Source organism: Ornithorhynchus anatinus, chromosome 5 (assembly GCF_004115215.2).
Source record: "Ornithorhynchus anatinus isolate Pmale09 chromosome 5, mOrnAna1.pri.v4, whole genome shotgun sequence".
Lineage (NCBI taxonomy): Eukaryota > Metazoa > Chordata > Mammalia > Monotremata > Ornithorhynchidae > Ornithorhynchus > Ornithorhynchus anatinus.
The window spans coordinates 55,753,894-55,822,874 of NC_041732.1; the positions used below are offsets into that span (position 1 = coordinate 55,753,894).

The 68,981-nt window shown below is 55.1% G+C and overlaps 3 protein-coding genes across 5 annotated transcripts; 2 read left to right on the forward strand and 1 right to left on the reverse strand.

Annotated features, from left to right (window-relative positions):
- The first annotated feature begins 2,597 nt into the window (after window positions 1-2,597).
- On the forward strand, window positions 2,598-16,015 carry KLHL17 (kelch like family member 17). Its single transcript, XM_029066889.1, has 11 exons — window positions 2,598-3,397; window positions 3,542-3,663; window positions 3,750-3,971; window positions 4,061-4,177; window positions 11,389-11,602; window positions 11,970-12,114; window positions 12,314-12,481; window positions 12,795-12,883; window positions 13,194-13,267; window positions 13,495-13,676; window positions 14,469-16,015. Exons 1-11 carry the CDS (start codon window positions 2,992-2,994, stop codon window positions 14,695-14,697), a joined length of 1,968 nt encoding a protein of 655 aa, XP_028922722.1. The 5' UTR covers window positions 2,598-2,991; the 3' UTR covers window positions 14,698-16,015.
- Window positions 16,016-20,742: 4,727 nt separating this feature from the next.
- Window positions 20,743-38,724, forward strand: PLEKHN1 (pleckstrin homology domain containing N1). Of its 3 annotated transcripts, XM_029064448.2 has the most exons (16): window positions 20,743-20,925; window positions 21,377-21,476; window positions 27,154-27,300; window positions 27,808-27,888; window positions 29,472-29,541; window positions 30,510-30,637; window positions 31,184-31,333; window positions 31,941-32,021; window positions 33,534-33,609; window positions 34,190-34,344; window positions 34,522-34,713; window positions 35,220-35,402; window positions 35,662-35,793; window positions 36,212-36,424; window positions 37,058-37,106; window positions 37,847-38,724. In XM_029064448.2, exons 1-16 carry the CDS (start codon window positions 20,843-20,845, stop codon window positions 38,029-38,031), a joined length of 2,025 nt encoding a protein of 674 aa, XP_028920281.1. In that variant the 5' UTR covers window positions 20,743-20,842; the 3' UTR covers window positions 38,032-38,724. The 3 variants fall into 3 exon arrangements, with proteins under 3 accessions (XP_028920281.1, XP_028920283.1, XP_028920282.1); XM_029064450.2 differs by lacking the exon at window positions 36,212-36,424; XM_029064449.2 differs by lacking the exon at window positions 34,522-34,713.
- A 1,571-nt stretch (window positions 38,725-40,295) lies between these two features.
- PERM1 (PPARGC1 and ESRR induced regulator, muscle 1) lies at window positions 40,296-46,547 on the reverse strand. The gene is made up of 4 exons (XM_029064444.2): window positions 46,427-46,547; window positions 42,835-45,484; window positions 41,675-41,785; window positions 40,296-41,379 (listed from the first exon to the last, which is right to left on the reverse strand). The coding sequence occupies exons 2-4, from the start codon at window positions 45,482-45,484 to the stop codon at window positions 41,300-41,302; spliced, it is 2,841 nt and encodes a 946-aa protein (XP_028920277.1). The 5' UTR covers window positions 46,427-46,547; the 3' UTR covers window positions 40,296-41,299.
- Between the last annotated feature and the right edge of the window lie 22,434 nt (window positions 46,548-68,981).

The following is a 68,981-nucleotide window of genomic DNA, read 5'->3' on the forward strand; positions in this document are numbered from 1 at the left end:
ACAAATACCAACATTATTATTATTATTATTACTTCATTTCTCTGGGCCTCAGGTCCCTCTTCTGTAAAATAGGGATTAACTGTGAGCCCCACGTGGGACAACCTGTATCTCCCCCAGTGCTTAGAACAGTGCTCTGCACATAGTAAGCACTTAACAAATACCAACATTATTATTATTATTATTACTTCACTTCTCTGGGCCTCAGTTCCCTCATCTGTAAAATGGGGATTAACTGTGAGCCCCACGTGGGACAACCTGTATCTCCCCCAGTGCTTAAAACAATGCTCTGCACATAGTAAGCACTTAACAAATACCATCATTATTATTATTCTCTGCGCCTCAGTTCCCTCCTCTGTAAAATGGGGATTAACTGTGAGCCCCACGTGGGACAACCTGATCACCCCGCATCTCCCCCAGCGCTTAGAACAGTGCTCTGCACCGAGTAAGCGCTTACCCAATACCAATATGATTATATTTGAACGAGTAGGGGGTCGGGCCCCCGTCCCAAGGCCCATTTTCCAGATGTGAGGCCGAGGCAAGTGAAACGACTCGCCCAAGGTCCCACGTCGCCGGTGCACGGCCGGGACCAGGCGCGGGCGGGCCCGGGAAACAGGGGGCCGGGCCTCCGGAGCTGCGGGGCGGAGCTGCGGGGCGGAGCCGGTCTGACAGCCGCCCCCACCGGCCCGGAGCCCCGGAGCCCCATGCAGGCGCGGCCGGAGCTCGTCCCGGGCCCGTCGAGGAGCCTCGAAGCCCCTGGGTGAGTGCCCACCGACGTGCCCACCCACTAGACCCCGAGAGGGAGGGCAGGGGGTCGAGGGGAGACGGGCACGGCCGGGGGAGAAGGAGGGGCTTAAGGCGGAGATCCATCTTTGGGGAGATGCCGCAGATGCCCCTCCCACCCCCCCCCCATCAATCAATCAATCAATCGTCCATTCAGTCCTGTTGACTGACCGCTCGCCGGGTGCGGAGCACTGAACAAAACGGTTGGGAGAGGACCATGCAACGATAAGCAGTCACCTGCCCTGCCCCCAGTGAGCTCAGACTAGAGGAGGGGGACGGGCATCAATGCAAATAAATAAATGCCAGACCTGGACATAAGTGCCAAGGGGCCGGAAACCAAAGGAGCAGGCCAGGGCGACGCAGAAGGGAGTGGGAGAAGAGGAAAGGAGGGGCTGAGTCTGGGATGGGAATCGGATTCACTGGGGGCTCTCTACGTGCCACTGGACTAAGCACTTGGGAGAGTACCCCAGAACAACCCTGTACCCCAGAACACCCCCAACCCCCAAACCTGAGTGTCCGGGCCACAGGGAGGAGGATGGCTGGGGTGCGGGGCCGGGGATGGAGATCAGGGGCAGAGGGCCAAGGATGCACCGTCTCAGCCGCCGGGTCCGGCACCTCATCTCAACCAGTCACACGCTGGGGCGATCACCCTTATGGACGATCGCGCAGAGGCAGTCGGTCCGTCAGGAGAATTTATGGAGCATCTGCTGTGTGCAGAACTCTGTACTGCGCCTCTGGGAGAGCACGCTAGAGTTGGTAGACACATTCCCTCCCTCAGGAACTTGCAGCTCGCGGGGGAGACAGACCCAAAATAATATACGTTTAGAAGAGGTGAAAGGAAAAGCGGAAGCGTAGGTGAGCACGGGCTCATGGAGTCGGGTGAATCGGCAGGGGCTGTGGGTGAGTGTGGAAGAGGATAGAGGTGCCAACGTTGTAGTAGGGAGGGTGAGAACTGGGAAGAAGAAAAAAACTAACCAGGGAGGGTCTCCCAGAGGAGGGGCTTCCAAAGAATTTTGAAGATAGGGAGATCTGTGGTCTGGCATATTTGAAGAGGGCGGGAGTTCTTGGCCGGCGGGAGGGCATGAACAAGGACTGGAATGATGGGAATCAACAAATCAATTAATCAGTGGTATTTCTTGAGTGCTTATTGTGTGTGAAGCACTGTAATACGTGCTCCTGCGAGACAATATAACAGAGTTGGCAGGCATGTGAGCTCGTTGTGGCAGAGATTGTCTCTCTTTATTGCTGTATTGTACTTCCCCAAGCACTTAGTACAGTGCTCTGCACACAGGAAGCACTCAATAAATACAACTGAATGAATGCCCCAACGAGTTTACAGCCTAGAGGGGGAGACAGGCATTAATATAAACAAATTACAGTTACGTGCATTAGTGCTGTGGGGCTGAGGGAGGGATGAATAGAGGGTGTGAATACAAGAGCAAGGGCGATGCAGAAGGGAGTGGGAGAAGAGGAAATGGGAAGGGGGGAATTAGGTACAGTGAGTTGGCTAACTTGAGTGAAATGAAGAGTGAGAGTTTGAACGTAATGGAAGACGAGAGAACAGACATCCAGAGCCACAGGCCCAGATAGAAACGTATTCATTCATTCAGTCATATTTATTGAGTGCTTACTGTGTGCAGAGCACTGTACTTAGTGCTTGGAAAGGACAATTCAGCAACAGGTAGGGATAATCCCTACCCAACAATGGGCTCACAGTCTAGAAGATACAGACACAGCCACCCAGAGGCCACCATATCAATCAGTGGTATTCACTGATTGCTTACTATATGCAGAGCACTGTACGAAGTGTTTGGGAGAGCACAAAACAACAAAATTAGCAGACACGCTCCCTGGCCATAACGAGTTTACAGTCTAGAGGGGGAGACTGATACAGAGGCCCCCAGTGAGACAGTGGAAAGACTAGGCAGGAATCAGCCCCGCACGCCCTGCCTCCAGGGCTGTGTATGGTGGAAGATGCCCACCGAGTCTGCTCGCCAGCCTGGGCCCCTGGGGGAAGAGCTTGGAGCGGTTGGGCAAAACCCAGAGTCTGTCCTTCCCCAGTCTGCCACTCACGCTAACTCTTGCTTTCCTGTGTGCACACGGTCATGCAGACACACAGCCGACACAGTCACGTAGACGCACTTGTGCAGACGCGCGCCCGACAAACACTCTCATCTGGCCATTTCGACTCTGGGCCGGCGGCGGTGGAGAATGAGTTGTGGCCCGTGGCCGGAGACAGAGGCGACTCTGCCAGGCTGCCGGTCCTCCCCCACTCCCCCTGTGCCCGGGGGCCCCCACCTGTGTCCGCCACCCCTCTCTGTGCCCTACAGCCCAGACACGCACACCTGCCTGGACAGCGAGGCGGAGCGGATCCAGCTGCACCCAGCCCGGCCCCCCGCGGGCGCCATGGAGGGCGGGATGCAGCTGCTGAGCCGGGACGGGCACAGCGTCTCTCACAGCGCCAAACGGCACTACCACGACGCCTTCGTGTGCATGAGCCGCATGCGGCAGCGTGGGCAGCTGTGCGACATCGTGCTGCACGTGGCCACCAAGGAGATCAAGGCCCACAAAGTGGTGCTGGCCTCCTGCAGCCCCTACTTCCACGCCATGTTCACAAGCAAGTACCGGGGCCCAGCCGACCCCCTCTCCCTCCCCGGACGTGGCCGACGGCCCCTCGGGGAGGCCCGGTTCCTCGGGTGCCTGGGCGGGCTGGGCAGTGGGGCCGGGCAGGCCCCTGAGCGGCAGCCGTCTGTGCCCGCAGACGAGATGAGCGAGAGCCGCCAGACCCACGTCACCCTGCATGACATCGACCCCCAGGCCCTGGAGCAGCTGGTGCAGTACGCGTACACGGCCGAGATCGTCGTGGGCGAAGGCAATGTGCAGGTGAGAGCCCCCGGCCCCTCACCCACATGCGGAGGGCCACCGTGGGGGCCGGCCCCTGCTCTGACTGCGGCTCCCCCGCCCGGCAGACTCTGCTCCCGGCTGCCAGCCTCCTGCAGCTGAATGGGGTGCGCGATGCCTGCTGCAAATTCCTGCTGAGCCAGCTGGACCCCTCCAACTGCCTGGGGATCCGCAGCTTCGCCGACACCCACTCCTGCGGCGAGCTGCTCAAGGCCGCGCACAAGTACGTGCTGCAGCACTTCGTGGACGTGGCCAAGACCGAGGAATTCATGCTGCTGCCGCTCAAGCAGGTGATGTTCCACAGGTCTGTCGGTCACACCCGCCAACGGTCCACCCATCTTTCCAGGCCGCTCTGACCCAACTCTGCCCCCACCCACAGGTGCTGGACCTCATCTCCAGCGACAGCCTCAACGTGCCATCCGAAGAGGAGGTGTACCGAGCGGCCCTAAGTTGGGTCCGGCACGACGTGGACGGTCGGAGGCAACACGTGCCAAGGGTGAGGAGATTGTGGGGATGCTTCTTGTCTGCTGCGGGACCCTGGGCAAGTCACTTCACTTATGTGGGTCTCAGTTACCTCATCTGTAAAATGGTTATTAAGATGGTGAGCCCCATGTGGGACAGGGATTGTGTCCAAACGGATTACCTTGTGTCTACCCCAGTACTTAGAATAGTTCTTGGCACATGGTAAGCACTTAACAAATACCATCATTAATAATAATGTTGGTATTTGTTAAGCGCGTACTATGTGCAGAGCACTGTTCTAAGTGCTGGGGTAGATACAGGGTAATCAGTTTGTCCCATGTGAGGCTCACAGTCTTAATCCCCATTTTACAGATGAGGGAACTGAGGCACAGAGAAGTTAAGTGACTTGCCCACAGTCACACATCTGACATGTGGCAGAGCCAGGATTCGAACCTATGACCTACAACTCCCAAGCCTGGGCTCTTTCCACTGAGCCACGCTGCTTCTCTAATAATCATTAGTATTCCCATCTCAGGGACAGAACCAAGTGGGCAGCCAAGAGCCCCGAGGGGCCTGCTCCGGGAGTCATCTTACCCCCTGCCCAATCAACCAACCACCCGTGGTGTTTATCGAGCTTCTACCGGGTGCAGAGCACTAGGCCATGTGCAGGATGCCTGCCCTGTGCAGGGCACTGTACACCATCCAGAGTACTGTATTGGGCACCTACTGTGTGCAGTGTGGAATAAGGCTCTACTAGGTACCTACCATTTGCACAGCACTCTACCACCTACAGTGGTGTAGTGGATAGACCAGGGGCCTGGGAGTCTGAAGGTCATGGGTTCTAATACCACCTCCATCATTCATCTGCTGTGAGACCCTGGGCAAGTCGCTCCACTTCTCTGGGCCTCATTTCTCTCATCTGTAAAATAAGGATTGAGATTATGAGATCCATGTGGAACAGGGACCGTGTCCAACCCTATTTGCTTGTCTCCCCCCCCCAGGGCTTAGTACAGTGTCTGGCACATAGTAAGCACTTAACAAATACCATAATTATATTTACCAGCTGTCTATTGTAATGTGTGCAGAGCACTGGACCGTGTGCAGAGTAATGGACCAAATGTCTAATGTAATGTGTGCAGAGCACTGAATCATGTGCAGAGTGCTGTACCAGCGCCGACTACATGTACCATGGACAGATTGCTGTAACTGGCGTGGACTGCAGGCAGACTATTGTACAAAATGCCTGGGAAAGTACAATTGACTAAGAGAAGCTGTTATTGTTCTCAAGGAGCTAATGAGCTAACCAGGAGAAGAACAGGCACAAATCTTTCACAAAGGCTGTAGCTGTTACCAGCAGAATATAGGCTATGCAGATCAAAATGGCATAGTGGGTAAGTCACAGGCGTGGGAGTCAGAAGGTCATGGGTTCTAATCCCGGCTCTGCCACTTACCTGCTCTATGGCCTTGGGCAAGTCACTTTACTTCTCTGGGCCTCAGTTACCTCATCTGTAAAATGGGGATTAAGACTGTGAGCCCCACGTGGGGCAGGGACTGTGTCCAACCCGATTTGCTTGGATCCACCCAGTGCTTAGTACAGTGCCTGACACATAGTAAGCACTTAACAGATACCATTATTATTATCAAGCAGTAGTAATTTCTTGAGCACCTACAAGAAAAATGGAATTAGTAAACCTGATTCCTGACCTCAAAGAGCTTACAATATAGCAGGGGAGAGAGAAAGACACTAAATCAAGTTACAGGTAGGACGAAGTAATAGAGTATGTACATTATGTTCATAAGTGCTATTGGGGGCTGCAAGTGCTAAAGGCATAAAAGTGGCATAGAAGTGCTGAAATCTCAGCTCTACCACTCCTCTGCTGAGTGATCTTGAGCAAATCACTTAACTTCTCTGGACTTCAGTTACCTCATCTATAAAATGGGGAATAAGACTATGAGCCCCATGTGAGACAGAGACTGTGACCAACTTGATTAGCTTGTATCTATCCCAGTGCTTAGTACAGTGCCTGGCACATAGTAAGGGCTTAACAAATGCCATTTTTTTAAAAATGGCAGCTGTGGGATTGAGTAGATCACTTAACTTCTCTGCACTTCAGTTTCCTTATCTATAAATGGGCGATTTGTCACCTGTTTTCCTCCTCTTTAGACCATGAATTCCATATTCATTCATTCATTCAATCATATTTATTGAGCGTTTACTGTGTGCAGAGCACTGTACTAAGCGCTTGGAAAGTACAACTAGGTAACAGAGATAATCGCTACCCAACAACGGGCTCACAGTCTAGAAGGGGAGACAGACAACAAAACAAGTAGCCAGAATCGATAGCATCAAAATAAATAAACAGAATTATAGATATATACACATCATTAATAAACTAAATAGAATAATAAATATGTACAAATATACACAAGTGCTGTGGGGCGGGGAAGGGGGTAGAGCAGCTATCCCAGCTCTGCCACTTGTCGGCTGTGTGACTGTGGGCAAGTCACTTAACTTCTCTGTGCCTCAGTTCCCTCATCTGTAAAATGGGGATTAAGACTGTGAGCCCCACGTGGGACGACCTGATTTCCCTATGTCTACCCCAGCGCTTAGAACAGTGCTCGGCACATAGTAAGCGCTTAACAAATACCAACATTATTATTATTATTATTAGAGCAGAGGGAGGGAGTAGGGGCGATGGGGAGAGGAGGAGGAGCAGAGGAAAAGGGGGGGCTCAGTCTGGGAAGGCCTCCTGGAGGAGGTAAGCGCTCAGTAAGGCTTTGAAGAGGGGAAGAGAGCTAGTTTGGCAGATGTGAGGAGGGAGGACATTCCAATCCAGAGGTAGGATGTGGGCCAGAGGTCAACAGTGGGACAGGCGAGAACGAAGCACAGTGAGGAGGTTACTGGCAAAGAAGCGCAGTGTGCAGGCTGGGCTGTAGTAGGAGAAAAGGGAGGTGAGGTAGAAGGAAGCAAGGTGATGAAGACCTGTGAAGCCAACAGTGAGGAGTTTTTGCTTCATGCGAAGGTTGATAGGCAACCACTGGAGATTTTTGAGGAGATGGGTGACATGCCCAGAGCATTTCTGTAGAAAGATATTCCAGACAGCAGATTGAAGTATAGACTGAAGCGGATTATGATTTCACATGGGGTCCGAAGATGGGGAGAACAGCGACCTACTGGATTTGAAAGGGGAGAGAGGGCGTGAGCAAGGAGTTGATGGAGAGACAGAAGAGAGAGGCACAAATAGTAGTTGGTATTTGAGGTGTGAAATGTAGGGGCTGACCTGGAATGGGAGAGGATTGAGGATAGGTAGAGGGCAGAAAGCTGATGGTGAAGAGTTTTCTGCTTGATGCAGAGATGGGAGGGTAACTATTGGAGGTTTTTGAGGAGAAGGGAGACATGCACAGGATGGATTTTTAGAAAAAGGCTCTGAGCAGATGAGTGAGGTATGGACTGGGGTGGGGAGAGACCGAAGGCAGGGAGGTCAGCAGTAGATGGCGATGGGCTGTGACAAGTGGCTGGACCGGCATGGTGGTCGTTTGAATAGAGGGGAAGGGGCAGATTCTGGAAATGTTGTGGAAGAAGAAAATGGACCGGATTTTGTCATAGCCTGAATATTGGGGTTAAAAGAGAGGGAGGCAACAAGAATGCCATGGTTATGGGCTCGGGAGATGGGGAGAAGGGTGGTGTTGCCAGTTGCGATGGGACAGTTAGGTGGAGGAGAGGATCTAGGTGGGAAGTTGAGTCCATTTTGGGGTACGTTGAGCTTGACTTTACAGTGGAGCAGCTAGGTGGAGATAGCACCTAGATAGATAGGAGAAACAGCGTGGCTCAGTGAAAAGAGCTCAGGCTTTGGAGTCAGAGGTCATGAGTTCGAATCTCAGCTCTGCCACTTGTCAGCTGTGTGACTATGGGCGTCACTTCACTTCTCTGTGCCTCAGTTACCTCATCTGTAAAATGGGGATTAAGACTGTGAGCCCCACGTGGGACAACCTGATTCCCCTGTGTCTACCCCAGCGCTTAGAACAGTGTTCTGCACATAGTAAGCGCTTAACAAATACCAACATTATTATTAGATATCCTGGAGGCAGAAGGAAATGCAAATTTCCAGACAAAGAGGGAGGAAAGGGTGAACAAGCTAGGACTCATCCACACAAGCAGTGGTGGTAGTTGAAGCTGAGAGAGCAGGGGAGCTCCCCAAGGGAATTGGTGTAGATAGCAACTAGAAGGTAGAACTAGAGATTTAAGGGAAATCTGCAGTTAGGAAGTGGGAGCCAGAGGAGGAGCTGGGGAAAGACAAAAAAGGAGCAGCCAAGAGGAGAAGCACCATAGCCTAGTGGATAGAGCATGGGCCAGAAGGACCTGGGTTCTAATCTGGCTTTACTATTTGCCTGCTGTGTGACCTTGGGTAAGTCACCCAATTTCTCTGTGCTTCAGTTACCTCATTTGTAAAATGGGGATTAAGACTACCTATGTGGGATAGAGGCTGTGTGCAACCTGTTTATCTTGTATCTATCCTAATACTTAGAACGGTGCTTGGCACATAGTAAGTCCTAAACAAATACCTTTTTTTTTTTAAAGGTAGTGGGAGAAGCATCACAGCCTAGTGGAAAGAGCTCAGGCATGGGAGTCAGAGAACCTAGGTTCTAATCCTGGCTCCACTACTTGCCTGTTCTATAACTTTGGATAAGTTCATTAACTTTTTTGGGCCTCAGTTTCCTCAACTGTAAAATGGGTATTCAATACCTGTTCTACCTCCTACTTAGACTATGAGCTCCATGAGAACCAGGGACTACCTCTCATCTGATTACCCTGTATCTACCTAGCACATAGAACAGTGCTTGGCACACAGTAAACACTTAATACCTTTTTTTTAAAAAGAAAAAAAAGAACCAGGAGAGGACAGTGCTGAAGAAACCAAAGTTAGATACTGTTTCCAGGAGAAGGGAGTCATCCACACTGTTTAAGTCACTCAGTCAATCGTATTTATTGAGCACTTACTCTGTGCATATCACTGCAACAAGGGCTTGGAAGAGTACAATGTAACAATATAACAGACACATTCCCTGCCCACAGTGAGCTTACAGTCTAAATGGGGAGACAGAAATTAATGTAAATAAAATTATAGATATGTACATAAATGCTGTGGGCCTGGGGCGGGGGTGATGAATAAAGGGAGCTAGTCATGGCAATGAAGACAGGAGTGGAAGAAAAGGAAAAGAGGACTTAGTCGAAGGAGACTTCTTGGAGGAGATTTGCCTTAAGTAAGGCTTTGAAGAGGGAAGAGTAATTGTCTGTGGGATAGGAGCAAGGAGGGTATCCCAGGCCAGCGGCAGGATGTGGGCAAGTGGTGAGCGGTGAGATAGACAAGATCGAGGTAGAGCGAGAAGGATAGCATTTGAGGAGCAAAGTGGGTAGACTGGGTTGTAGTAGGAGAGTAGCAAGATGAGGTAGGAGTGGACAAGGAGATTGAGTGCTTTAAAGCTGATGGTAAGGGGTTTCTGTTTGATGCAGCAGGGGATGGACAACCACTGGAGGTTCTTGAGGAGTGGGAAAACATGGCCTAAATGTTTCTGTAGAAAAATGATCCAGGCAGCAGGGTGAAGTATAGACTGGAGGGGGGAGAGATAGGTGGCAGGGAGGTCAGCAAGGAGGCTGATACAGTAATCAAGGAAGGATAGGATGAGTGCTTGAATTAATGTGGTAGCATTTTGGATGGAAAGGAAAGGGTGGATTTTAGCGATATTGTAATGGTCGAACCAACAGAATTGATTGATTGATTGAATATGCCAAAGACAGTCAAGAGGTCAAGGACAGGGAGAAATCCATTAGACAGAGCAAGAAGGAGGTACTGATGACTTCTTTTATAGTATTTGCAAGGTGCTTACTATATGCCAAATCCTGTACTAAGCACGGGGGTAGATACAAGATCATCATATTGGACACATTCCTTCTCCTGTGTGGGCCTCACAGTTTTAATTCCCATTTTACAGATGAGGTAACTGAGGCATGAAGAAGTAACTTGCCCGAGGTCACACAGACAAGTGGCAGAGCTGGGATTACTGAGAGAACGGACTCAGTGGAGTGAAGAGGGGAAATTGGATTGAAGATGGTCAAGAAGGGAATTGGAGGAGAGGAAGTGGAGGCTGCAGATATAATAATAATAATAATGATGGCATTTGTTAAGCACTTACTATGTGCAAAGCATTGTTCTAAGCACTGGGGGGCATACAAGGTGATCAGGTTGTCCCAGGTGGGGCTCAGTCTTAATCCTCATTTTTCAGATGAGGGAACTGAGGCACAGAGAAGTTAAGTGACTTGCCCACAGTCACACAGCTGACAAGTGGTGGAGCTGGGATTAGAACCCATGACCTCTGACTCCCAAGCCCGTGCTCTTTCCACTGAGCTACGCTGAACAACCGGTCTGAGAAGCCTGTGGCAAGGATAGGAGCAGGGAGATGGGATGCTAGTGGAATGGTTAGGAGGGGCCAGTCAAAATCTCTTTTAGGACAGAGGTGATGTGGGTGCAAGTTCATTGTAGGCAGGGAATGTGTCTTATTATATTGTACTTTCCCAAATGCTTAGTACAGTGCTCTGTATGCAGTAAGCACTCAATAAATATGACTGAATGAATTAATTTAAAGGTGGGGCAAGTGTTTTTATAAAGATAGAAGAGATGAGGTTGGAGGTGCAGGTAGAGGTGTCCCAGAGGCAAAAAAAAGAAATGCAAGATTGCAACTGGGGACAGAGTGAGATGAGTTTAGAAATCATCTGCAAAGAGGTGGTAACTGAAGTCGTGGGAGCTGGTGAACTCTCTGAGGGAGTCAGGGTCAAGGGGGAAGAGAAGGGGACTCGGAACAGAGTTTGGAGGGTCTCTCACCTTTAGGCGTTGAGGCAGAATAGGAACCAGCAAAAAGGATTTGAGCAACAGCAGCCAGAGAGAGGTGGGGAGAGATGGATGTCAGAGAGATCAGAGCTAGATGTTGTTTCCAGAGAAATGATCCACAGTGGCAAAGGCAGCCGAGAAGTCCAGGATTATGACCAAGTACAGCACAGATGGTCCATCCGTTCACCCCCGTCATCCCCCCACACATACACACACTGGACCATCTGGCTGTTCACGCGTCCATCCATTAGTCTGTCGGTCTCTCTGTCCGTCCATCAGTCCATCCTCCCTTCCATCCATCCATCGTCCGTCCATCCGTCCGTCGGTCCATCGGTCCGTCCACGTGTCCGTGTGCCTGCAGCTGATGAAGTGCGTGCGGCTGCCCCTGTTGAGCCGGGACTTCCTGCTGAGCCACGTGGACAGCGAGGCACTGGTGCGGCACCACTCGGACTGCAAGGACCTCCTCATCGAGGCCCTCAAGTTCCACCTGCTGCCAGAGCAGCGCGGGGTCCTGGGGAACAGCCGCACCCGGCCGCGCCGCTGCGAGGGAGCCAGCCCTGTGCTCTTCGCCGTGGGTATGGGGGCCAGGGGCCGGGCACAACCCCATTCTCCTCCCCCCCGACCTCTTCCCCAGTGCCTCTGCTGCAGCAGTCACGCCCCTCCCCCCCAACACCAGAGCCTCCCTAATATCCCCGCCCTGCCACCAAGGCTTCTTCAACCCCCTCAACATTGGCACCTCTCCGGACCCCACACTGAACACTGGGGTCTCCCCAGCTCCCCCCAACAATTGATGCCTCCCCAGGCCCCATCCCAGTATCGCCCCACATACTGGGGCCTCCCCAACTGCCCCTCCCATTGGTGCTTCCCTGAACCCCCCGGACCTCTCCCCAGCATCGATGCCCTCCTCCAGCCCCCCCTTCCTGGACCTTTGACCGTCACCAGGTGGCGGAAGCCTGTTCGCCATCCACGGGGACTGTGAGGCATATGACACGCGAACTGACCGCTGGCACATGGTGGCCTCCATGTCCACCCGCCGGGCCCGCGTAGGTGTCGCCGCCATAGGGAACAAGCTCTACGCCGTGGGCGGGTAAGATCAGCGGGGGGGGGGGGCTGGTGGCACTGGCCTTTGACCCTGACCGGGGATGAATTGATTTGAGGCCTGGGGCTCGCTGGGGTCAGTCTTGCATCTGCAGTGGGACCAAGGCCTGTCCCTTCCCTCCCCTTCCACTCCCACCCTGATCCTAAGCTACGATCTTGTCTTCAACTTCTGACATTCCCACCCACAGCTATGACGGGACGTCTGACCTGGCCACGGTCGAGTGCTATGATCCAGTCACCAACTCTTGGCAGCCCGAGGTGGCCATGGGCACGAGACGCAGCTGCCTGGGGGTGGCGGCTCTCCACGGGCTGCTCTACGCCGCTGGGGGCTACGATGGGGCCTCCTGTCTCAACAGGTGTGGGGACGGGGGAAGGATGGGGCCGGGGTGAGTGGTGACAGGGTGGTCCCCTCGCTCATCCAGAGGGCCAGAAGGCACTTGCAGGGCCAGGTGAGGTGGGGGTGCTCTCCCTCTGTCCAGACTCAGCATCCCGAAGACCAGTTTTCCCGGCAAACTCCACCCACTACATGGGGCCTCCCCGGAAGGGCGACTCTGAGCTGGGCGAGTTTTGGGGAACGGGATCGGGGCTGCGAAGGATGAGCCTCGCTGACCCCACTTCTCCCCACTCCACTTGCCTGGACCCCCTCCCCACCATCCCCTCTGGCCACAGCGCTGAGCGGTACGACCCCCTGACAGGCACTTGGACATCCATCGCTGCCATGAGCACCAGGAGAAGATACGTCCGTGTGGCCACACTGGGTGGGTGACCAGAAATTCCCCTTGCGCCCCTCCTTTCCCTTCCCCCAACTTCTGCACCAGTCACAGCCTGGGTCCTGGGTGCCCATCCGTCTGCCGGGTCTGGGCTGAACATGTGCTGCCTGTCCTGGGTGCCCATCCTATCCCGGGCTATTCATCCCAGATAGTCATCTGTCAGTCCCAAGCTGAGCTGGGCACGGATCCATCCATCCTGGGCATCTGTCCATGGGCCGAGAATCCATCTGTCCACCCTGAGCTGGGCCGAGCATGTGTCCGTCCATCCCGAGTTGGGTTGACCGTGGTCCCCCTGCAGATGGAAACCTGTACGCGGTCGGAGGCTATGACAGCTCTTCCCACCTGGCCACCGTGGAGAAATACGAACCCCAGGTACCACCCTTATAGTCCCAACCCACCCCGTGTCCCCCTTCCCCTTTACCCCATCTCCCCCGGGGCTAGTCCCTCATAGGTGGGCTGGAGTCTCTTCAGGGGCTCAAGCTAGTGGTGGGGAGCTGGGCACGCAAGGGGCCAGAGTTGGAGGGATGTCCTATGGGAGGCAGGGGAAGACCCTGCCTGTGTGGTAGTCTCTCTGCACCCCAACCCCGCGATTGCCCCAGGGGAACACATGGGCACCCATCGCCAACATGCTGAGCCGCCGCAGCAGCGCTGGCGTGGCGGTCCTGGAGGGGGCTCTCTATGTGGCCGGGGGCAATGACGGGACCAGCTGCCTCAACTCCGTGGAGCGCTACAGCCCCAAGGCTAACACCTGGGAGAGTGTGGCCCCCATGAACATCCGCAGGTATGGCCACCCCCCCCCCCCCCCACGCTGGGACAGCGGGCTTCGGGGCCTTACCCGGGGCTGGGTGGGGGGTGAGGGGCGGGGACATAGATGGTGCCATAAACATGACTGTCCCCATCCCCTGGCCCCTGGGAGCGGCTCAGCCAGGGAACAGTCCTGGAGACAGGATCCCCAAGTTCTGGCTTTTCTCTACAAGTTACTCTGCTGCTTGTCTGCTTTATGACCTTGGGCAAATCACTTCTCTGGGCCTCAATTACCTCATCTATAAAATGGGGATTGAGAGTGGAAGCCTCACTTGGGACAGAGACTGTGTCCAACCCGATTTGTTTGTATCCACCCCAACGCTTAGAACAGTGCCTGGCACACTGTAAAGCACTTTAACAAATACCATAATTATTATTATTATTACCGGGGCCTCAGTTGTTCCACACTTGCCATTGGGGGCAGGTGGGGTTGAAGAGCCAGGTTATTTCACTGGGGGTAGGGGTCTCTACTATCCCACGACAATGGCACTAACCCCTCCCCATCTCCACCCTCTTCCAGCCCTGGGTCACCCCTACCCCACATCCCCTCTCTACCTTCACCTTTCACATTTCACTCGCCTTCCCAGGTTCCAGGGGCTGGGAGAAGTGTGTGGAAGGGGAGGGGTCGCCCAAGGATACCCAGAAACTGATGGGCAGCAGGATGAGGCAGAGCATGCGAGGGGCCTGATCCCCAGATCCCCAACCCGGGATGGGGAGAGGAGGGTGGTCCCGGGCCGCTCACATCCCCTCTCTTCTCCACCTGCCCAAGGAGCACCCATGACCTGGTAGCCATGGATGGATGGCTGTATGCTGTGGGAGGGAACGACGGGAGCTCCAGCCTCAACTCCATCGAGAAGTACAACCCACGGACCAACAAGTGGGCAGCTGCTTCCTGCATGTTCACCCGGCGCAGCAGCGTCGGGGTGGCCGTGCTCGAGCTGCTCAACTTCCCACCCCCGTCCTCCCCGACCCTCTCCGTCTCCTCGACCAGCCTTTGACCCAGGACCCCGGCGCCCCCGCCGGCCAGATCCCCAGGCCAGCCGCTCCCTGTAGGGGGGCAGGGGCGCCACCCCCACCAACCCACCCTTCCCCTGCCTCCGGGCAGGGAGCTGGGGACGGTACTGGGACCCCGGCCTCCCTCTCCCTTTCCCCAGATCCCCCTGGCCCTGACCACCCCCATGCTGCTTCCATGACCCACCCCGGGCCCTACTCTGCAATGGCCTAGGCAGGAGAGGACCCCTCCCCCCAAACACCCTTCTCCCCTCGGCCCGAAGAGAGAGAGCCGTCCAAGGTCAGCATCCGGGGTCAGCACCAGCTCCTTAAGCCTTAACCGTCACCCCTAGGAGGACAGGACAGAGCCCAATCCCGACCCAAGCTCCAAGACCAGTTGGTCAATGCCCTAGACAAACCATGGACTTGGGGTCCCCAGGCCCATGGAGGGGCTGCACCTCTCACCAACCTGCAGGGCTCTGAGAAGACCCATTCATCACCTGCGACCTTGCTCGAGGGGAGGCGGGAATCTGGGGCTAACATCCCAGCTCCAGGTCTCCAGGAGGTGATGTGTCTGTCCCGCATCTGTCTGTCCACCGATTTGTTTATTTATTCGTGTCACCTTATAGTGTGTCCCTCCACAGACTGACACTAGACATGTCAACCCTCCCGCTTCCCTTCTTCCCCTCACCCGCTGTCCGGTGGACCGGTTAGTAATTGGGAAGGCGGCTGTGTCGTGTGAGGGTCAGACAGACCCACCCCCGCCCCAGGGTTGGGGCAGGAATGTGATATGACAGGGAGGTAGGGACAGGGCCTGAAATGCACAGAAAAGAATCATCCGATTGCAGAAGTGACTGTTGGGTACTGTGTCCCCCGCTCCCCTCCAGCTCTTCTACTGGTGGGGGCGGGGGGTCTCTCAGGGGCTGGAGGTGAAGAAGTCAGGGAACAGGTGTCTTCCTCCATCCATCTGTCCCGTCGGCACCTTCCTGTGCCACGTGATATCTGTTTGCTCAGAGTGTCCTGAATTTACACTATACAGTGCACACACCCATGAACAGATGGTGCGGACCGCACACCTAATGTATACGTGACACATATACACAACCTACCAGATGCACACTGTGCCCGCAGGACACATGTGCCCCCAGCTGCTTCCACAAAACAAGCACACTCGCATGCACGCACACAACTACACACACACACACCCTAGGCGCCTGTGGGAGACACCCACAGTCACCCCAACCCCAAACTGCCCACGGGCACACCTAGTGCGATCCTCCCCACAGCAATATGAGCCAACCTGTACAATAAACATGTTTTCTTGCACTCTGAGCCTCCCTCTCCTGTCCCCCAAGCTGCCATGAAGCCCCACCTATCGAGGCAGAACCCGGCCGCTCCATCCTCCATTTTGGGGTCAAACAGATTCGGACATCCAGATGTGCCTGACACTGGGAATTAATCTTGAGAGAACATTGGGCGCAGGCCTCTGCACTACCACAGCAGAATGAACCAAATGACCCTGAGTGAGGCCCCTCCCCTTGTCAGTCATATTCCTCTGGACTCTGCCAGAGCAATTAATTGACTTGATGCCCCCAGCCCCACCCCACTGGTTCTCCAGATCCTGGTCCTTTCTTAGGGGTTGAGCTGAGTCCTTGGTTATCAATCGATCAATCAATGGTATTTATTGTGAGCAGAGCAATGTACTAAGTTTGTGGGAGAATACAATACCACAGAGCAGGTAGACTAGTTCCCTCCCCACATTGAATTTACAATCTAGTTTTTTGGGGGGTTTATGATATTTGTTAAGCACTTACTATGTGTCAAGCACTGGGATCTACACAAATCATTTATGTAGGACACAATCCCTGTCCTACATGGGGCTCACAATCTCAATCCCCGTTTTACAGATGAGGTCGCTGAGGCACAGAGAAGTGAAGTGACTTACCCAAGGTCACACAGTGAACAAGTGGCAGAGCCGGGATTAGAACCCATGACCTTCTGACTCCTCGGACTGTACTCTATCCATGCTGCGGGAAACAGTGTGGCTTAGTGGAAAGAGCAGGGGTTTAGGAGTCAGAAGACATGGGTTTTAATTCTGTCTCTGCCACTTGTCTGCTGTGTGACTTTGGGCAAGCCACTTAACTTCTCTATGCCTCAGTTACTTCATCTGTAAAATGGGGATTAAGACTGTGAATCCTATGTGGGACAACTTGATTATCTTGTATCTCCTCCAGCATTTAGAACAATGCTTGGCACATAGTAAGTGCTTAACAAATAGCGTAATTATAATTACTATTCACTATGCCATGCTGCTTCTCATGTGTGTGTGTTCACTATTGCCATCAAATGAGCAGATGTATACCCTGGGAGGGTATGTGCCAAGGGCTTGTGTACACTTTGCATGAATGTGTGAATGCATATGTGCATAGTGGACAGGCAGGTTGGCATATGTTCACTCTGCACGTTGTGGGGGGAAGGGACAGGAAGTGAGTGGAACAAGCATGGGTGTGGCAGACTCTGTGTGTATGTATCAATCAATCAGTCTTATTTATTGAGTACTTACTGTAAGCAGTGCACTGAAGACTGTAAACTCCTTGTGGGCAGGGAATGTGTCTGTTTATTGTTATAGTGTACTCTCCCAAGCACTTAGTACAGTCTTTGCACACAGTTAGTGCTCAATAAATACTACTGAATGACTACTAAGCACTTGGGAGAGTATATCATAACTGAGTTGGTAGGCACATTCACTGGGTGGGTGAGTTTGCCCACTTTTTGGAGGGATCCTTTGGCCAGTGGGTAGGTGTAGCTGCCCTGCCCCTATCCCCATATCAATTTTTACATAAGACTGAGAGGCGAGAATTAGCTCAGCTACCTTTGGGAAGGAGGGGTTGGGGTGGAGGGGGGCAGATCCATCAGAGCTCTAAACCCCAAACACCCCAACTTTTTTGTCTCTGTCAGGGGTACCAGTTCACTTGGGAGAACAGGAAGCTGGCTAGATTGCAAGCTCTGTGAAGGCAGGGTTCATAGCTCTTTTCTCTATGGTACTCTCCCAAGTCCTCAGTATAGTGCTCTGCACAGAATAAGCACTCAAAGCTCTTTGATGGCTTACAGGAAGTGGGTGCTGGTTGCTTTCCTGGAGATGCATGCCCACTCAGTGCACATGCTCATATAAAAAGGTCCAGATTCCAGTGGCAATTCATTCCTATATGGAACTCTATTTTTTTTTATGGTATTTGTTAAGGACTGTGCCAGTCACTGTACTAAGTGCTGGAGTAGGTACAAGCTAATCAGGTTGGACACAGTCCTTGTCCTATATAGAGTTCACAGTCTTAATCCCCATTTTACAGATGAGGTAACTGAGGCACAGAGAAGTGAAGTGACTTGCCCAAGGTCACACAGCAGACATGTAGAGGAGCCAGGATTAGAACTCAAGTCCTTCTGACTCCCAGGCCTGTGCTCTATCCACTAAACCATGCCACTTCTTGCATCGTGGAAAAGCAGAAAACACCAACAAGACCCAATGAGGCTTGTATGAATCCATGGCCGCTGAAGGGAGAAACTGGGATGGAGAGAGGAGTCAGGGTTGCTGGATGGCTCATTCTGAGTCACTAGAAGAGGAGTCTCGGATAGAGAAGCAAGTCAGGGATGCTGGATGGTCTCTACTGAGCCACTGGAGGGAGGTCAGGGACAGAGAGGGGTGAGTCGGGGATGGAGGGGGTGAGTCGGGGACGGAGAGGCGAGGGGCGGGGATGGAGAGGCGAGAGTCGGGGATGGAGAGGCAAGATTCAGGGATGGACAGGCGAGAGTCGGGGATGGAGATGGAGATGGGAGAGGCGGGGATGGAGATGGAGATGGGAGAGGCGGGGATGGAAGTCGAGAGGAGAGCAGTCGGGGATGGAGAGGGGAGAATCAAGGGTGATGGATAGACTAAACTAGGTGACTGAAGGGAAAGTCATTTCATTCATTCAATGTATTTATTGAGCACTTACAGTGTGCAGAGCACTGTACTCAGCACTTGGAAAGTACAATACAGCAATACGGAAAGACAATCCTTGCCCACAAGGGGCTCACAGTCTAGAGGGATATCAATACAAGACAGTCTAGAGAGATAGACATCAATACAAGTAAATAGACATCAATATAAATAATTATAGCTATATACATACACATTTAAGTGCTGTGGGGTGAAGAGAGGGCGAAAGAGTAAAGGGAGCGAGTCAGGATGAGGCAGAAGGGAGTGGGAGCTGAGGAAAAGTGGGGCTTAGTCTGGGAAGGCCTCTTGGAGGTGTGCCTGCAGTAGGGCTTTGAAGTGGGGAAGAGTGATTGTCTGGTGGATATGAGCAGGGAGGGCTTTCTAGGCCAGAAGTAGAATGTGGGCCAGGGGTCAGGTGACGAGATAGGTGAGATTGAGGCCCAGTGAGGTTAACGCCAGAGGAGCGGACTGTGTGGGCTAAGATGTAGAAAGAGAGAAGGGAGGTGAGGTAGGAGTGGCAAGGTGATGGAGAGCTTTAAAGCCCAAAGTGAGGAGTTTTTGTTTAATACGAAGGTGGATAGGCAACCACTTGAGATTTTTGACGAGGGGGAGTGACATGTCCTAAAGATTTCAGTAGAAAGTCAAAAGTGAAGAGGGAGGGGAGAGTCAGGGATGACAAATGGACTGTGCTGGATCATTGGGGGGGAAGAGACAGGATAGGGAGGGGGAGTTAGGGGTTTTGAATGGTCCATACTAGCTCACTGGGGGATTCAAGAATGAAAACAGAAGTGTTAGAGGTGTTGGGTGGTTCATCCTGGGTGACTTCTCCCTTCTAGACTGTAAATCCGGTGTGGGCAGAGATTGTCTCTTTATTGCTGAATTATACTTTCCAAGCGCTTAGTACAGTGCCCTGCACACAATAAATACAACTGAATGAATGACTGAAGGGAAAGTCGGGGGAGTTGTTGTGTGATCCGTTCCAAATATGCTCAACTAGTCTGTCTCTCCCTCTAGACTGTAAACTCATTGTGGGTAAGGAATGTGTCTGTTTATTGTTTTACTGTACTCCCCCAGGCGCCTAGTACAGTACTCTTCCCACAGCAGTTGAATGAATGGGATGAATGAAGGAACCAACAGGCGGTTCCCCCACGAGTCCAGGGCCCACGGACCCAAGGCGGGGGGGGGGGGGGACTCAGAGGCCCCTTGTCGCCCGAGGGTGGGACCTCATGCCCAGCAGAGGGCGCCCTTCCACGCCGGTGACTCAGGACGAGAAATGGGGCGGGGGTCTGGGGCTGAGCCTCGACCCTGCCCCCCCACCCCTTCAATCTCACGACCCTCAACTCCTCCTCCCATCGGCGGCGCTTCAGACCCCCCTAACCGCGGCCCCTAAATCCAGCCGCCGCCGTCAATCACTCTGCCCACGCTAAGCAGGTTCTGCTGCCCCCTCCCCCCTCGCTACCTTCAGCCCCTCTCCCTTTCCCGTCCCGGAGACCCCCTGCCGTTCCCAGTCTTCTCCCCCCTCCCTCTGTTGGACCCCCGACCCCGGGACCCATCTACTTTTCCTGCCCTTCCCCGGCCCCTGCTGACCCCAACTGACCTTTGACCCTCTGCTGGGCGCTCTTGGAGAGGGGCATGGGGCCTTGCCGAGGCCGGGGAGCTGCGGACCGTGCATCCCACCGCCGGTCCCAACCCAGGAAAAACTCACGTGGAAGAAGGGACAGGCGGCCCCCACCGGGAGACCACCAAGGTCCGGGTGGGGAGGAAAAAGTGGGGGTCCACCCAACCCCCACCTTCGGCTCCCGATCCCCGCCTCGACGACTCCGGGACGAAACTGCCCATGTGACTCCCGGGGGAGAATTTCTACCCGCAGGCTGCCGAGGTCGGAAAAGAGCTGACCTTTGACCCTAGGCTGCGTCCGGATCGCACGATGGGGGAGGGGGAAGGCCCAGACCGAAACCGCCCGCAGCTCCCACCCCGGCCCGAGACCCAGCTGCGGGCGGAAGCGGAGTTTCTCCTCGACGCCCCGCCCCCAGGTCCCGCCCCTCCCCGGTGTTCACACCCCACCGCAGACACACACACACATCACATAGACACACACTCGTATAGACACACAGAGACACACACGCGCGTACGCCCGAGCGCTCCGGACCGGCCGCCCCCCGACCCAATTGCCCCCTGTCATGGGGAACTCGAGCTGCGTCCCGCAGGCCCCGGCCCGGTTCCGCTCCTCCTTCTCCAGGAAACCGTCGCTGAAAGCCCAAAGGTAATCGCTCCTGGCCGACGGGGTGGGGGACACCCTCCGCACCCCGCCACCGGGCTCCCCGCCGGACAGATACCCCCGGCCCGGCTCCGGTTCCTCTTGCTAGCCACCCGCCACCTCCAGCCGGCCTAAGGGTCTCCGGCGTCCCTATCCCACCACTCTAGTGTTCTCCCCTCCGCCCTGCTCTGGTCCACCAAAGACCCTCCCCCCAAACTCGCTGCACCGGGGGTTTCCCTTCCCGGGACCCCCAACGGAGAAGCCATGAATCTGGGAAGGGGTCCGAGGGGCGCTGTCCGGGCAGGGCCACCGGGACCGGACTCCGAGGCTGCCTCCGGAAAGATGAGTCCCGCGTCGGGGACTTCGCTGTTGTTTGACCAGGGGAGTCCCAGGACCGGTTGGGCTGGGGCTGGGGTCGCCTGTCGGTTTTCCCACAGCCCCCACTCCCTCCCTTCAGGGAGGACAGTTTGAGGAAGCTGACCGGCCTGTTCGGGGGCGAGGCCGGGCAGGAGCGAGACACCACGGCGGACAAGATCCTGTACTACATCCCCGGGAGGGTGAGTCCCACCCAGCCCCCCACCGACACCCCCACCTCCTCTTACCTGAGGAAAACCGGCAAAGAAGGACTGACTTGTGAAGTGTGACACGGGTTGGGGGGATAGGTGTGTGGGTGGGTATGTGTTGTGTAGCAGGAGGGTGAGGCAGGAAACCCTTATCAGGATGATGCGTCTCTGCCCTGGGAAAACTCCTGTGCAACCAGAGTCCCCTCCCCCCATCCATTCTCACTCCCCGCCCCATCATCCCAGTTGAACTGGCTTCCTGGGGTTCCCCGTGCCTACAGAGAGTTCCCCGTGCCTACAGAGATACCCTCTCCGTGGTCCCCACATACCCTCTCTGTTGCTCTCCATGGGGGTGGAGGGGAGAAGAGACTCTGCTCTCTCCGGGATCATTCTTTTCGCCGATTCTGGCTGCTGCTGTGGGGGCCCACAGGTCCATACACTCTCCAGTTACCGGGAACACAATCTGGCCCTCTCTCTGTCCAGGAAAGGTCAGCAGACAGGCAGTCGGGTGGTCAGGAACCCTGATTGTGGTATATGTAATTGTGCTATTTGTTTAAGCGCTTACTAGGTGCCAGGCACTGTACTAAGTGCTGGGGTGGATTCAAGCAAATCAAGTTGGACACAGTCCCTGTCCCACATGGAACTCACAGTCAAAATCTCCGTTTTACAGATGAGGGAACTGAGTCACGGAGAATTGAAGTGACTTGCCCAAGGCCTCATGGCAGACAGTTGGCAGAGCCGGGGTTAGAACCCATGACCTTCTAACTCCCAGTCCCGTGCTATCTACTACACCATGCCGCTTCTCGCGCCCGATGCGTAGAGTGCTGTACTGGGTACCTGTTGGGTGTAGATCCCACTTGGCACCGTATAACCCAAGTAGAAGCTGTGGCTCTGCCCTCAATAACTTCAATTTCGCTCAGTGAAACCTGCTCTGTTCTTGTGCGGCATGGCGTAGTGAATAGAGCACAGGCCTGGGAGTCAGAAGGGCATGGGTTCCAATCCCGGCTCTGCACTGCTGTGACCTTGGGCAAGTCACTTCTCTGGGCCTCAGTTACATCATCTGTAAAATGGGGATTGAGACTTTAGCCCCATGTGGGTCAGGGACTGTGTCCAACCCAATTTACTTGTATCCATCTCAGTGCTTAATACAGTGCCTGAAACATAGTTAAGCATTTAACAAATACCATAATTATGATTATTATTATTGTGCTCACAAGGCTCTATGGTCACAGTCCCCAGATTTAAACCCACTCTGGGGAGGAAGGGAGTTGGTCACTTACTCACCTCTCTGGCTGCCTGGACAGAGTGATCATTAGGCCCAGTCTGGAGCCCTGGCTTTTGGTCGGGGCCGGGAGGGGAGGCGGGGGTGGAATGGGCAAGGGAGAAGACAGATGGGAGACACATCAGGAAGCAGACAGCCCAAATTCCAGCTTTGTTGGGGTGAGGGAGAGAGGATGCTCATGTGCACAGGTGTATTTATGCATGTGTGTGTATATGTGCATGCAAGGAGTGTGCTCTCTGATCTGTCTCTGTCAAGCGGGAGGTTAGGTACCTGGGTCTGTGTGTGTGGGTGTGACCCCAGGTGTGTCAAGGCACGTGTGACTGTGTGGCCACAGAGGGGCCACTTAAACACACAGTTTAAGGCCCCTGGAATGTAGCAGCTTGAAATGCAGGCTGGACTGGGTCCCCTTCTCAGCTGTGTGCCAGTAGTCTTTGTTACCTTGGGCAGATCCTGGTCTCTTCCTCTCTCTGTGCCTCAGTGTCCCCCTTGGCAGTGGCGAATGCACCTCCCTTACACGGATGGAGGAGACAGGCCCTGATGCCAGGACCTGAAGACTGGGGTCGGGGGGCAGTGGAGTCACTCCTCAGACAGAGGCCCAGGGAACCCATTGCCCAGGTGGGGAAGCTGAGGCACCAGAGAGGGTAGCCCTGGATGATGGCCATGTGCCCTCACACAGGGCTTGGATGGGGCTGCCTGGGGTGGAGGTGGGGGTGGGAGGGAGGACAGTAAATGGAGGTGTCCCCAGTCTTTGGCACTTCCAGTGTGGAGTGGGCCCAAGGGTGGCGACTCGTGATTTCATGGGCCCCCAAGTAGGAAGGAAACGTTAGGGGACATCTTACCTCTGATCCCCAACTTCTCAGAGAATGAGGCACCTTGGCCTCCTATAGTGATGTCTCAATAATAATTCATTCATTCATTCAATCGTATTTATTGAGCGCTTACTGTGTACAGAGCACTGTACTAAACTCTTGGAATGTACAATTCAGCAACAGAGACAATCCCTGCCCAACAACGGGCTCATAGTCTAAAAGAATAATAATAGCTGTGGTATATATTAAGTGCTTATTATGTGCTGAGCACTGTGCTAAATGCTGGGGTGGATACAGTATAGTCAGAACAGGTCCAGTTTCTGTCCCTCATATCTAAGGGAGAGGGAGAACAGGTATTTAATCCACATTTTACACATGAGGAAACTGAGATACAGAGATACTGATTTGCCCAAAGTCATCCAACAGGGAAGTGGCAGAGCCGAGATTAGAACCCAGGTCTCCTGACTCCCAGGCCCAGGCTCTATCTACAGGGCCTCCCCATGCTTGTCACCAAGAAGTTCTTCCTGATATCTAACCTCCGCCTCTCCTGCTGAGCTTTTGGTCCTTACATTTTAGAGAGGAAAACACTTGCCAGGACTTTTCGGGCTGGGGCCCACCAGTAGGGTCCGACCGGCTGCTCTGGCCGCAGTCCCTCCTGCTGCCTTCTCGCTACCTGGCCCTGCTGGTTATGTCCCTTCCAGAGGGGCATGGCCAGGGACCAGGTGGCCCCCAGACCATCAGACCACTCCAGCTAATCCATCTGCAGCCTACCTTGTGCTGCCCAGTTGCTTGTCCAGGACCAGAAACCCCGGGAGAGGGGCAGGCGAAGAACGCGGCCTGCTCACATTGTCTTGGGCTTCTTTAGGGGCTCTGGGAGGAGAGAGGGGCCAAGGGACCAAAACCCCGAGACCACAGCCCAAATGCCTTGGTCCAATGTTCAGTCTGAGGAAGGAGTGGACAAACTGGATCCCCGGGCAGGGGGCAAAGGTCAGGGGTTAGGCAGGGTCGGGGTTTCAAAACTGTTTGGGTGATGTTAATCCAAATCTCCAGGGCCTTGGGGGCCTGGACTGGAAAAGCCGTGATTACTCTGCTCCCACCCCCCCATTAACCCATGACTGATAGCTCTTGAATCCCTCTTACCAGATCCCCACTCTGGTGTGTGATGATGTGATGAGGGTGTCAGAGGTCTGGCAGCAGGCAAGGGGTCTGCTGTTCCCCATGGCTGGCTCCATGGCCACAGGGAGGAGTGGGGAGGGGTAGGGGGAAGGAGGGGACCCATTGGACTTCTCTCTTCCCTGCTCAACTGCACCTGGGCCAGGAGGAGCTGCTTCACTGCCTGCAGCTTGGGGAGGGGTGGTGGTGGGGGCAGCCGGGCGGCTCCCAGAAGCCATTAATTGCCAGCTCAATGGGCATGGCCTCTTGTAGGGCGTCCCAGGCTGGTGGCTGAGCCGGGGTGGGTGTGCCCAATCCCAGCTCCCGGGCCAGGCACCAGCCCTGCTGCTCCAGGTAGAACCTGTTTCCTTCTACAAGGAAAGAAGATGGTAGGGTTGAGAGAGAAAACAGGCTGGAACTGCAGCAGGCGGGATTGAGGCTAGACATCAGGAAGAACTTCCTGACTGTCAGTGTTAGGTATTGCCTCAGTAAGGGACTCTGATCTGGGGAAGGTCCACAGACCAGACTCCTGGCTAAAATTCCAGGGAAAGGCCCCAAGTGCACCCACACACAACAGGTATCAACTCCCCCCAGAGAAGGGAAATTGGGGGCTAGGACTCCCGAGCCCTTCCCGACTCTGTCCCTGAACTCTATCTGCACCACTGCCCTGGTCTACCTCAATCTGGACTGCCAGATGGACACTAGTCAGAGCCAATCAGTGAGAGAGAGGAAGAGCTGGACAGCCCTACATAGAGATAGAGATGCCAATACGAGCCCCTCCCCATCCGACCACCACCTCACCCTCACGGCCTGGAATTCCTGCCCCTTTGGTAACACCCAACTTGCTGGCAGATTGGCACAACAGGGGCTAAATGAGGGTGGACAGTGGCAGAGTCTCTCAGCCCCTCCCCCCACACCCTACCTACCACACCCCATCTGAAATCTCACTGATGATGGGGTGGTTGTCCTGCACCATCCTGCATCCCCATGTTGCCCGGGTACATCTGGGGGTGGCTTCCTCAGCAGGCCACGGGTGTGGAGACCCTGTCCCGGGCCCTGGTATGCAGGAAACATGGGGCCACATTCCAGAGATTGCCCAAGCCTAGGAAAAGTTTCACCCCCTGGACAAGGGCCTGGCACCTACCCTTCCCTAAGTCTGCCCAGGACCCACTCCACTCCTCTTCCCCCAGAGGAGCAGTGCCCTTCAACTGTCCACAGTCCAGCTTTGCCTTCCCTCCCAACTCCACAGCCTTGAACAGATGGCCCGGCCCAGCCGGGCCTTGGAGGACCCTTGTGAGAGCTGTGCTTATTCCCAAGGAACTGACTGGTGGGTCATTCCCCCTCAAGGCCTCCTATGGACTACCTACCCTGCCTTATACCACTAAAGGCCAGGGACTGGGCTGGGGACCAGGGAGTGGAGGGATCAGAAGGGACCAGGAGTCGGGGCAAGGAACCAAAGAGGCCGGGAATTGGGCTGGGGGACAGGGATGGAGACACTAGAAGGGATCCGGGACTGGAGGGCGTGTTGCTAGGGATCAAGAAGTCGGGAGCTGGGGTAAGGACCAGGAGAAGCTGGGTCCTGGGCCAGGGGCTGCTGGTGGAGTAACCAGGTGGGACTGTGGGCCAGAGAGTAGAGGGCTTGTTGGAAACTAGGGACCAAGAGGAGCCGGGGGTCGGGAACAGGGGCAAGGATCAGGAGAAGCCGAGTCCTGGGCCAGGGGCTGGTGATGGAAGATTCAGGAAGTGCTTGGTGGGGATCAGGGACCAGAAGGAACTGGGAGCAGGGCCTGGCCCCAGGAGAGGTCAGGGAAAAGGACAGGGGCTAGGAACAGTCCCTCCCTGCCCCCTTTTCTCCATGACCAGTCTGTCCAGTTGCTTCTCCCCATTGTGGGTAGGTATTGTCTCTCTTTATTGCCAAATTGTACATTCCAAGTGCTTAGTACAGTGCTCTGCACACAGTAAACAGTAAATACGATTGAATGAATAAGGAGTGGTGAGGGCGGCAGTGGCAGTCCCCTCTGGACCTCAAGTGCTACAGGGTCACTAGCCCAGGTCATGATCAGCAAGAAACACCCTCTGCTCCACCCCTTTCCCCACACCAAAATGTAATAATAATAATGTTGGTATTTGTTAAGTGCTTACTATGTGCAGAGCACTGTTCTAAGCGCTGGGGGAGATACAGGGTCATCAGGTCGTCCCACGTGAGGCTCACAGTTAATCCCCATTTTACAGATGAGGTAACTGAGGCACGGAGAAGTTAAGTGACTTGCCCACAGTCACACAGCTGACAAGTGGCAGAGCTGGGATTCGAACTCATGACCTCTGACTCCCAAGCCCAGGCTCTTTCCACTAAGCCACACTGCTTCTAATGTGCCACCTGGCCTCCACCTGCTCTGGGCCTGAGCCACCCTGTTGCTCTCTCTCGGAGTAGGACATTGCCGGCCAGGAAGAGCAGAGAAGGAGCTTGGACCAACGATTCCCTAGTGTATCCAGGAAGGGCCATCGCCGGACCAGCGTCCGCAACCTGGGCAGCATTGTCCACTACGCCAAGGTCAAGTTCAAGTTCCAGCACTGCCAGGTGGGTGCCAGGTCTTCCACGTGACTGGGCTGGGGCTGACTGATCTGGGAAAGAGGGGTCAGGTGGCTGGGGTTCCTGGGTGACACTTTCATGCCAGCCCCTCTTCCTGTTTGGAGACTGGGACAGAAGTCTGACCTCTGACCCCCGACCCATGTTGGGGAACCGTGAATTCAGAGCCAGGCCCCAGGAGCAGTCCAACACTGCAAGTCTATTTTGGGACGAGGTCAGGGCCTTGGTTGGAGCTCCTGGTTGTTCTGTGGGGGGCACTGATCCTTGATGGCTTCCTGCCCTCCCTCCCCTCACAGCACGGCACAGGCAGAGGCTCAGTGGGCGTTGGTTTGGGGATGCCAAACTTTCAGGATAAACTTCTTCCCCTCTAGACTGTTAGCTTGTTGCGGGCAGGGAATATGTCTGTTTATGGAACTCTCCCAAGCACTTAGTACAGGGCTCTGCACACAGTAAGTGCTCAATAAATATGGTCAACTGACTAACCCCATCACCCCGCAGGAAGTGAACGACTGTTACTTGGAGTTGTTCCAGAATCACCTGCACTTTCAGGCCCTTAGCCCTGAAGGACTGACTTATCAGGTGAGTTGGGGCCGGGGCCGGGGGCTGGGACCCCCTAACACTCGCAGTTGGGTCTCTCTGAGTTGGCCCGGAGTGCAGGTTCAGAGTGAGTGATTGATGGGCAAGGCAGGAGCTGGATGGGGGCGGGGGTGGAGGCAGGAACCGGGTGCAGAGGGGCAGGGCAGTGAGGAAGGGACAAGGCAGGAGGCAATGATGGAGGAGGTAGCTGGAAAGAGGCCAGGGACTAGGCTGGAAGCTGGGGAGTGGAGGGATCAAGAGGAGCTGGGAGCCAGGAATGGGGGCAGAAAATGGAAGAGATTGGGGATTGGCCTGGGGGCCAGGGATGGAGGGCTAGTAGGGATTGATGATGATGATTATCATCATCATCAAGAAGCAGCAGCAAAGAAGTAGCATGGCTTAGTGGAAAAAGCACAGGCTTGGGAGTCAGAGGTTGTGGACTCTAAGCTTGGCTTTGCCACTTAGCTGTGTGACTCTGGGCAAGTCACTTCACTTCTCTCTGTCTCAGTTGCCTCATCTATAAAATGGGGATTAAGATTGTGAGCCCCACGTGGGACAACCTGATTACCTTGTATCTACCCCAGTGCTTAGAACAGTGCTTGGCACATAGTAAGTGCTTAACAAACACCATCATTATTATTATATGATAATGATGGTATTTGTTAAGCACTTACTGAAATTATGGTATTTGTTAAGTGCTTAACTCTGTTTCAGGCACTGTATTAAGTGCTGGGGTGAACACAAGCAAATTGGATGGGACACAGTCCCCGTCCCACGTAGGGCTCACAGTTTCAATCCCCATTTTACAGATGAGGTAACTGAGGCACAGAGAAGTGAAGTGACTTACCCAACTTCTCACAGCAGACGCGTGGCAGAGTTGGAATTAGAACCCATGACTTGAATGGGGGCTGGCAGGGATCAAGAGGGGCTAGGGGACTATAACTGGGACAGAGACTGGGAGAGACCGCGTCCTGAGCTGGAGGCTGGTGGTGAAGGGACTAGGAGGGACTGGGGGCTGGGGGAGAAGGTTTGAGCCGGTCCAAGAGGAGCTCTGAGATGAGAACAGGGGCAGGGATGTGGAGAGGCCTGATTCTGGGTCAAGGGCTGGCAGAGGGACTGAGGGGGACCAGGGATCAGGAGGAACTGGGGACCTGGAACAGGGGCCAGGACCGGGAGAGGCTGGGAACAGGGCCGGGGCTAGGTAGTAGAGGGATCAGGGGAACTGGGAGCTGGGTGGGAATGTCACTGCTTCTTCTAGTTTATTCCTTGAAGTGAACCCTCCCCATTCCCTACATCAGAGAAACAGTGTAGCCTGGAGAAGCAGGGTAGCCTAGTGGATAGAGTACAGGCCCTAGTGGATAGAGCACAGGCCTGGAAGTCAAAGGTCCCTGGGTTCTAAACCCAGCTCCGCCACTTGTCTGCTACGCGACCTTGGGCAAGTCACTTAACTTCTCTGGGCCTCAGTTACCTTAGCTGTAAAATGGGCATTAAAACCATGAGCCCCTGGGAAGACAGGGTCAGGGGCCATAGGGCCCAGGTGATGCCCACTCACCCCAGACCCTCTTTTGCCTGCTGGCCCTCCACAGGGACTCCTGCCCCTGAAGGACCTGAGCATCTCTCGGCTGGCAACAGAGAACCACACCTTCCAGATCACAGGTACTGGATGGAGCGGGGTGGGGTGCTCCACGCCCCCAGCTCCTCGGGGACCCATCCAGGCAGTGCCCACAATATGTGAGCAGTCTTGGGGGTAGGGGGGGTGGCAGGCTGACGACTTAGCTGGTTAACAGCCATTGCCTTAGGAACTCGAATGGGAGTGGGATGGGGTTAGAACTTGGGGATAAAGGAGGGAAACATTCGCTCTGTTGGATCTCACCCCTCCTGCCAATGATCAGAGCCCCTGGGGCCAACTGGGTCCTGGAATCACTATGACATAGGCAACGTTGTCCCGGGAAAGGCCAGGGTGAGGGGCTCAGCATGCGGGACCTGCCCCCACCCCGGCACTCGCAGCTGGGCCTCTCTGACCTGGCCCAGAGCGCAGGTTCAGAGTGAGTGACTGATGAGCAACGCAGGAGCTGGATGGGGGCGGGTGTGAAGGCATGGACGGGGTGCAGAGGGGCAGGGCAGTAGGAAAGGGACAAGGCAGGAGGCAGTGATGGAGGAGGTGGCTGGAAAGCAGAGCAGTGAGTGGTGGGGAAGAGGCAGGGGCAGGGCAGGGGCTGGTTGGGGAGGGACAGAGCAGAGAGAGGGTGGTGGGGAGAGGCAGCAGGCAAGAGCAGGGCAGAGGCCAGGGAGGGGCGGGAACTGAAGAGTAGGGCCGGATATGAGCAATCCTGGCCAGTGACTGATCCAGGCAGCTGGGGGTGGAGGGCGACAGGGAGCGGCTCCAGCTGTTCCTACCAGAGGACAGATGTGTCTGGAGGTGGCTGGCTTGGCCCCTGTTGGGGGGCAAGGGAGATGGGGGAGGCTGGCCGGATCTCAGCCCAAGACGTCTTGGTACTGCCCCGTGCCGGGGGAGGAGAAGGAGTGAGGGCTTGGGGGCAAAGACCTAAGGAGTGGGCGGCTGAATGGGAGTCCCTTTCGGGGTCATGCTGAGCCTTCACCCCACCTGCCCGCTGCTCCTCCAGGGCCCCTCCTGAACCCGCTCCTCGTGCAGTGCCCCAGCGAGCTGGAGCTGTGCCAGTGGCTCTTCCACCTCCAGAAGCAGATCGAGTTGAGCACAGGCCCCCACGCCCACCGGCACTCCCCGTCCCAGGTCTGTACCTTGCACCCGCCATGCCCCCCCAACAGTTCACACTCCCGGCTCCCCATCCCCATGTCGGTTTTCCTCTCCACCGTTCCTGGCCCCCAAGGAACGGACTGGACATGAGCCGGTTTATGATCCATCTGGCCCCGTGCTAGAAAATCTAAGGGCAAAGGGCACAGCCATGAAAACCTTCCCCGGGCCCACCCTCCTCCTCTTCCCCTCTCCCCGCTTCCCAGCACAATCCCATTCATTCAATCGTATTTATTGAGCATTTACTATGTGCAGAGCACTGTACTAAGTGCTTGGCAGAGTACAATACAATAGACAGACACATTCCCTGCCCACAACGAGTTTACAGTCTAGAGGAGGGAGACAGACTTCAATATAAATAAGTTGATACATCAATACAATAAATCCCAGCAACGATAAAACCGCCTCCAGGCTCCCGGGGGCTGGAAGGGCTCCCTACCCCTCACGGTCCTTGGGTCCACCGGGGTCTCCCCACCCCCCCAACACCGCCCCCAGGCCTGATGCTGAGCGTGCCTGACGTTGCAGGTCTGGGAGACAGATGGCGGCGTGAGGCAGGAGGCCCTGCGGTGGTCAGTACAACATCAGCCCGTGCTGGGCTGGGAGGGCGGCAGGAGGGAAACGCTGGGCGACATCCTCTGTGTTTCCAAGGTGAAGCTGCAGCATTTACCTTTCCAGGTGAGGCCGCGGGGGTGGGCGGGGAAGGGGGGAGGTGGCGCTGAGTCATCCTTTTCTAGAGACAAAGAACTGAGCTTACTGGTGGGCAGAGCCCGACAGAGACTGACCTAATTCCCTTGCAATGCCCCCTGCTCCCCTCCCCCACCCCATCCCCCCAGGCTGTCCAGGGGCAGGGAGTCCAGGACCTATGGGCTTCCAAGGGAAGGAGGGGATTTTCACATTCACTCAAAGCTGTGGGGTGGGGGGGACTTCTAATAATAATAATAAAAATTAATAATAATGATCATTATGGTATTTGTTAAGCACTTACTATGTGCCGGTCACTGTACTAAGTGCTGGGGTGAAGACAAGTCTCAATCCCAGTTTTACAGATGAGATCACTGAGGCACAGAGGAGTGAAGCGATTTGCCCAAGGTCACACAGCAAACAAGTGGAGGAACTGGGATTAGAACCTAGGTCCTCCGACTCCCAGGCCTGTGCTCTGTCCACTAGGCCATGCTGCTTCTGAGGGGCGAAGGAGCAGGGACCGGGAGCCTTTCAAGAACCTGTGCCCTTGACCTCTGACCCCCATCCCTACCACATCCTGTTTTTTCTGTTTGGTCCCCAGGAGCAGCACAATCGGCTCCTGGTCCTGTACCCATCCACCCTGGTCATCATATCCGAAGAGCCCAACGGGCTGCACTTTAAGGTGGGACCTTCCCACCCATTGCTGTCGGGTGCCCCCATGCCCCAGTCTTTCCTTGGCAGATTCCAGGGAGCATCACAGTCCTGCTGGGATAATAATAATAATAATAATGGAGGTATTTGTTAATCACTTACTTTGTGCCAAGCACTGTTCTATGCATTGGGATAGCTACAAGGTAATCAGGTTGGACACAGTCCCTGTCCCACATGGGGCTCAACGGGGAGCAACCATTTTACAGATGAGGTCACTGATGCCCAGTGAAGTGACTTGCCCAAGATCACAAAGTAGACAAGTGGCAGAACCAGGATTAGAACCCACATCCTCTGACTCTGGAAACCCTTGCTCTTGCCCCTGGGCCATGCTGTTTCTCAGCCCAGGCTGGGATGGGGGTGGGCCACTCAGTCCCAGGGAGGAGGGATGGGGGGGGGGGGGCGGGGGAGGGCAGTGGATCTGGACCCTGAGCTGGGGGTTTAGGAAACCTCATTCCCCATGGAGACTGACTGAGTACCAACTCTGTTCCCTGCACTGGACTCACCCGCAATGGGGTGGGAGACAGATGGCTTCTGGAAGTCAGCCCTGCCCTGGATCAGGTCAGAGACAGGCACGACAGGTAGCCAGGGTTCGGTATAATCAGGACTACAAATTGGAGAGAAATAAATAATAGTATTCAAGTGCTTACGATGTGCCAGTCACTGCACTGAGCCCTGGGATGAGATACAAGATAATAAGGTCAGACCCAGTCCCTGTCCTGCATGGAGTTGACAGTCTAAGTAGGAGGGAAAAAGCAGCTATCTACTATGGGCAAGTGGAAGGCAGAGAAATTGGGAAAACTGAGGGTCCTTAGGGTTCTCACGGGGAGGAGGCTTCTGAGGGGTCCATCCCCAGCTCTGGACTTGGTTCCGAGCAGGCAGACTGAGGGCTGACGCTGGGGAAGCAGAATCATTAGGTTCCAGTGAAAACCTGATTTTCCAGACATGCCTGGGCAGGTCCCTCCCCCTCCCACCAGGCGTTGCCTCTTCTCTGCCCAGAGCCCTGAGTTTGGGGCAGCCTGATAGGACCAGAGGCAGGGCCAGAGCTGGGGCCTGGGCCAGGACCTCAGCAACGGCAGCCCCCTCCCTCCACTGAAGCCCAAATCCCCCCTGATCAGCCCCAGGCAGGGAGTGGGATCCTAGCCAGCAGTCCCTCTGGAAAGGGGGTCTCCAGAGAGCAACTATTTTGGACTAAGCACCGCACTGTGTTTCCAGGGCACAGCGGGGTCACATGTGGCTGAGGCATCCACCTCCCAAGCCCTGAGGAGGGGGGTTAAGTCTCTGGCCCCCCAGCCTATCCACCCTTGACCAGCAGGCCCCCACTAGCCCCCTAGACTCTTCTGGTCCAATAGGCTCCCTACCTAGCCTAGCTGTTGACTCCTCCCAGACCTGGGGCCAATTACCTAATCACCCAAGAGTGCCAAGGCAGAGGAAGGACCTGGTTCCTTAGCCCAGAATGTTTCTGATGTCTTGCTCCCACTTGCAGGGGGAGCTGCCCCTCAACTCAGTCCAGCTGAACTTTGAAGAGGACGGGAAGCAGATCAGGTCGTTCCTGATAGAAGGTAGAATTCTGGGTCAGGGGATTCCTGGCTGGTTTCTGGGGTCAGACTCCCTTGGTGGAGAGAGAGACTCTGGAACCAAAACCAGATGAAAGAAAGTTAGAGTCCAGTCAGTCAAGCGGGCCTGGGCTAAGGCCGGGACCTCAGGATGAGGCAGGACTCCCTGGAGAAAGTGCCAAAGGGCAAAGGACGAAACATCACAGTTCTATTCCCCTGCCGAGAGCGGTCATCCTGGACAGGGACTCCTGACCATGCGGCTATTGCATGTGGGATGGAGGTTCAGCGGGTGGGTGAACAGCCGTGGGGGACCAGGCTGGAGTGGCCAAAAGGGACATTCAGTCAAGTGTAGGGGAATGTTATCTTCTCTGTTGCCCCGAGCAAGGGGAATCACATAGCCTTTTTGGGAACAAGGCATCAGGGCTTGCATGGTGAACCCCCTCAGCCTTCCTGGCCCAACCAGTCTTCCGGGGGGTAGGACGGAGTGATTGAGAAAATGACTCCCCCTTCACTAGAACCCCACTGAGCCCTGCTGAAGGGACAGGACAGTCTGGCCACTGACCACAGTGGCTATGCTCTGCCCCAGGTCGCCTCATCAACACGATCCGGGTCACGTGTGGCAGCTATGAAGATTACCAGGATTGGCTTCAGGGGTTCCGGGCCACCCGGTTCCGGAATGGGGATTCATCCCTCTCTGGTTCAGACAGCTTCTCGGGGTCCCGGCTCCCAAACTATGCCCAGGTGAGGATGGGGGAGGGGAAGGGCAGGGAGTGGAGCAGAACCGCCCCTACCCTCTAGGACTCCCAACTCAGAGTTGGTGGGGAGGGGAGGAGGAGCTTGCCTGCAAAATGGGGAGCATGAGGGGCAGCGAGTTTCCCGGCCCAAGATGGAAGGATCAGCCCCATGCCACCCGATCAGTTTTCAGGAAGTGGGAGAGGCTCGCTGACTTCCGACGGCCGGACCAACTCCTGGGCCTCAGGGGGGAGGGCCGCTCCCTCGTCCCACCCCTCACAGACCAGCGGCTCCCTCCCTGACCAGTCCCTCGGCTTCCTGATGGCCAGCAGGCTAGCCGCTGACCCCTTGCCCCCCAGCTCTACCCAGCCAGTCCAGGTGAGTGGGGCGGGAAGGTGTGGCTAAGGGCTGGGGACCTGAGCCTGGGAATTGGAATAAATCCAACGTCTCTGCCCCAGCCCTTCCCAGAGTCCCACTGAACCAGGAGAGGCAGACGGGACCAGGACAACTGATGGGGAGGGAGAAACCCGGCCCTCTGGCTGTGATACTAGGGGCGGGGGGGTAGAGGGGGTTGAAGGGGAAGGCGGGGACCAGGCCCTGGGCCCTGGGTGGGGTTCCTGGCTCTGCCTCTGACGCCAGGCCGACGGGAGACTCATTGCCAGCTCCGCCTCCAAGTGCCCAATTACCCCTGCCCCAAGAGCCTGGCACTGCAATTAGTAAATGAATTGATCTTTCTAGTGCTAATTGGAGACACTCTCTGGAAGGTTACTTAAGAGCTGGTGGGGCAGGGAGAGCATATGGCTACCGCCTTGGGGATGGGTGGTCTGGGACACCTTCGGGCTTGCGGTCAGCAGTGGGGTCGGTCTGTCCCTCTGTCCCTGCAGGGCCAGGCCGACTCTGGAGGCTCCAGCACGGGGCGGCGGAAATCCGGTTTCAGGAGGGGTGGCAGCGGGCGGATATCGAAGGGAAAGCATGAAAGGCTCGGCCAGGCTGATCCTGGCCACCTGGAGCCTGAACGGGGAGAGGGCCCAGCCCTGGGGGCTCCCCTGCGCCTGGACCTCAGCAACGTAAGTGCTCCCTGCCCCGGTCCAGCATGTATCAGGCCTCAGGTGATGGGAGATAAAGGACCAACCAGTAGGTTTGGGGCTCCCCTCCCTGGAGGGTTTGGGGTGGGGGTGGGGCAAAAGGGGAGCTGGTGAGACCCAGTTACTTGTCGAAGGAGGGGTCAGACTGGACAGTCCATTTTGCAATCTCATCAGCCACATCGTCTCCAGCTGCACAACACCCCCCTCCTCTCTTCTGACTCAGCCACACCATCTCCTCCAGTTGCACAGGTGCAGTTTGGAGGAGAGTGAAGATGGGTCCCTGGAGAAGCCCCAGTCACCTCTCTATGCTGACCCTTACACCCCCACTTCCACCACCCGGCACAAAATCATGGACGTCAGCTTCATGGAAGAGGTCAGTCCACATCCAGAATCGATCAAGGCTGGGTGTGGAGAACCTGAGTACCCCAGACATTCATAGTCCTGCTGCTTTGCCCAGTTTTGCCTAACCTGCCTGGCTCCACTGGCTCTTCCCGCCTCCGCCCTGGGTATGGCCTCAGGTTCCAGCAGAGGCAAGTTGGGGAAGAGACGGAGTGCTATAGGATTTTTTCCCAATTCCTGTCACTTTGCCCTGCTGGTGACCTTCCAGTGAGTCCTGGGAGCTGAGTCCCCACCCCAGGGAAGGCACAGCCATTTTGTACCTCAGTTTCCCCTCCAAAGGGGGCGGATGCTTTGAAGCCTCTCCCTTTCTTCCTTCCCCAGCAAACCCAAATCCTTCCAACCGAGGGGTCTACCCCAAGTCAATGCCAGCATCCCGGTATCTCTCTCCACAGTACCTGAAGGCTCAGAGTAGGGGGGGCCCGGAGCCTCTGAGCAGCTACCCAGTGGCCCCAGTCTTGGTCCCCAAACCTGACGTCCCCCACGCCCCTGCAAAAGACCCCCCACTCCACGTCCCCTGGCGAGAGCCTTTGCGGCGACAGCGGGGTCACAGCGGCTCGTTCAAGGAGCGGCGACCGTCCCCGCAGGACAACTCACAACTGACCGCAGTGAGTGCAGGAGCCCCACTCCCATCGGACCCTGGAAAGGGTCAGAGACATGGAGGGATGCCGTCGCAGGCCAGCAGAGACAAGGGCATTCAGGGAGAAGGAGAGAGCCTTAGCATAGTGTGTCACACGGGTGGACATGGAGACACACAGATAGAGGAATCTGCTCTTCTCGTACCAGAGGGTCACCAGGGACTGAGGGGAGCAGAGAATGGGCTGAGTATAGTGTCTGGGACCTCTGTGAGAACTGGCTCGGTGGGACTGTGAAGGGTGGGGGGTGAGGGTTGTGAGGGGTATACTGAACTATTTGTTGTCCCCCTCACCCACGTGGTCCTAGTAGAGATCGACAGAACCACCCTCTGACTGCCTCCTGTGGACTAAACAGGACTGTACCCCTGCCATGCCTCAGATATAACCAGAGCCTCGAAGGGGCCATCACCCCCAATCCAGGGTGGGTGGGGAGGGGTCTGGTCTCCTGCCCCTCCTCCCCCAGCCCTGGGCCTGCCTGTGCAGGGAAGGAGGAATCCTGGTGCCCCAAGCTAGGCCAGCCTAACAGCAGAGATGATTCACGTCTCTGCCCAGCCCAGGTGGTGGGATCTCCCTTCTAGGGTCTCAGCAGCTCCCGGTTTCCCACAGGTCTCCGGACGGGGGGACTCCCTGGACTCCCTATTGGTGCAGAGATCAGGTAAGTGTGGCCACACGTTCTTGTCCGATTCCAGGATCCCTTCACCACACTTTATCCTTCACCCATCCAGCCCTCTGCATAGACAAGGTCTGGCATGCCATCTTTGTCACGGCTAGAACAGCTGTGCTTCAGGGAGTGGGGGAGAAGGTCAGAGGCTCAAGGCTGCAGGGCAGAATCAAGAACCAGGGCTGTGGCACCACCGGCTGAGCTCCAGGAAGTCATGGGAGGCTCGGGGCACAAGGAGGAGGAGGTGATGCAGGAGGAGGAGTGGTGATAGTAGATTCTGGACTGTAAGCTTGTTGTGGGCAGGGAACGTATCTACCAACGTATCTGTTGTATTGTACTTTCCCAGGCAGGAGAGTAGTCTAGTGCTAGAGGACTCTAGTGCTCTGAGCACAGTAAACACTCAATAAATACCATTGATTGGATTGGAGTTATTGAGCCCCTCTGCTTAGGCAGCATGGAATAACAACGTGATATGTTCCCTGCCCACAAGGAACTTACACTTGACCAGGGAAGACAAATATAAAAATATTTTCAGCTAGAGAAGTCAGAAATGAAGCAGACAGCCAGACTCAGGGAACCTGGACATGCTCCAGCATCCTGCTGTCTGCCCGGCACCTCTTTCCTATCAGAGCATCCCACTTGGCTTGGGGAACACAGTAATGGGAGCTGGGTCCATGCCCCGAAGATCGGTTTCTTCCGGGCAGGGATGACTGGGTGCCGTCTTGTCTCTGTAGGAGGTGGGGAACGGGGGCGTGCCCAAGACGGGTCCGGGACCCAAGACTATGCTGAGCTGCAAAGCGGCCGGAACGACTTGAGCTACGACAACGTGTGGGAACCCCAATCAACTGCCCCTCCATCTCAGCGGCGGCTCCGGCCTGGTTCACGTGGGGGTGAGAGCAGGTTCACTCAGTGGATATGAGTGACAGGCACTACCCTCCACCCCACTCTGTCTGATCCCTCCAGGCTCGTGGGCACTGAGAAGCCCGTCTTGTTGCTCATGGAGGGGTGGGAGTCTGACATCTGGATGGAGTGCAGCAGCTGCGCCCTGTGTGCCCTTCTCTGGCTCTAAGCCCAGAGAAGCCTGGTACTCCCTACTGCGAGGCAGGAGTCCTTGTCCATTTGGTCCTTCCCAGACCGTGACTTATGGAGTGCCCACCCCAAAGCCCCAGGCCCGACTAGAGCCTGGCTCCGAGAGCCCCCTTTCTCACCTCTGGGACTCACCCCAACTCGGCCACTGTGTGGACCAACTGAGGAAGGAGGGCTGGAGAGGAGGTGGGTGACACCCCTCGCCCATGCACACATACACACCAAAAAACCCCACCCTCAACTGTTTGGCTTTTGACCATGTACTTGTGGCGGCAACAGGATCAGGAGACTTGTTTTTCCCCAGTGAATCTTCCTTGCTCCCACGACTGACCCATAGTCAGTTTCTCCCCCCTTTCCCTCCCCAGAAGGTGCTAAGCAGAGGGTGGAGAACCTTGGGGGCTTTGGTTTCAGGTTCACAGAGGCCCAGCCCATAGAAGGGTGACCTTTTGTCTGTGTCTGTCTGTCTGGCTGCCTGCTGACTCCCGCTCTGGGCTGCTGCAATAACAAGGTGCCTTTGTTCACCTCAGGACCGGAGTGTTTTCTGTGTATGTATATATGTGCATGTATGTATTTGCCTGTGCCCAGCCTTGGCCCTGCCCCCACCTTCACCCATGGGCTGGCAAAGGGCAGCAGGCCCAGCTCGGCAGTCGGGTCTCATTTGAGATCTCAGAGGTGGGAGCACCGTAACAAGCACTTCACAGGGACGGTTCTGCGACCACCAAAGTTTCTGTGACCCGCCGGGAAATCTCCCTCCCCACCCGCAGCCTTGCACCTACCTCTGGGGTGGAGGGATGGTCCCACTACCTGGAGGGGTCGGTCCCCCAGGTCAGCGCAGCCCATATGAGGTGAGGAGAAGGTGACTCAAGGGCAGAGAATTGGGACCAGGGGACTGCAGGGGCGCTGTTTTCTGCCCATTCCTGCCTTTCCCTGTCAGCCCGGAGTATGTTCACACCTGCCTCCCCCTACCCGCGTATCCTGGTGCCCCTGGGGTGACGAGGCAGCTGGAGGCGGAGCTGGGTCTGATCTCACCCCTCTGGCACCCACTGGCACACCCACTGGTATCAGGGCAAGGTGGCAAGCAGACCCACTCTGTCCTCCAGCTCTAGGGAACAGTGTGGCGGGTTGGCCTGAGGGTCAGGTGGTAATGGATCGGGAGGAGGGGGGTGGGGGTCAGGTGGTCATGGACTGTGGGGGGGCGGGGCGCCAAGGGGGACGGAAGGTTCAGCTGCTTGTCACCTGTTTGACTTTTTCACCCGCCTGCCACACAGTTGGTGTTGGAGGGTTGGAAGGACCCAGTCGCATGCCCACCTTTATTCTCCCCCTTGGGCAACGCCCCACCACACACACACATAAACACCCCCCACCCCCCAGGCACCATGTGGAAAGGGCAAGGGTATGAGGTCAGGACAGCAGGTGATCAGCAATGGACAGTGGCTTCTTCACACTGTGATCTGGCTCAGGCCGGTGGTGAGACCAAGCTGGGGAGGGGAGTTAGTGGGGGTCCCTCTTACCCCTCCCCTGCTCATTGCTGAGCTGTCTAGGAAGGGGCTCTCTGCCCTAAAGGGACTGAGCTCTTCTTTTCCCTGCCTTTCTCTTGCACTTTTCCTGAGGGACAAGGAGGCAGAGGTTCAAAGAACCAAGGAGTGGAGAAGGGGTTCTTGAACTGCACCCCCTTCTCAAAACAGCAGACTACTGAGGGGTGTGTAGAGGGGAGTAGTTGGATCTGTTTCTTGCTGTGTTGTGTAGTCACCTACACACACACCTGATACTCAAGTAGGAAATCTCATTTTCAAGGGAAACTGGGTCCCTGTACCCCACCCCTCTCTGGCCAGACACCCTGGGCCTCACAACTACTTCACTACATGGGGGCAAACACCCTCCCCCATGTTCTGGGAAATGAGAGAAGTGGGGGAGCAGGGGTGGCCTCAGGCTTCAGGGAGATATCCCTCTCCCCCAAGCTACAGTGAAGAACGGTTCCAAGACATCCATCTCCCCAGCCCCTCTGGCACCCCCATCCCTCCCAGAAATCGTAACTAAATGACTCTTGACCCCCTGAGTGGCAGGCGGGGGACAAGGACACACACCAGAGCCCGCGAGGTAGAAAAATGAAGTTTACTGTCCTATGGGAGGGAGGCTGTCAACTGCCTCTGCTCAGGCTGCTCCCACCGTGTAAAGGGGTGACGTTTGCAGTCCACAGAACAGCCGGGCGGTCGACAGGGGGTCAGGGTAGTGAGCCCAGGCCGAGGGAACAGATGCGGTGAGAATGACTCCTACTATGTCAGCCCCTCACTCTGGCCCCTCCCCAATCCCAAGCTTTTGGCCATTCCACCCTCAGCCTTGCCTGGCCTTCTTGCTCCTTCACAGCCCCGCTGCAGCCCACCTCCTCCGGGAAGCCTTCCCTGAGTCAGCCCCACTCTAACCCTCTTGAATTCCCCTTTCCATCCCTACCTGTCTGACCTCTCCCAGTTTCTCTTTCTCCTCTTTTCCCTTCTCTTTCCCAAACACCTGCTTAGACCTCCGCCCAAGTCTTCCTCCCTTCCCAGTTTGGCCCTAGCCAGTATCCCTTTTCCTCCACCCACCCTGAGTCCCCCTCTGGCAGCAAAACAGCACTGAACTCCCCTCCCCCTCCTCACACTCCCCTTCCTCTGCGAGTTTCCTGTGAGAACCAAGGTTGGGGAAGGGGAATTGTCCATAGTAAATCCCCCTGAACCCTCTCTTCCCCCACCCCCTTCCAGGCTCTTGAGAAGAGGCCATGGGGCAAAGGGATGGGGATGGTGGCACCTACCTGGTTTCCTGAGCCTGCTTTCTGACCAGACAAGGGTTCAGAGTTGGGGCAGGGCAAGGACAAAATGGGGTGCAGACTAGGAATGGAGGGGGTGGCACTCATTCGAGTCAGTCACTGTGCCTCGGGCCACTAGAGCCCACAGTCTCTCCCCCTGACCCCTTATTTCTGGCTACAAGATCAGCTCTGCCTCCCCACTGCCATCTTCTCCCAGCTGGACAGCCACCCTCCTGGCATCTGATCTCTGAGTTTGGGCAGCCTGTCCCCCGGTGCGCTGTCTGTCCATCCATCCAGCTGACTGGCCCAGCTCCGGCGGAGGCTACTGTGGTGGCTGTGCCTTGCGTGCCTGTCTCCGGAGGTAGCGGATGGCGGACACGGTGCCGATGTTAGCCAGCAGCACTGCAAGAGACCCCCAGCCCATGAGCTGTGAGCACAGAGCCCACTGGACCATGGTGGGGAGAGGGCAGAAAACGGGGGCAGGCACCTGGGGCTTCTGGGCAGAGCTGTCATGGCTACCATCCCTTGTCTTAATGGCAGCGTGAGCTTCAGTGAGTGGGGAGAATGACTCTTGGGTGCCCTTCAACAGGCTTCTGGCCTCCCTGGGTCACCCACTGCCCCCCCGGCCCTTCCTGTCTGGTTGGTTGAGACCCCTCCCATCCTCTGCCCCTCCCCTCCCCTGCCATCCTTCTCCCACCTGTCTTCCAGGCGTCCGGCGCATGCAGGTCTGATGTCCTCACGGCCCAGGTGGCGAAAGCCATGAATCCCAAACATATGTCGTTCTGGGTGAAGGGGACCAGGGGCCTCCCTGGACAGGAGGAAACAGAGCTAAACCGGAGCCATCCAGCACCACCCCCATCCCCACAAGAGCAACCCCACCCCCAGGCAGGGTCAGGGGGTACCCTCCCTGGGTCACTGCCCTAAACCATGGCCCGAGGGAGACCCAGCATTGTGGAGCTTCTCCCCTAACCCCCCCGATCCCACCCTGAGTGGGGGTCCAGCCTGAGCTGCTTTCAGCGGGACATTCCAGAGCAGCCTGTAACTACCCCCTCCCCACCCTTCCAGGACATCCTCCAGACCCCCCCAGGCTGAGACTGCCCCTCACGGCCCAGAAGCAGCATGGCGTAGCAGCTAGAATCTGGGCCTGGGAGTCAGAAGGTCATGGGTTTTAATCCTGGCTCTGCCCCTTGTCTGCTGTGTGACCTTGGGCAAGTCACTTCACTTCTCTGTGCCTCATTTCCCTCATCTGTAAAATGGGGATTGAAACTGTGAGCCCCATATGGGACAGGGACTGCGTCCAACCCGATTTGCTTGTCTCCACCCCCAGACCTTAGTACAGTGCTTGTCACATAGTAAGCACTTAACAAACACCATAATAATAATAAATAATAATAATAATAACGATGGTATTTGTTAAGTGCTTACTATGTGCCAAGCACTGTTCGAAGCACTGGGGGAGATACAAGGTACTCAGGTTGTCCCACGTGGGGCTCACAGTCTTAATCCCCATTTTACAGATGAGCTAAGTGAGGCACAAAGAAGTGAAGTGACTTGCCCAAAGTCACAAACCTGATAAATGGTGGAGCTGGGTTTAGAACCCACAGCCTCTGACTTCCAAGCCTGTGCTCTTTCCCTGCTACTTCTATTATTATTAGTAGATGGAGGGGTCAGGGGTTTCTGATGGTTAAACACCAAACAGGTGCCCCCAGGTCTGGGGCCAGGAAAGGGTTAAGCCCCTGGTGACCCTCCCCCCCCCCCCCCCCCCCCCAGCCCACTGGTACAGGCCAGTACATGCTGTTCCAGTCAGGCGGACCAGCGGGAGCCCAAATCGGAGACCTTGGATGACCGGTTTATTACCTGGCGGGGCGACGGCAATGTCCAGTTCTGCTGCAGCCAGCGGGGGTCTGGGGTGGGGGTCCTGGAGCCGGCGCCGGAGGTCGGGCCCCCCCATAGCATCCCCAGCCCCCACCTCACCCCTGCCCGGCCCCTCTCCCAGAAAGTGCTCGTAGGCCTCTGGGATGGAGATGGGGACTGGTGGCCCACGGGGCGGGGGCGACCCCGACCTCCGAGGGGGAGGCGGAGGGCTCCGCAGCCTCCTTGGGCCCCTGCCGCGTGGCCCCCGGAAGAAATACTCGCACACTTCAGGCCACTGCATGTCCGGCGGGGTCGGCGGGGCTTCTGGCTCCGGCTCTGGCTCCGGCTCCTCGGGGATCGTGTCGCAGAAAAAGAAGTCATACATTTCAGGCAGTGTCACGGCATAAGCATCCCGGGGGGCTGAGGATGAGGATGGGGCCCAGGGCGGGGCCGGGAGCTTTGGGGGCCGTGCTCTGGGACGGTCCCCTCGCCCAGACACCGCCACCGCATCCCAGGCCCCTGGACCCCCCCGGGCCCCCGCCGTCCTGGGGGTCACTGCACCTGGTGATCCTGGGGCCGGCGGGACCGACCCCTCCCCCGGAAAGACCTCAGCTAGAGAGAACCTCACTTTCTTTCTCCGGGGGCTTTTGGCCAGGGGCATTGGGGGCTCTGAGAGAGGGTCACCGGGACGGTCTGGAGCGGCTGCGATTTCCTCCCTGGGTTTAGGGGTCAGCATCGCCCCGTCGGCCCCCTCACTGAGCTCCCCACTGGACTCCCCGCGGGACACCCGCCAGTTCCCGTCCTGCCTCTCCCCTGGTGTGGGTGTAGGCAGAGCCAAACTCGGCCAGGAGGCCGAAGCCGGGGTGGGCAGGTTTCCCCATGGTTCAGCCACAGGAGCAGGTGTAGACAGGTTCATTGAGGTAGGTTTGGACAGGTCCAAATGCAACTCAGAGATGGAGGTGGGTGCTGGTGTTTCCGACACTGACAAAGTTCCGGCCATCTGGTTCACATCCTGCTTGCCCCCTGGGGCAAGTGGAGCCAAGTCCGAATGATGTTCAGGAAATAAGTGAGGTGGGGATGAGTCCAAATCCTGTTTAAAGACCGCAGGAGGTACAGATGGGAGTAATCCCAGGTTAGCTGGAGGGCCACGAGGAGACAATGTCAAATTTTGTTGACCCACCGGACCTGCTGTAATTGGGTGCAGAGTCCATTTGACCGTGGAGGTGGGTGTAGACAGATCCAATTCTGATGCCGCTGTGGAGACGGGTGGAGGCAGATCCAGTTCTGGTCTGGCCGAGGAGGTGGGTGTAGAAAGATCCAGCTCTGGTCTGGCCGTGGAGGTGGGTGTAGACTGATCCAGTTCTGGCCCAGGTATGGAGACAGGTGTAGACAGGCCTGGTTCTGGCCCAGCTGTGGAGATGCGTGTAGACAGATCCAGTTCTAGCCCGGTCGTGGCATTGGGTGCAGACGGACTCTGTTCTGGCCCATCTGTAGAGGCAGGTGTAGACAGATTCTGTTCTAGCCCATCTGTGGAAGCAGGTGTAGACAGACCCAGTTCTGGTTTAGCACTGGAGGTGGATGCAGACTGATTCTGTTCTGGCCCAGGGGTGGAGGTGGGTGTAGATAAGTCCACTTCTGGTCTGGCTGTGAAGGTTGGTGTAGACAGAACCAGTTCTGGCCCTTCCTTAGAGGCTGGTGTAGACAGATCCCGTTCATCCCATTCTGTCCCATCTTCGGAGGAGGTTGTAGTCTGAGACTGGTCTGCCCCTGCAGAAAAGGTGGGTGTAGATGGGCCCAGTTTTAGCCCATCTGTGGAGACTGGTGATGATAAGCTGGAGCCAGCCTGGGCTTCAAGGGCAGCAGTAGTAAGGTTTGGAGGAGGCTCAGAAACGGATAACTGTGTGGACGACTTGGGTCTTCGCAGAGCTGAAAGGGTCGAGTCCAGCGAGGAGGTGGCATCCTGGCCGGCGGGGAACAGCGCAGGCTCCCTGGAGGCTGCATCCTCGGGAGCAGGGCTGAGAGGTCCGCGCCTCTTGGGATCCTGAGATTTGGGGGAGCCTCCTGCCTTGCTCCCTCCCGACTTCTTCTTCTTCCTCCCGGGCCCCCGGGGAGAAGGTCCAGGGCTGCCGTCAGCAGGGGGGCCCTTTCCGGAGCTGCACGGGGAGGGGGGTGGGGGTGGCGCAGGGACTTGGGACCCCTGGGTCCGGTGGGGAGCACTCTGCATAGCCGGTCCGCCTGCGGCACCTGCCCCGCCCGCCTCTGGCCCGAGCCCTTCTAGCCGGCTGCTGCGGGGAGGGGGCGGGCTGGGGGCGGGAGCGGCCGGGCCCCTCGGCAGCTGCCCCTCTGGCCAAGTGGACGTGCGTGGAGTCTGCTGATCACCCCCTTGGGCCAGGCCGCGCTCACACCGAAAGCTGCTGACCAAGCTCGTATCCATTTCCCCCTCCTCCGGGGTGATGAGGACACCATGGAACGGAGAACCTGCCCCGGGCGCGGGGGGGCTGCTGCCACTGCTGTCCCCTTGGTCAATGTCACTGGACAGAGGCTCGTCTCCAGAGGCCAGTGCTGCTTGGAGCGAGGCGCACTCGTCCGCCGCCGAGGCAAACTCGGCCCAGTCTCGGTCGCTCAGTTGGATGCTGTACTCGAAGTTGTCCATCTGTGGGCAGAATCGGCGGGTTGGGTGAGTTGTAAGGGTAGACCAGGCTGGGGGTCTCAGGCTCCCGGACTCTTGTCCCAAAGCTCCCACGGGGCAGCTCCCGCACCTCTCAGTGTGCTTCAGTTTCCCCTAGAAGGTATAGCTAGGCACAGGGCAAGAGTCCCAGCTCAATGGGTCCCCCAAACCATCCCACCCCTCACATAGGGCAAGAGCAGCACTTAACCCCTCCCTCCTGGTCCCTCTCCCAAAGGCAGCTGTGGCCCTTGGCAACTGTGCCTCAGCCTGGTTGTATGGTGACATGCAGACAGACTGGACCCTGTCCCTATCCAGAGAGTGGCCCGGCCCTTAGGGGGATACCAGAGTCCCTGCCCAGTGGGGATGGTCAGCGGCCTGGCAGGTGAAGAGGATTGAAGTGTCCCTAGGGTCATCAAGTTGAGCTGATTGCTGTCCCTTCGTCGCTGACCAGACACGTGGCCTGCACCATGCCCAGTAGGGCAGGGGGGCAGGGCAGCAGAAGGTCAGATGTCTCCTTGGCTCTGCCTGCTGACCCTTTAGGACCTCTGGAAGGGCAGGGGAAGACAAATGGGAGTGACCCGAAACCCACCCCTACCTTCAATCAAATTATGCTTTGGGCAGACACTCTTCCTCCCCCCGACTCCCGCTCCCGAGAACCCCCTGATAAAGGATCAGGGGTCAAGGGCACCTTTCCTGGAAGGGGAAGGGGAGAGAGGTAGCCACTCCCCTTCAAATGCAGCTCACCCCAGCTGTGGCCCCCACCCCCTCCCCCTCCCCAGTAGAGGCAGGACTGGCTGAAACAATTATAGGGGGCATTGTCGGGGGGAAGAGGGTGGTCGGACAGAACGACCATAGGCAGCGGGGAAAGGAGGGGTTCAGGTTGACCGTGGGCGGCAGGGGAATGGCAGGGTTGGCAGAATGTCCTACCTTGGACCCCACGGGAGTAGGCGGCGGAGCCGGGCCTTGCGACGCGTGGGAGCTGGGCCTGGGGCAACATTGTGCCCGCCCTTTCCCGGGGCTTCTAGCTGGGCCTGAGGCCGCCCCATTCACCAACTAAAAATAGCCTCGGGACCGTCACATGCCCTCACGGGTGGACCCTTGGGCCCCGGCCCGGACGCAAATAGCTGGTATCTGAGCCACCCAGTGATGAGGGTGGAGAGGAGGGGAGGGGGCAACCGAGTGCTCGGACACAGTGACCTCTGGCCACCCCAAGCCCCTTCGGGTTCCCTGCTGCTGCTGCTGCTGCTGCTGCTGCTGCTGCTGCTGCTGCTGCTGCTGCTCCTGTTGCTTTTGAAAAAACAGAATAGAAAGAGCATTGATTCTTTCGAATTGTGGTGTTGGAGAAGGCTTTTGTGAGACCCATGGACTGCCCGAAAAACAAACAAATGGATTTCAGAGCAAATTAAGCCCAAGTGGTCTTTGGAAGGCCAAATGACTTAACTTAGATTAGCATATTTTGGACACATAATCAGATGGACTAATTCTCTGGAGAATTCATTCATTCATTCAATAGTATTTATTGAGCGCTTACTATGTGCAGAGCACTGTACTAAGTGCTTGGGATGAACAAGTCGGCAACAGATAGAGACAGTCCCTGCCGTTTGATGGGCTTACAGTCTAATCGGGGGAGACGGACAGACGAGAACAATGGCAATAAACAGCGTCAAGGGGAAGAACATCTCGTAAAAACCGATGGCAACTAAATAGAATCGAGGCGATGTACAATTCATTAACAAAATAAATAGGGTAACGAAAATATATACAGTTGAGCGGACGAGTACAGTGCTGTGGGGATGGGAAGGGAGAGGTGGAGGAGCAGAGGGAAAAGGGGAAAATGAGGCTTTAGCTGCGGAGAGGTAAAGGGGGGATGGCAGAGGGAGTAGAGGGGGAAGAGGAGCTCAGTCTGGGAAGGCCTCTTGGAGGAGGTGATTTTTAAGTAGGGTTTTGAAGAGGGAAAGAGAATCAGTTTGGCGGAGGTGAGGAGGGAGGGCGTTCCAGGACCGCGGGAGGACGTGACCCAGGGGTCGACGGCGGGATAGGCGAGACCGAGGGACGGTGAGGAGGTGGGCGGCAGAGGAGCAGAGCGTGCGGGGTGGGCGGTAGAAAGAGAGAAGGGAGGAGAGGTAGGAAGGGGCAAGGTGATGGAGAGCCTTGAAGCCTAGAGTGAGGAGAAGACACTAATACTGGGAAAACTTGGAAGAGACAGACCCGCACCTACATTGATAGAGACCATACATAGAGAAGCAGCATGGCTCAGTGGAAAGAGACTGGGCTTGGGAGTCAGAGGTCATGGGTTCTAATCCTGGCTCCACCACTTGTCAGCTGTGTGACTTTGGGCAAGTCACTTTGCCTCAGTGACATCATCTGTAAAATGGGAATTAAGACTGTGAGCCCCATGTGGGACAACCTGATTACCTTGTATTCCCCCACCCCAGCGTTTAGAACAGTGCTTGGCACATAGCGCTTAACAAATACCATCGTCATTATTATTATAACAAGGATAACGGAAAAGCCATTACAAATGTTATGGATCATGGCAGAAAATAGATCGAAAATAAATAGAGTCGCTATGAATCGGAAATGACTCAACGGCACTTGATAATAATAATACAGCGAGGTTCAGTGGAGGGAGCACGGGCTTGGGAGTCAAAGGTCATGGCTTCAAATCCCAGCTCAGCCACTTGTCTGCTGGGTGACTTTGGGCATGTCACTTCACTTCTCTGTGCCTCAGTTACCCCATCTGTAAAATGGGCATTAAGACTGTGAGCCCCACGTGGGACAACCTGATCACCTTGTATCCCTCCCAGCGCTTAGAACAGTGCTTTGCACATAGTAAGCGCTCGACAAATGCCATCATTCAATAATACTGCTGCTGCACTGGGGGAACGCGCCCCCGTGCGGTCTGCGGCGAGAGCTGCAGCCAAGGAGCCATCTGAACCCCCACCCTCTTGCCGGACTCCCTCCCTGACTTCTTTACATTCATTCTTTCAATCGTATTTATTGAGCGCTTACTGTGTGCAGAGCACTGGACTAAGCATTTGGACAATACAGTTCGGCAACAAATAGAGACAATCCCTACCCAACAATGGGCTCGTTTTCTGACGTCCCACTTTGGTTCTGCAAAAACCAGGGCATCCGCCCCCAGGAAGAGTTGGCAGGGACCAACAGACCTGTCAACAGACTCGGGGGAAGGCTAAAGGAGTAGTAGAGGGGAGTTGTGTAACCCTATTCCATCCCCGCCCCCAAAAAAACTTGGTGCCTCAGTTTCCTCAAGTATAAAATGAGGAATCAATCATGTGGGACAGGGATTGTGTCCAAGCTGACTATACTGAACTTAGCCCAGAGTTTAGAACAGTGCTTGACTCTTAATAAGTGCTTAGACTGTGAGCCCGTTGTGGGGTAGGGATTGTCTCTATTTGTTGCCGAATTGTACCTTCCAAGCTCTGAGAAGCAGCGTGGCTCAGTGGAAAGAGCACAGGCTTTGGAGTTAGAGGTCATGGGTTCGAATCCTGGCTCTGCCACCTGTCAGCTGTGTGACTTTGGGCAAGTCACTTCACTTCTCAGTGCCTCACTTACCTCATTTGTAAAATGGGGATTAAGACTGTGAGCCCCACGTGGGACAACCTGATTCCCCTGTGTCTACCCCAGTGCTTAGAACATTGCTCGGCACATAGTAAGTGCTTAACAAATACCAACATTATTATTATTATTAATACAGTGCTCTGCACACAGTAAGTGCTCAATAAATACGATTGAATGAATTAACAAATATAATAATAATAAGTGCTTAGTACACTGCTTTGCTCGCAGTAAACCCTCAATAAATACGATTGAATAATAAGAATAAATCACTAGTATTTATTGGGCATCTACTGGGAACATAGCACTGTACTAAGCACTTAGGATAGTACGGTAGCGGTAGAAGAGAAAATCCCTGCTCTCAAAGAATATGCAGCTGTCGGGGAGACCAGCAGAAGAAATTGCCAATAGGAGGAAAAGAGAGTGAGAATATAGGAAGGTGGATATTTGCAGATTACACAAATTGATCTGTTCAGAAGTGCTATAAGTGTGGAGGTGGCAGTTGGGAGGAGGTGACCTGAGGAGAAGAAATGAGCAGAAGAAAGCCTGCTGGAGGACGTGGGATTTCACAAAGGCTTTGAAGATGGGGAGAGAAACTGTGGGCTGATGGATTTGGGTCTGGCAGATTTGAAGAGGGAAAGAGTTCCAGGCAGGGGCAAGGGACTGAGCAAGGGGTGGGAGGTGGGACATTCGAAAAGGAGGCATGGTGAGAAGCAGAGAGGCTCAGAGTCTCCAGCTTTCTCTTCTAAGATCAGTTCCCAAATCTTTTTCTCACCATTTTATGGTATTTATTTTTATTTTGAGGTATTTTTAAAGCACTTACTATGGGCCAGGCACTGTACTAAATTCTGGGATAGACACAAGAGTCTCACAGTCTTAATCCCCATTTTATAGATGAGGGACATGAAGGATAGAGAAGTTGAGTGACTTGCCCAACGTCACATTGTATACAAGTGGGGGAGCCAGAATTAGAACCCAGGTCCTCTGACTCTCAAGCCTGCACTCTTTTTTTTAAAAATAGTATTTGTAAAGTGCTTACCTTGTGCCAGGCACCGTACTAAGCACTGAGCTGGATACAAGCTAATCAGGTTGGACACAGTCTATGTCCCCATATTCATTTATTCACTCATTAAATCGTATTTATTGAGTGTTTACTGTAAGCACTGCTAGAACGGTGGGAATGGGGAGGAAGTGGGGAATCCCTCAGAACAATTGCTGGACTGGAGGCAGGCACTGTGAATTTCTCTGAGCCTCAGTTTCCCTAGCTGTAGAATGGGGATCATCCTTCCTCTCCCCGCCTCACAGAGAGGTGGCGAGGGCAAGATACTATGGGCTGTTCCCTCCAGCAGGAATAGACTTCATTCATTCATTTAATCGTATTTATTAAGCTCATACTGTGTGCAGAGCACCATACTAAGTGCTTGGAAAGTACAATTCGGCAACAGAGACAATTCCCACCCAATAATGGGCTCATGGTCTAGAAGGGGGAGATAGACAACAAAACTAAACAAGTAGGCAGGCATCAATAGCATCAAAATAGATAAATTAAACATATATACACGTCATTAATAAAATAGATTAATAAATATGTAAAAATATACACATGGGCTGTTGGGCGGGGAAGAGGGTAGAGCAGAGGAGGGAGTAGACCGGGCTTCTCTTGCTGTTGCTGAATTGTTCTAGCTGGGATTTCCTTTCCCTGTGTGTCTGCCCCTCCCCTCTTCCCGAGTGCCTGTCTAATTGTTTTGTTTTGTTTTGTTGTCTGTCTCCTCCCTTCTAGACTGCGAGTCCGTCGTTGGGTAGGGATTGTCTCTATTTGTTGCCGAATTGTACTTTCCAAGCGCTTAGAATAGGGCTCTGCACACATTAAGCACTCAATAAATATGAATGAATGAGTGAGTGAGTGAGTGAGTGAGTGAGTGAGTGAGTGAGTGAGTGAGTGAGTGAGTGCTCTCTCCATGTCCCTCCCCAGCGCTTAGTTCAGGGTTAACCAGTATCAGAAATAGGAATAATGATTCAGTTGCTGCATAAGGGTCTGCAAGGTGCTAAACACTGGGGTAGATACAGTAATAATAATCTATCACTGGTATTTACTGACTGCTTACTTTGTACAGAGCACTGTACTAAGTGCATAGGAGAGTTCAGTACAGCAGAGTTGTACAGAGTGCCTGCAAAGAGTTTACAATCTAGAGGGGAAGACAGACATTAATATATATAATTAATAATTAATATAAATAATGTACAGATCTGTACATAATCCTGGATCCACCACTTGTCTGCTGTGTAGCCTTGGGCAAGTCACTTCACTTCTCTGTGCCTCAGTTACTTCATCTGTTAAATGGGGACTTAAAACTGAGAGCCCATTGTAGGAGTGGGACTGTGTCCAACCTAATTTGCTCGTAAGCACCCCAGAGCTCAGCACAGTGCTTGGCACATAGTAAGTGCTTGACAAATACTATCATTATTATTTTTCTTACATAATAATGACACAGGTCTTGTCCACATGAGGTTGACAGTCTAAGGAAGAAGGAGAACAGGGATCTTATGTCCATGCTACAGGTGAGGAAACTGGGGGTGCCGAGAGGGTAAGTGACTTGCCCAAGGTCACACGACAAAACACTGACAGAGCTGTGACCCACAGCCGGGTCCCAGTCCTGTGTTCTTCCTCTATGCCACGATCTTTCCCAACAAAGATGACAAAGAAAATGATGATGATGATGATTAATAATAGGAATAACAAGTGAGAATAATGTTTCCTCCTACCTGGAATTTATTTTAGTGTCTGACTTCCGCATTAGCTGGTAAACTGCTTGGGGGCAGGGCTCATGCCTACTAATTCTACTGCACTCTCCTAGGTGCCTAGAACAGTGGACTTTCGGTAAATAATATTGGCTAATTATTTATTTATGTTAACATCTGTCGCCCCTCCTAGCCTGTAAGCTCCTTGAGGGCAGAGTTCATATCTACTAATTCTATGGTATTCTCCCAAGGGTCTAGAACAGTGTAATTATTAGAGCCTCAGTAAACGATATTGGTTAATTATTTATATTGTTCATCTCCCCCTCTAGACTGTGAGCTTACTGTGGGCCCGGAACAGGTCTGCCAACTCTGTTGTGTTGTACTCTCCCAGGTGCTTAGTACAGTGCTCTACATATAGTAAGAACTCAACAAATATCATTGATGATTATTATTATTAATAATAATAATAACAACAGTAATAACATTGATGTCATTGAGGGGATAAGGTACAGATTAACAGAGTTATCTAGTGGAAGAAGCCCAGTTCTGTGAGCCAGAATGTTCTGGGGCCAGTTCTGTCCCTGGCCTGCTATGTGACTGTGGGGAAATGATTAACCGCTCTATGCCTCAGTTTCCCTAGCTGAAGAATGGAGATCATCCCTCCTGCCTCTCCCTGCCTTACAGACCTGAGGTGAAAGCAAGTTTGAGTAACCGATAGGACAGAGACCCTTAGACTGGGGACCTAGGACAACTAGGTTCAGATCCCAATTCTGCATCCTCTACCCCTACCCACCTTGTTGCACTAATAACAATTAATAATAATTGTGCTATTTGTTAAGCACTTACTATGTATCAGACACTGAACTAAGTGCTTGGGGGTAATGCAAGTAAATCAGGTTGGACACAGTCCCTGTCCCATATCGGGCTCACAGTCTTAATCTCCATTTTTACAGATGAGGGAACTGAGGTCCAGAGAAGTGAAATGACTCACCCAAGGTCACACAGCAGACAAGTAGTGGAACTGGGATTAGAACCTCTGACTCCCAAGCCTGTGTTCTATCCACTAGGTCATGCTGCTTCTCATTCATTTATTCATTCATTCAATCTCAATTATTGAGCACTTACTATGTACAGAGCCCTGCACTAAGAGTTTGGAGAGTACAGTACAACAATAAGCAGGCACAATCCCTGCCCACAATGAGCTTACAGTCTGGAGGGGGTGATGGCTGGTGCCAATGGTCCCTACCGGGGGACATGGAAGGTCTGAGGTGGCAGTGCCAGAGGATAGAACTGGGGCTATCAAGGTCTCCAAACGTGCCAGAAACTGGCCTGATGGTCTGGGAAAAGGCAGGGGGCTCTGTCCAGATTGTGTGATGCCAATTCCTGGCTGGGCCCACGGCTAATAATAAATGTTGAGTGCTTACTATGTACCAAACACTGTGAAAGTAAAAAAAAAAAAAAGTTTCTTACAGTTTTTTCTGATATTTAAGACACCAGACGAGGCGATTGGAAGGTCTTAGACAAAGATCTTTCAAAAAGAAGTAGTGTGACCTAAAAGAAAGAGTCAAGGGTTGAGACTCAAGGGGCTTGGGTCTCAATCCTGCCTCTTGTAACTTGCTTGTTATGTGACATTGGGTAAGTTACTTAACTTCTCTGTGCCCCAGTATTTTTATCTGTAAAATGGAGCTCAAATACCTATTTACCCTCCTTCTTAGTGTGTGACCCCCGTGTGGAACAGGGACTGTTTCTGATCTGATTGTCAAGTATTTGCCCCAGTACTTAATACAGTGCTTGATGCTGAGTGAGAGCTTAACAAATATGCAGTTATTATTATTATTATCATTAATGATGATGCAGCGTGGCTCAGTGGAAAGAGCCCGGGCTTGGGAGTCAGAGGTCATAGGTTCGAATCCCGGCTCTGCCATTTGTCAGCTGTGTGACTGTGGGCAAGTCACTTAACTTCTCTGGGCCTCATTTACCTCATCTGTAAAATGGGGATTAACTGTGAGCCTCCCGTGGGACAACCTGATTACCCTGTAGCTACCCCAGCGCTTAGAACAGTGCTCAGCACATAGTAAGCACTTAACAAATACCAACATTATTATTATTATGATAATAATCATTATCCCTCTCCCCAAGCCTAGGCTAGGCCCTCTGCCCACAGTAGGTGTAGGAACCCTACTGGACTTGCTTGACACGTTGCCATCAATCTCACGGTCCCCCTCCCCCTTCACCCTTCTCACTGTGCCTCAATCTTGCCTGTCTCGCCACTGATCCCTAGCCCACATCCTGCCTCTGGCCTGGAATGCCTTCCCTTCACAAAGCCGACAGAAAATTATTCTCCCCCCGCCCTTGGAAGCCTTACTGAAGGCACATCTCTTCCAAGAGGCCTTCCCATATTAAGCCTTACTTTTCCTCATCTCCCACTCCCTTCTGCATTGTCCTGACTTGCTCCCTTTGCTTTTCCCCTCTCGCAGCCCCACAGCATTCATGTACACATCTGTAATTTTATTTGTACTGAAGTCTGTCTCCCCAACTCTAGACTGTGAGCTTCTGTCTCCCCCCAAGACTGTGAGTTCATTGTGGGCAGGGACTGTGGTGCTAATTGTTCTCTTGTACTTTCCCAAGTGCTTAGTACAGTGCCCTGCACAGAGTAAGTGTTCAATAAATACGATTGATTGAATAAATGAATGAATTAGATGTAGTCCCTGTCCCCTAGGGAGGCTCAAAATCTGTGTGCCTAAATCCTGGGCCATCCTGGGGGATGTCCCCTGAGTTTGTGCCTCTGACCCAGTGCCCTGAGGATTTCTACACTCCCTCTTGTTCCGGAGCCTTTGCCCTCCCTGCCCAGGTCAATGTGAAGTCTGGCATAGCTGTGGAAATTGGTGGTGGGAGAGCACCAGGGGTATTGGCAGAGGGCACGTCCAAATATTTTGTTGCAGAATGGAGGTGCCAATGCTTATTGTTTTGCTGGAACAGTGTACAGTTTCCTCCTGACTTGCTTTCACAGGTCTGGGAGTCAGAAGGTCATGGGTTCTAATCCTAGCTCCACCACTTGTCTACCGTGTGACTTTGGGCAACTCACTTCACCTCTTGGGCCTCAGTTCCCTCATCTAGAAAATGGGGATTGAGACTGTGAGTCCCACATGGAACGGGGACTGGGTCCAACTCGTTAGACTGTGTCTAACTCGTTAGACTGTGAGCCTGTTGTTAGGCAGGGATTGTCTCTATCTGTTGCCCAATTGTACATTCCAAGTGCTTAGTACAGTGCTCTGCACACAATAAGTGCTTAATAAATATGATTGAATGAATGAATTATTTGCTTGTATCCACCCCAGAGCTTAGTACAGTGCCTGGCACATAGCGAGCACCTAACAAATACCATCATTATTATTATTATTTCACCTCTGGCATGCCACTGCCCTTCTCAAAGGTGGCAGTGGGACAGAAAGATCTGTTAACAGGGAATAAGTCGGGGTCATGGGGCACGTGGGGTATTGGTGGTGATGATGTTATAATGCTGTGTTGCAGGTGTAGACAGCTTGATGTGATAATACCACATGGTACGTGGTGGGGTCATCATTTTGGCCCCACCTCAGAGCAGTGGATTGTCTGAAGCCGAGCCCTGTCCAGGAAAAGATGTGCAGTTTTCCAGGACAGACCTAATAATAGTAATAACTGTGTTGTTTGTTAAGCCTTTACTAGGTGCCAGGAACTCTACTAAGCGCTGGAGTGGTTAAAATAATAATAATAATGTTGGCATTTGTTAAGCGCTTCCTATGTGCAGAGCACTGTTCTAAGCACTGGGGTAGACACAGGGGAATCAGGTTGTCCCACGTGGGGCTCACAGTCTTAATCCCCATTTTACAGATGAGGGAACTGAGGCACAGAGAAGTTAAGTGACTTGCCCACAGTCACACAGCTGACAAGTGGCAGAGCTGGGATTTGAACTCATGAGCCCTGACTCCAAAGCCCGTGCTCTTTCCACTGTGCCACGCTGCTTCCATAAAGCAAATGACGTTGGACACAGTCCCGGTCCCATGTGGGGCTCACAGTCTCAATCCTCATTATACAGATGAGGTAACTGAGGCACAGAGAAGTGAAGTGACTTGCCCAAGACCACACAACAGACAAGTAGCATGGCTCATTGGAAAGAGCACAGGCTTGGGAGTCAGCGGTCATAAATTCTAATCCCGGCTCTGCCACTTGTCAGCTGTGTGACCTTGGGCAAGTCACTTAACTTCTCTGTGCCTCAGTTCCCTCATCTGTAAAATGGGGATAACACTGTGAGTCCCACGTGGGACAACCTGATTACTTTGTATCTTGGCACATAGTAAGCGCTTAACAAATACCGCCAATATTATTATTATCCCAGCTCCACCACTTGTCAGCTGTGTGATTTTGGGCAAGTCACTTAACGTCTCTATGCCTCAGTTACCTCATCTGTAAAATGGGGATCAAGATTGTGAGCCCCACGTGGGACAACCTGATCACCTTGTATCCCCTCCAGTGCTTAGTACAGTGCTTGGCACATAGTAAGCACTTAACAAATGCCATTATTATTATTATTAAGTAATGGAGTGAGATTAGAACCCATGACCTTCTGACTCCCAGGCCTGTGCTCTATCCACTATGCAATGCTGCTTCACACATCATGCGGACCTATGCACGGGGGTGAGTTTTAGTACCACAGAGAGAGTGGGAGTGTGCACGTGGCTGGACTGGAATGGGACTGAGTGATCACGACATGCTAAGCACCCCACAGAGACCCTGGCAGTAGCTCCAACAGGCCCCCAAGGAGGTTCTGAGCTTTTCCCGGCCCTCCCCACACCCTCATCTCCCCTTCGTCTCTCCCTCGCCTCTCTTCTTGGAGAAGCAGCGTGGCTCAGTGGAAAGAGCATGGGCTTGGGAGTCAGAGGATATGGGTTCTAATCCCAGCTCCGCCACTTGTCAGCTGTGTGACTTTGGGCAAGTAACTTCATTTCCCTGAGCCTCAGTTACTTCATCTGTAAAATGGGGATTAAGACTGTGAACCCCACATGAGACAATCTGCTCACCTTGTATCTCCCCCCGGGGCACTTAGAACAGTGCTTTGCACATAGCAAGTGCTTAATAAATACCACCATTATTATTACTATTATTATTAAAATGGGGATTAAGACTGTGAGCCCTACGTGAGACAACCTGATCACCTTGTACCCCCTCCAGCGCTTAGAACAGTGCTTTGCACAGAGTAAGGGCTTAACAATTGCCATCATTATTTCGCCCCTCGAAAGAGGGCCCGAGAAAGCGGGGATTAAGACTGTGCGCCCCACGTGAGACAACCTGCTCACCTTGTAACCACCCCCCAGCGCTTAGAACAGTGCTTTGCACAGAGTAAGCGCTTAACAATTGCCATCATTATTTGCCCGCCCCCAAAGAGGGTCCGAGGCCGCGGGGATTAAGACTGTGAGCCCCACGTGAGACAACCTGATGACCTTGTATCCCTCCCAGCGCTTAGAACAGTGCTTTGCCCAAAATAAGCGTTTAACAAATGCCATTATTATTTACCCCCCCCCAAAGAGGGTCCGAGGCCGCGAGGATTAAGACTGTGAGCCCCACGTGAGACAAGCTGATGACCATGTATCCCTCCCAGCGCTCAGAACAGTGCTTTGCCCAGAGTAAGCGCTTAACAAATGTCATCATTTACCCCGCCAAGAGGGTCCGAGGCCGCCGTGGCAGCGCCCCCTGGCGGGGGGCGGAGAGTGGCTATTCAGCCCGTCACCACGAGGGGGCGTCCTGGGCGCAGGGACGGGCTTCGGGGAGTCCGGCGGGGGCGGGGGGGGGGGGTTTCGGCCCCGGCCGAGGCCAGGAAGAGGCGGGGGCTGCTCTCCCGGTGAGAAAGCCTGGAGCTCCTAGTGCCGTTCAATTAAGCCCCTTTGATCTAGCGAAATTACAGCGTTGGATTCCCCCCCAGCTGGGGAAGCTGCGGAGCGCCCGCCCCCAGCCACACGCCCACAGGAAGGGTCGAGCCAGACTTTCGAGCTGGAGGGGCCAGGGATTGGCAGGAAATGAGAGCGGCGGCGGGGACGGGGCTGGGGGTGGGGAGACTTCCCTGGCTCCGGAAGGAGCTGAAAGGCAAGGGGGGAGAGAAGGGGCGGGGGACAGACGGGGTTAGGACACCTGGTTCCTGTGCAAACAGCCCAGCTTTTCCAGGAATCGGGGCTGGGGCTGGGAGCCAGACAGGGGGCTGGGGGGCTGGGCTGGGCCTAGAGAAAGACTGGGGGCTGGGGGCTGGGGCTAGGTGAGGGCTAGGGCTGAGCTGGGAGTTAGGTAGGGGTCAGAGGACGGGGCTAGGTCCAGGCAAGGTCTAGGAACTAGACGGGAGGCTGGGGCAAGAGCTGGGTCTCTGTTGACCCAACCAACGGCCCCCTAACTAAGTCCCAACACAGGCCTTGGTACCCAGCCCCTAGACCCTGCCCTGAACCGGAGCCAGGTTCAGCATAGGGTGTAAACTAAGCTTGGGGCAGCGGCTGGGCTGAGAGTTAGGCAAGGGGCTGGTGGCTGGGGCTAGGTGGAGGGCAGGAGCTGGGCTGAGAGTTAGGCAAGGGGCTGGTGGCTGGGGCTAGGTGGAGGGCAGGAGCTGGGCTGGGAGTTAGGCAAGGGGTTGGAGGCAGGGGTGGGCCTGGAGCTAGGGAGGGGGCTGGACTGGGCCTAGGCAAGGACTGGGGGCTGAAGCTAGGTTGAGGACAGGGGCCGTGCTGGAAGTTAGGCAGAGGGTCAGAGGCCACAGATAGGCAGGGACTGGGCTGGGAGATTAATAGTAATAATAATTTTGGTATTTGTTAAGCGCTTACTAGGTGCCGGGCACTGTTCTAAATGCCAGGGTAGATACAAGCTAATCAGGTCCCACGTGGGGCTCACAGTCTGAATCTCCATTTTACAGATGAGGTAACTGAGACATCCAGAAGTTAAATGACTTGCCCAAAGTCACACAGCTGATGCAGCAGAGCCGGGATTAGAACCCATGACCTCTGACTCCTAAACCCATGCTCTTTCTACTAAGCCATGCGAGGCCACCGGCTGGGGCTAGGTTGAGGGCAGAGGCTGGGCTAGGAGCTAAGCAGGGGGTTAGACTAGTAAAGGCAAGGGCTGGGGGCTGGGGGCCAGGGCTAGGTTGAGAGCAGTGGGTTGGCTGGGAGTTAGGCATGCGGTCAGAAGCCAGGACTAGATTCAGGGCAGGGTCTAGGGGCTGGGCAGGAGGTTGCTGGCTGGGGTTAGGTTGAGGGCAGGGGTGGGCTGGGAGTTAGGCAGGGGACTGGGCTGGGCCTAGGCAGGGACAAGGGACTGGGGGCCAGGGATAAGAAGAGGCCAGCGGCTGGGCTGGGAGTTAGGCACGGGATCAGAGGCCAGAGCTAGGTTCAGTGCAGGGTCTAGGAGCTAGGCTGGGGGCTGAGAGTTAAACAGGGCACTGCTGGCTGGTGCTAGGTTGAGGGCAGGGGCTGGTTTGGGATTTAGGCAGGGGGCTAGGACTGGGCACAGGGTCAAGGTTCAGGCCAAGGGCTGGTCTGGAACTGGGCAGGGTCCCAGGACAAGCCTGGTCCCCAACGGTTGCGCGGTGGCTGGCTCCCTATCATATTTGCACTGAAGACCTGGTTGTTTAGCTCCCTCTCCCCACATCAACATTGGTTACTGATTTTTGAGCCTTGGCTGTGGGCCCACAGGCCTCATAACCTCACTGGGACCTTCACTTCTCAGGGAGGTTCAGCAGGGACACTGGCCAGCCTGGGCCTGCAGTCCTTGCCCCTCAGCCATTCACAGGAGGCTGGAAAAACCATAGAATCCATTCCCCTGCTTTGGCCAGGAAATAGGTCCTAAACATCCAGCCTTTCCTGCAAAGTCTCCAGAGTGAACACCTCCTTCCACTTCTCCCCAGGGTCTGGGAAATCCTCCTGAGAACTAACCTCACTCCTTCCTGCTGCAGTTGGAACTGGAGACTGAGCTGATGGCCACTGCTGAAATAACAGTCTAGTGGATAGAGCACAGGGCTGGGACCCAGAGGGCTTGAGTTCTAATCCCACTCTGCCACTTGCAGGCTGTGTTGCCTTGGGCGAGTCATTTAACTTCTCTGTGTCTCAGCTTCTTCATCTATAAAATAGGAATTCAATATCTGCTCTCTCTCTCTTACTTAGATTTTGAGTCTTGTGTGAGACAGGGACTGCATTTGATTTTATTGTATCGACCCCAGAGCTTAGTATAGTGCTTTGCAAGTAGTGAGCATTTAACAAATACTATTATTATTAGGCATCAATAGTTGGGAGAGGGAAGATGCTGAACCATAAATTCCCTATCCTGGAAGGGCTTTTAGTCTGCTAGAGAAGTCATGAGGTACACACATAAACTCTCTCTCTCTCTTCCCCCACCTCCACCCCCACTGCTGAACTCAAAGCCAGTGCTATAGACCTGGCCTGGTCATCACTACATAATGGCCCCTCAGATCCTGGAGCCAACAGTTCTGGCCTAGGGGTTCCTTGGTGGCCATTTTCCCAGGAGTCCTAGTCCTCACCCCAGTTAAAATTGTAGTGAGGAGGAATCCAAATTCCTACTGAGATTTCTGCAGAGTGACCTGATGCCCCCTTAGTGTGAGGCCCAATTCTGGGATCTACAAGAGGCCCTAGCCTCACCAGCAGGACTTTCCTCCTCAGCATTCCCCTGAACCTCCCTGCCAACCCTCCGGTTCCCCAGGCTCCTCCACCTGGCCTATTCTCCTCAGTACTCCCCCCAACCTCCCTGTAAGCCCTCCTGCTCCCCCCAACCCCTGCTCTCTGCCTCACAGTCTTCCCCAGCCTGGCCCCTAGCTGGCTCAGTTATCTGTACAGGCTGAGTCACTCCTCAGGCTTCCTCCTCCTCCCTCCCCCTCTTCTGTGCCATTGCAATCCCCTCAGCCCCTGCTGCAGCCGCCCTGGTCGCTGCGGTCTCCTGCCTCCCTACATCCCCACTCTGATTGTCTGCTGATCCAATTCCCCCACCCACCCCCCACCCCAGCCCCTGTAACCAGCAGTCTCCCAGCCCTGCCCCATCCCTGCCCTTTCCTCTGTCCTGGATGGCTCTGCCTACCCCCTGCTGCATGGCTCCAGCCTCTGGGTTTCGACCAGCTTAGAGCCCTCTGGCCTCCTGGTTTGGGTCTCTCCCTGAGGTCTCGCCCCCTCTCCCCAGCTGCTTTGCAGTTCTCCCTCACCTCGGACCCCTACCTGCCCCTTGATTCCCTGCCCAGCTCACAGACTTCCTATTCTATATGCCATGATGTCCCCTCCATCCTTCTCCAGCCAGCCAGGTCCCCAGCACACACACACCAGTCCCTCTCCAGGACATCAGGCACCCCATCCCTCCACTGTTGCCCAGTGCCCCAGGACCCTGCTGGGCCCCAGCTGGGGTGTTCCCCTCGGGGCTTTGCTCAGCTAGTTCCCGTTGTCGTCAGACACTGGCATGGTGTTCTGTCACGAGCTAGAAATAGAACAAGCATTTGGGCAAGAAACCCAAAACCAAAGTCTTCGTCTCTGAATGCGGCTCCATGCCCAGGGGCTGGCACCCGCCTCCCGGTCTCAGACGAGACTCGTCCAGGATCCAGACAGCATTTCATCTGCTTGAGGAGAACGGGGGAAGGGGCTGGGCTTGGACCTTGCTTCTGAAGCGGAGGTACCTGCACTTTGCTTGAGCCTCAATCAATCTCCCTCCCTTTCCCTCTCCCTGACCCTCTGAGGAAGAGCAGTGAATCAAGGGAGCCAGGACATTTTACATTTCACAAGGAGGGGAAAAGGTGTTTGACTCTGAAGTTGAAGGATATAGTCCCTTGTCAGTCAGGAAATGGCCTGTTCCCCTCAGCCCCTGCCCCATTTTACTCCTGCCCCTGTCCCTATCTCTGCTCCTGCTCTTCTGTGACTCCTGCCCCTGTCCTTCCCCTGATCCTTCTCCTCTCCTGCCCCAACCCTGTTTCTCCCTGCTCCTGCCCCGCACCCTGTTTCTTCCCCTGCTCCTGCCCCTCTCCTGACCTTGTTTTTGCACTTGCTCTTTCCCCATCCTTGTTTCTGCCCCTGCTCTCTCCCTTGTCCCTGTTTCTGCCCTTGCATCTGCCTTCATCACTGTTCTGCCCCTGGTCCTCTCCTGCCCCCGTTCCTGTTTCTGCCCCTGCTTCTCTCCCACCTCTGCTCCTGTCCCTCTCCTACTCCTGTCCCTCTTTCTGTCCCATCCCTGTTTGTGCCTCTCTCCTGCCCCATCCTTGTTTCTGCCCCTGTACTGTCCCTATCCCTGTTCCTCCCCTCCTGCCCCATCCCTGTTTCTGCCCCTGCTCCTGGCTTTCTCCTGCCCCCATTCCTGTTTCCAACCCTGTTCTGCCCCCGTCCCTGTTTCTGCCCCTGCTCTAGCCTGCCCCATACCTGTTTCTGTACCTGCTCCTGCCCCTGCTTGGCCCTCCCAAGCTGACTGGCAGGAACTGGGAGATTTAGTCTGTGACTCACCTCCGGGCCCAGCTCCCCAACTCCCTAGGCTTATCTGCGGGAATTTGAGCTGCAGGCAAGCAGCCAGCACCCTCCTCCATCCTGGGCCAGGCACCTCTGGGGATAGGGCCTCCACTAAGCTGGTGTGGAGGATCAGTGAAAGGCCTGCGGGATTCCCACCCCCTGACTCAAATTCTCTCTCGGGACAAGGGGGTGCAGAAGAAGGGGAGCCACTGAACTGAGTGCAGAGAGGATGCATCCTCTATTCCCCAGACAGGGCCCCCAACAATCTTGGGATTAATGGCTGCCACTGCTCCCCCTACCACGGCCCCTCCCTCCACCACCCACTCCCACCAGACCAGCCCCAGTTCCTACCGGAGCTCGATAAATGCAGAAAATACTATTGAGTGGATAGCGTCAACAGACTGAATTTCACAGCAAGGTTTGGCCCACACAAGGAGTCTCAGGACGCCCCTTCCTCCAGCTTTGGCTCTCTCCCCACCAAAGGGTAGGAGTGTTTCAACATCAGCAATGGCATTAGTTGAGCGATTACTATGTGCAGAGCACTGTATGAAGCACTTGGGAGAGTACAATCCAACAGAGCTAAGGAGTGTTTCCAGCTGTTCTCCCCTCTCCTCCAACTCCTCTGTCCCTTCCTCCCTGTCCCCAGCCTTCTTCCTCTTCCTCCCCTCCCCCTTCGCCCCAAAGCCCTCCCAGGGCAGGACAAGCCATTCTCGGACAATCTCCGGTAGCAACACCCCCATCTCAGAGCCTGAAACCCACCTACTCCTCAGGGAAGTGGGAGGGCATGGGGCAGGGAGGTGGGATATGACTGGGAACTGGAAAGAGAACCCCTTCCCCTTCCTGACTCCATTGTTCCCATCAGTTGTTCTTGCCCCAACAGCTGTCTCCGGGGAAAATAGGTAGCGGGAGAGTCTTGGGGTAGACACTAGGAAGAACTTTCCATCAACCAAGAGAGGATGACTGGGAGAAGGGGAGGCCATATAGGGAAAAGTTTAGCTTGGCCCCGACATGTATGTTGAGGGTGGGGGAAGGTAGGGTCTGTGCAATCCCATCCCCCAGCAGGATAGGACCTCCCCCAACACACACACATACACACACTCACACACACATGCTGAGGCCACTGGAATCTGAGTGTGGAAAGTCTAACCCCCATTATGGAAAGGGTTGAGATTCAGACCCTCCCCCTGGCCTCCTGTCAGTGACCCCCACAGTCGTGGGGGGTCTGGGCCCTCTCCGGCCTTCAGGCAGACAGCTCCAAGCCTCCACATCTCAGCGCCTCCGCTCCTCAGCCAGGAAATCCTTCTAACCCCGTTCCCTCCTTCTGCTGCGTCCTCGGTGGCTGGGGACTCAGCCTGGGCCGCCTCCCTGGCCGCCAGCCGGCCTCGGTTCCCCTCCCCGCCGCCCACACCCGTGCAGGAAGGCGGGGGAGTGAGATTTCCCACCCGCGGGGAGTGGAGGGGGGGAGCGGCAGCCACGCTCCCTGACTCCCTCCCGCGGGGGCGGGGAAGGCTGGGAAGGCGGGGTGCGGGTTGGAGTCACCGCCCGGAGCTCGGCACGGCCTGGCCTGGCCGCCACCACGGGGAGGAGGGCCGGAGGCGGAGAGGAGACTCAGACGGCCGCTCCCTGGCTTCCCGCTCGCTCGGCTGCACGTCAGCGACCCTGGCCGCACCCGCCCACCGGACAGTGTCCTGCCCTGCCGAAGCCAAGTCCCTGCCCCCATCTCCTCCCTGGCCTCGGCTGCCTTGCCAGGGCAAAAGCTGGAGGGGGCGAAAGGGCAAAGAGCGGCGGCTTGGGGCAGCACGGTGACTTTGCATCAGAGAGTTGTTCCCCTAGAAGTCAGAGCCTGGGGAGACGGGGGGCCGTTACCCCCATCTACCAAAGAAGGAGACTGAGATTAAGAGAAAGTAATCAGTCAATCATATTTATTCAACACTTGCTGTGTGCACAGCATTGTACAAAGTGCTTGGGAGAGTACAATATAACAATAAACAGACACATTCTCTGCCCACAACGAGCTTGCAGTCTCAAGATGATAGACATGTTCCCTGCCCATAACAAGTTTACAGTCCAGTGCGGGGACACAGACATCAATATAAATAAATTACATTGTAGATATGTACATAAGTGTTAGGAGGCTGAGGGAGGGGTGAATAAAGAGTGTAAATCCCAGTGCAAGGTCGATGCAGAAGGGAGTGGGAGAGGAGGAAATGAGGGCTTAGTTGGGGAAGGCCTCTTGGAGAAGATGTGCTTCTAACAAAACCTTGAAGGAGGGGAGATTGAACATCTGTTGGATATGAAGAGAGAAAGAGTTCCAGGCCAGAGGCAGGACATGAGTGAGGGGTGGGTGGCAAGACCAACGAACGAGATTGAGGTACAGTGCGTAGGTTAGCATTAGAGGAGTTAAATGAGAGGGCTGGGTTGGGGTAGGAAATCAGGCAGGTGAAGTAGGAGGGGGGCAAGGTGATTGAGTGCTTTAAAGCCCTTGGAAGGAGGTTCTGTTTGATACGGAGGTGGATGGGCAACCAGTGGAGGTTCTTGAGGAGTGGTGAAACATGGATTGAACGTTTTTTGTAGAAAAATGATCCAGGCAGCAGAATGTAGTATGGCCTGAAGTGGAGGAAGACAGGAAAGAAGGAGGTCAGCAAAGAAGCTGATGCAGTAATCAAGGTGGAATAACATAAATACTTAGATTAATGTGGTAGCAGTTCAGATGGAGAGGAAAGGGCAGATTTTAGGGATGTCATGAAGATAGAATGGACAGGACTTGGTGACAGATTGAGGAGAGAGACTCAAGCCCTGGGGGGGTGCTGGGAGCAGCTGGGTGGGCCCCTCCAGATCAGTGGAGTTGATCTGACAGGAGATCATAGTTCTCAGCCCCAGCCCTCTACCTCCTGCCCTCTGCTTCCTGCCCCCTGCCCCACAGCCTGTCCAGCCCAGCACTGTCTCTGATCCAGTCACCAGGTCAAGGGACCTGAAGCTAGTGTCGGGGGGACATGAGGGTGGTTTCCGGGGGGCATCAGCACATAGTTTTTCTAAATGCCCTGGTGACTCGGTCAGAGACAGTGTTGGGCTGGAAAGGCTATGGACATTCCATGCTCCCCCCACCACCTGGTTCTTTGAACTCCAGTCCTACCTCCTTTGGGCCTGTGTCTGCCCCAATCTACAGTCCTGGCCCTTTCTATTTCCAAGAAGAAAGCTGACTACCCTGACTACCAGAGTTGCCCTTCACTGTCCCTCAATTTTGTCTGCCTTTCCTGGATGCAACAGCCAGCACCATCCACCTTTTTCCCAGAGTTGGACTGGACAAACAGTTTAAAGGGAGGAAGGCCGGACCTTGTCCCATTTCGTTCCTTCTGGCCTTTGGATGGAACCGGCAGAGGGGATCCATAGAGGGAGCCAGGATTGGTTGAGGCAGACAGAGGGGCTGTCCACCCTTCCCTCTTCCCCTTGTAGCCTACACCATTCGCGGGTCACTCAGCTCCTGCTCCAGCAGAATCTCGGGCTCCCCCACCCCACCCCCACCCCACCCAGGACGCGGTTTCCAAGGAAACCAGTTGGGGCCTGGGAGGATGAGGGCAGCGAGAGTTTAGTAGGGCTTTGCACCAGTCAGACCAGTCTGCCCAGCAATGGCGCAGGAAGGTGGGGAAGGGAGGGGGGCGAGGGACTCAGGGGTCCTGGCTGCCAGCCCGTCCCCGCCTTGGCCTCGGAGGCTGGGGTCTCCGCTCCGCTGGCGCTCCAACCCCGCCCCAGCTGGCCGCGGAAGCCAGGAACGTGCCGGGGGAGGAGTGGTGGCGGATGTCTGGGGGGGTCGGGAGGGGGGCGTGAAGCGGTTTTCCCAGCTGGAGGCCTCTCGGCCCCTTTCCGGCCCCGGGCCGGCGGCCCCTTTAGAGCCGAGACTGGAGCTCCTCCTCCCTGTCCCCTCCCAGCCCCCCACCCGCCTCCGACGGGAGAAGTCTTGAGGCCGCTCAGGGAGCGACCTCGTGTCCTTCCGCCCATTGTCCAGGTCGCTGAGCGGGGAGGGGCCGCTGGGGGTGGGGGGGATAGGGGAGCGCCGGCCTGAGGTCCCAGCCAGCGGCCAGCCCGTCCGCCCAGCCGGCCGGAGGAAGAGTGAGTCAGTTGGAGGCCCTCCGTCCCTCCCCTTTCCTCTCCCTCACCCTGTCCCCTTTCCTCTTCCTCGCCCCCTCCCCATTTCGCTCCCTCACCCTATCCCCTCCCTCGCCCCCTCCCCATTTCTCTCCCTCACCCCTTCCTTATTTTTCTCCCCCTTATCCCCTTTCCTTTCCCTCGCCCCCCTCCCCTTTTCCCTCCCTCCCCCCACCCCGCAGCAGTAGAACTCCCTCCCCCCCAGTGGCTGAGCCTTTCCCCAAATATCAGGCTGAGGTGGGAGGGTGGGAGACAAAAGCCCAGTCCACATTGAGGACTGAGTGGGTCCAGCCCATATTCGAGTTCTGAATCTGTCCCCACCAAGCTCCTCTGGGGAAAGGTTACGGCTCCTTCGGGGCCCCCATCCGCAAAGAAGCTGCATGAAGTAGTGGCTAGAACACAGGTCTGGGAGTCAGAAGATCCTGAATTCTAATCCTGACCCACCACTTGTCTGCTGTGTAACCGTGGGCAAGTCACTTCACTTCTCTGGGCATCAGTTACCTCCTTTGTAAAATGAGAATCGAGACTGTGAGCCTTGTGGGACAAAGACTGTGTGCAACCAATTTGCTTGTACCCTCCCCAGTGCTTATTACAGTGCCTGGCACAAAGTAAGCGCTTAACAAATACCATCATTATTATGGTGTGGTTGGGTCACAAATAAGGAGCCCTCTTTATCCCCCTCTGCAATATCGTGCCTGCTGCAGGCCGAGCAAGTGTCTTCCATGCGCGGGCTGGAGGGAGGGGACACACGGGTAAGTGGCCTCGGAAAGGTCAGCAGGAAAGAGGGTTTAGGGTGCGGCCTGTCTCTGTTCTGGATAGAACAGAAGTCCACCCCAACCCCTCCCGCGGGCTGCCTCCCCCTCCCCCCAGCTCTACCGGAATCCCCCTATAAATCAATGATATTTATGGAGCCTCCTACTCTTCACCTCTCCCTTCCCAGGGACCCCTTTCTCCGGTCCTCCCCCCACACGTGCCCCTCGTTTGAGGTCCCTGCAGGCTCAACTCCGCCGCCACCGGAGCCCCGTGTGCCTTCCGTCCTGCACTCCGCTGACCTGAGCCCTTGACCCTGGGAGAGGCCGGGAGCTGCTCTGGCCCCAGGCCCGGGCCCGGCCCGGCGCTGGCCAACAGGATCCCCCTGGACACGCAGGAAGGCCGCACCCGTGCGGGGGGACCTGGGGGGAGGAGGGGCCGGGGGTCGCGCGGAGTTTGGAAAGCCCGGGGGAGGGGAGGGAAGGAGGGAGGAAAGGGGGAGGGAAGACGGTTCGCCTCGCCCAGGATGGGTGAGTAATCTGGCTCCGGGGAGCTGGAGATCAGGAAACTTCGTGGGAACCAAACTGCGGGGCGAGCCGGGACTGGACGCAGGGCTGAAACCAGCAGGGGTGCAGTGGGGGAAACAGAGACATCACACACATACACACGCGCGCGTGTGCATAGGGAAACACCCCGAGGGGGCAGGTACAGAGAGAGAAAGAGACCCACACACCCCTGTAATAATAATAATAATGTTGGTATTTGTTAAGCGCTTACTATGTGCCGAGCACTGTTCTAAGCGCTGGGGTAGACATAGGGGAATCAGGTTGTCCCACGTGGGGCTCACAGTCTTAATCCCCATTTTACAGATGAGGGAACTGAGGCACGGAGAAGTTAAGTGACTTGCCCACAGTCACACAGCCGACAAGTGGCAGAGCTGGGATTCGAACTCATGAGCCCTGACTCCAAAGCCCGTGCTCTTTCCACTGAGCCACGCTGCTTCCCTGTACTCTTTCCTTCCTTCATTCATTCAATCAATCGTATTTATTGAGCAACTTACTGTGTGCAGAACACTGTACTAAGCGCTTGGGAAAGTACAATACAACAAGATAGTGACAATCCCTACCCACAACGAGCTGTCAGTTGGGGGGGGGCGGAGGGCGAGAGGACTCTTTTTTATGGTATTTGTTAAATGCTTACTCTGTGCCAAGCACTGTTCTAAGCATTGGGGTAGGTACAAGCTAGTCAGATTGGACAGAGTTCTTCTCCCACATGGGACTCACAGTTTTAATAACCCCATTTCACAGATGAGGTAAGTGAGGCACAGAAAGAGAAGTGACTTGACCAAGGAACTCACCAGGAACTCTCCTCCCACCACTTGGGTACACACAGACTCCCCCACTCCAGTATAAACAAGAAGCCCCTCTCTTAGGTACACATAGGAAGACTTCCCAGACACAGCCAGCCCCTCAGGCAGTGCAGGCCCCTATGCCCGAGGATTCAATCTGGGGGTTGTGGAAGGTGCTGGGGACCCCTTCAACTGCTCCAGATTTGAAATGGGGATCTGGCCGGACTCTGGTTAGCAGGTGGCCTGGGAAAAGGTCTGGAGCCACCATGTCCTCTGCGGATGGTCAGTCCTAGCAGGAAGGGGGTGGGGGTGAGAGGGCTCTGCCTTCAGGACTCTGTCCCTTGCAGCTGCTCAGAACCCGTCCCCTGCTCAGCGGGGCATGGAAACCGAACCTGAAACCCTAACAGGGCTGGGCCGGAGGAAATGG

Bases quoted from the DNA above. Each gene is read 5' to 3' on its own strand.
- PERM1 (XM_029064444.2), bottom strand. From the start codon at position 45,484: ATGGACAACTTCGAGTACAGCATCCAACTGAGCGACCGAGACTGGGCC. The intron at 41,786-42,834 runs GTAATAAACCGG...CCTCCTGTCCAG, and splicing joins CATTGCCGTCGCCCCGCCAG to GGAGGCCCCTGGTCCCCTTC. The intron at 41,380-41,674 runs GTGGGAGAAGGA...GGTCTCTTGCAG, and splicing joins GCCGGACGCCTGGAAGACAG to TGCTGCTGGCTAACATCGGC.
- KLHL17 (XM_029066889.1), top strand. From the start codon at position 2,992: ATGAGTTGTGGCCCGTGGCCGGAGACAGAGGCGACTCTGCCAGGCTGC. The intron at 3,972-4,060 runs GTGATGTTCCAC...CCCCACCCACAG, and splicing joins TGCTGCTGCCGCTCAAGCAG to GTGCTGGACCTCATCTCCAG. The intron at 13,677-14,468 runs GTATGGCCACCC...CACCTGCCCAAG, and splicing joins GCCCCCATGAACATCCGCAG to GAGCACCCATGACCTGGTAG.
- PLEKHN1 (XM_029064448.2), top strand. From the start codon at position 20,843: ATGGGGAACTCGAGCTGCGTCCCGCAGGCCCCGGCCCGGTTCCGCTCC. The intron at 32,022-33,533 runs GTGGGACCTTCC...TCCCACTTGCAG, and splicing joins CCAACGGGCTGCACTTTAAG to GGGGAGCTGCCCCTCAACTC. The intron at 35,794-36,211 runs GTCAGTCCACAT...CTCTCTCCACAG, and splicing joins ACGTCAGCTTCATGGAAGAG to TACCTGAAGGCTCAGAGTAG.